General features: G+C 39.3%; 1 protein-coding gene, 1 long non-coding RNA gene and 1 other non-coding gene across 9 annotated transcripts; all 3 read right to left on the bottom strand.

Annotated features, from left to right (window-relative positions):
* Positions 1-22,166: 22,166 nt before the first annotated feature.
* LOC120108445 (uncharacterized) lies at positions 22,167-24,735 on the bottom strand. 4 transcript variants are annotated; one of them, XR_016395717.1, is made up of 4 exons: positions 24,274-24,732; positions 23,347-23,841; positions 22,711-22,742; positions 22,167-22,584 (listed from the first exon to the last, which is right to left on the bottom strand). It is a non-coding gene; the product is annotated as an uncharacterized LOC120108445 (long non-coding RNA). The 4 variants fall into 4 exon arrangements; XR_016395718.1 differs by having other exon boundaries at positions 22,167-22,589; XR_016395720.1 differs by lacking the exon at positions 22,711-22,742 and having other exon boundaries at positions 22,167-22,589; positions 24,274-24,735.
* A 4,136-nt stretch (positions 24,736-28,871) lies between these two features.
* Positions 28,872-34,227, bottom strand: LOC103697310 (protein indeterminate-domain 5, chloroplastic-like). Of its 4 annotated transcripts, none has more exons than XM_017840638.5 (5): positions 33,989-34,227; positions 33,802-33,877; positions 33,354-33,615; positions 32,083-32,479; positions 28,872-30,459 (listed from the first exon to the last, which is right to left on the bottom strand). In XM_017840638.5, the coding sequence occupies exons 3-5, from the start codon at positions 33,514-33,516 to the stop codon at positions 29,319-29,321; spliced, it is 1,701 nt and encodes a 566-aa protein (XP_017696127.1). In that variant the 5' UTR covers positions 33,517-33,615; positions 33,802-33,877; positions 33,989-34,227; the 3' UTR covers positions 28,872-29,318. The 4 variants fall into 4 exon arrangements, with proteins under 4 accessions (XP_017696127.1, XP_026656993.1, XP_017696128.1 ...); XM_026801192.4 differs by having other exon boundaries at positions 33,354-33,597; positions 33,989-34,188; XM_017840639.5 differs by having other exon boundaries at positions 33,802-33,902; positions 33,989-34,188.
* A 15,223-nt stretch (positions 34,228-49,450) lies between these two features.
* LOC120108555 (small nucleolar RNA R71) lies at positions 49,451-49,556 on the bottom strand. The gene has a single exon (XR_005509850.3). It is a non-coding gene; the product is annotated as a small nucleolar RNA R71 (small nucleolar RNA).
* Positions 49,557-72,089: the final 22,533 nt, after the last annotated feature.

Consider the following 72,089-nt stretch of genomic DNA (forward strand, 5'->3'; position numbering starts at 1 on the left):
CACTAAATTTTTAGTGACAGCGGCGATTCCCGTCACTAAACTCCGTAACAGAACCGCCGTCACTAAGCCGTTACAAATCCAAATATTAAAAATTTAAAAAAATATGTATTTCCCATCACTAACCAATCACTAAGGTAGTGACGAGGTAACTTGGTCACTGATTTTGTCACAGAATTCGGTCACAAATTTAGTCACTGATCTGTCACAACCTTCAGTGACAAATTTAGTCGTCACAAACATGATCACAACTTTTGTTACTAAATTTGTCATTAATCCCGTCACTGACCTAGTGACAAGGTTACCATCACCAATTTGTCAACTCACTGAGCAAAATCAATTTTTAGTAACCAAAATCTTGTCACTAAGTTTCTGGCTGCTCGTCACAATACTTGATAAACAATTCAGTAACCAAATTTGGTCACTGATTACATTCCAATAACCGGTTACATTTGGTACATTGATTGGCTCATAATAATAATAATAATAATATCATTAATAGCAAAGGCATTCAACATTACGCAAAAGTCATTTAACATGTCATTCAAAATAGGCATCAACATGTTCTAAATCCATCAAAATCAAAATCAAAAGTATATCATAGAGATCAACAGAGATTTCATTCCTCCTAGAAATACAAAGACCTATCATCTAAGATAAAAGCAATCATAATGAAGCATAATCAGCAGAACTAGAATCACAATCAACATCAATGCTGGCAACTTGGCTCCTCGAAATCCTGCTTCTTACCTTCCAATTAGTTCTCTCCACTAGTTTCAATACAAATTTCTCGCCCTTCATGCAGATGGGACAAGATGATTCAAACTTCAGTCGCATGCGTCATAATTTCCAAACAGTTTGCATGGAAGACATGCCCACAGACCAGAATAGCCACTACAAATATCTCTTTGTTCAGAACCAGTTTCTGGCTACTCCACAAAGATCTATCATTCAATACCTTTGAGCATACTCTGCATATTTGTGAATCAGAATAAAGGGACGTTGATGATGTTAGGGTTTTCCAGTGCCCTAGGGCGCAGCGGAAGATACGGGATTATAAAATTTTCTTATAAAACCCATTATATGAAACCCTAATAAGCCAAGATCGCCTTAATAGTATAACCAAATAATGTAGAAAATATAATCTTGGTATAGAAGAATACCTATCACGCTATATCCAATATATCTGAAGATGTCCTAAGGTGCCCAAATGTTCACCCTCCGATGTTGATCCACACAGGAATGGGTTCAAGACTCTAGCTCCACCAAAACTTGATTCTAATTGTTCAATCCTTCCAAAGGATTTAATTGGCTGATTTTCCTTCACTTCTTCCTTTCTACCTCTAAAACATTCACTAGCCTTTTTGTCCTAAAGAAGACCCTCTTGTCTTGGGTTAGGACAAAAGAGAGAGGCTTGTAAGAAAGAAGGGATAAGGGAGAGAGAAGGAGAGGCTTTTTTTTGGATGATCTTTAGAACCCCAAGGCACCTCCTTATTTATAAGAGATGGAGGGATGCATCATAAAGGGATGCATCCCATCCACACACCTCATCATGATGAGGCATGTGCCAAGAGATGCATCCCATCATGATGGGGTGCTAAGGAGAAGGGTGTATCAACTTCTTTCTCACATCTTCCTCTTAAATCATGATGATCCAAGGGCCCAAATGCAGTGAACCAAAGCCAATGGTCCAGATCTAGGTGCCATCTAATGGTCCAGATCAAGACATCATCATCCAAGGTGCCATCCAATGGTCCAGAAGTAAGATGCCATCACCGATGGTCCAGATTCAGGCGCTGAGCAACGGTCCAGATCTTTCATCCAGAGAGTCATCCAGTGGTCCAGATTCAGGCGCTGAGCAACGGTCCAGATCTTTCATCCAGAGAGCCATCCAGTGGTCCAGATTCAGGCGCTGAGCAACGGTCCAGATCTTTCATCCAGAGAGCCATCCAGTGGTCCAGATTCAGGCGCTAACCAGTGGACCAGATCCTTCATCCAGAAAGCCATCCAATGGTCCAGATGAAGGCGCCAACCAGTGGACCAGATCCTTCATCCAGGAAGCGATCCAATGGTCCAGAAGTGAAGGCCCTATCAAACCCAATCCAATTGGGTTTAACCAACTTAAAGAAAACATTAAACCTAATCAAATCAGGTCTAATTAAAGCCAAATGGGTTTCAACTCTTGGCTAACCCATATTAGGTCATGATCTAATCATATTAGATCAACCAAATCTAAGAATCATATTCGAATTTAATTTGAATCAGGAGCTAGGGTTTGCAACACGTGCTAGCATGTTCATCTTGCAAACATGATCTAATCCAATTAGACCCTTGATCAATTTCCTTGTGTGTGACCCATTGGGTTCCTTATCTTAGCCAGCAGTAGGTGCAGGTGCAAGTTGACCTAACCTGATTAGAATACCTCTAATCCAATTTAGGTTCAATTTAGTGCTAAACCTGACTTAGCAATCAGAACCATTCTGATGCTTTGATCTAATCAAACTCTTTGATCCGATCAACCCACAAGACATGATTGACGTCTAGCAACGTATCATGTCTACCCGGAAGATGAGGAATGTATTGGACAAATCCAAACATACCCTTCAGTGGCAAGTTACCGTGCAATTCAATCTCTCAGTCATACTACATCCTGAATAAGTGCATGAGTATGGATCAATATCAAACTCAATCACTTATTCATGTCTCTCTCAATCTTTTATATGATAATTCAAACAATGAAACATTAGAAACTCTTTCTAATATTCATTTTGCTTTGATCAAAGGCTTCTTGAATCATCATAAGATTAGAGTAAGTAGGATGTTACCTTCTCTTACTAGAAGTGACTGATTCCTTGTTGACCTACTCACAACCTTCGTACAAAATCTACCATATCCAGAATACCCCGTACACAACGCAATGTCGTGAATGAGGGTAAACCAAAACATAGCTTCAAGTGCACAAGGTACCATGGTGATCTCAGGTCTAAGGATCACTTGCACAACTCCCACTATGAGAACCATCTTTTGATAATTAAGTAAGAATCCATAAGATGTTCTCATGGCTGGTCATTTCAGTAAACTCATTCCTCTAATGAGCACCCACATCTTTGTATTAGTGTCTCACACAAGTGATTGTGAGATCAATCACCCTCTATATTGAGCATACATAAGATGTGCCAGTCTTTCCGGTAATATTGATCCCCGACTCAATATACCAATTTGACTGGGAATATTCTAAATTAGGATTTTAGGATTTTAGGTCTCACTGGTATGATCTCATCATAACCCTAAAACCAATGTCCTAATTTATGGGGTTCATCATCCAATAATAAAATAGATAAGCAGCAAATGATGAAACACAATGCCTTTATTGATATATATCGAGTGTCAAAGTACATGATTTGGAGGATTACAAAGAGAAACCCATCAAATGATTGGCTTATAGGGCATCTACTCTTTCAATCTCCCACTTGCACTAAAGCCAATCGCCCTTATATTTTAACCCCATACAATCGAGGTGACGATTGAATTGCTGCTGTGGTAGAGCTTTAGTAAATGGGTCTGCTATATTGTTCTTTGTGTCTACTCGTTCAATCTTGATGTCTTGTCTTTCGATTATCTTTCGAACAAGATGAAAGCGTCTCAAAATGTGCTTGGATCTATGATGAGACCTTGGTTCCTTAGCCTGTGCAACAGCTCCAGTGTTATCGCAATAAACTGGGACTGGTCCGGCAATCTCAGGAACTACACCCAGCTCTGTGATGAACTTCTTCATCCAGACTGCTTCCTTAGCAGCTTTACTAACAGCTATGTATTCTGCCTCAGTAGTTGCGTCAGCTACAGTTTGCTGTTTGGAACTTTTCCAACTCACAGCTCCACCATTCAAAGTGAAGATATATCCAGAGATTGACTTGCTATCATCTGGATCAGATTGAAAGCTAGAATCTGAATAGCCTTCTAGTTTCAATTCTGATCCTCCATAAATCAGAAAAACATCTCTAGTCCTTCTCAAGTATTTGAGAATGCTTTTCACAATTTTCCAATGATTCTCCCCGGGATCTGCCTGAAATCTACTTACCATACCTAAGGCATAAGCTACATCAGGCCTGGTACATAACATAGCATACATGATCGACCCTACTGCTGAAGCATAGGGAATAGAACTCATTCTATTCCTCTCTTCAGATGTCTTAGGAGACATCTTCCTAGAGAGTTGTATGCCATGTCCTATGGGTAAGAAACCTTTCTTACTTCCATCCATGCTGAACCTCTTCAGCACATTATCTATGTACCTAGACTGGGACAAACCTAGCATCCTTTTAGATCTATCTCTATAGATCCTTATACCAAGTATATAGGATGCTTCACCCAAGTCTTTCATGGAAAATTTCTTTGATAGCCAAGTCTTGACCGATTGCATCATTGGAACATCATTTCCAATGACCAATATATCGTCCACATATAATATCAAGAAGACAATAGCACTCCCACTAGTCTTCTTGTACACACAAGGTTCATCTATATTTTTAATGAAGCCAAACTCTTTGACTATCATGTCAAAATGGATGTTCCAACTTCTAGATGCCTGCTTTAATCCATAAATGGATTTCTTAAGCCTACATACTTGATTTGCTCTCCCTCTTGAGACAAATCCCTCTGGCTGTGTCATATAGACCTCTTCCTCAAGGTGACCATTAAGAAAGGCGGTTTTGACATCCATCTGCCAAATCTCATAATCATAGTATGCAGCTATAGCAAGCATAATCCGAATAGATTTGAGCATAGCTACTGGCGAAAAAGTTTCATCATAATCAATGCCTTGTTTTTGCCTGAAACCTTTTGCCACTAGCCTGGCCTTGTAGGTTTCTACTTGGCCATCAGCTCCTATCTTCTTCTTGTATACCCATTTGCACCCTATTGGAATCACTCCCTCAGGTGCATCAACCAAAGTCCACACTTGGTTTGTATACATAGAATCTATCTCGGATTTCATGGCGTCCAACCATTTGTCAGAGTCCCTACTCTTGACAGCTTCCGAATAGGTCAGAGGGTCATCGTTATCAACGATGTGGGCTTCATCATTCTCAATAATAAATCCATACCTCTCAGGTGCATTTTGCACTCTTTCTGACCTTCGAAAAGGAGTAGTGTGTAGTGGCTGTACCTCTTCCATGGGTACATCTGGTTGAGGATTATTATGTGTCTCACCTTGTAGGTCTTGAACTTCATCAAGTTCAATTCTTCTATCCTTGCCCTTTTCTAAGAAAAACTCTTTTTCCAAGAAAGTGGCATGCCTAGCAACAAATACCTTTTGTTCGGTAGGATCATAGAAGATATATCCTAAACTGTCTTTAGGATAACCTACAAATGTACACTTGTTCGATCTAGCACTTAGCTTATGTCCAAAATTTCTTTTGACATAAGCATGACAACCCCATATCTTAAGATACTTAAGATTAGGTTTCTTTCCTTTCCATATCTCATATGGAGTGCTAGATACAGACTTAGATGGTACTCTATTTAATACTAATGCAACAGTTTCTAGGGCATGTCCCCAGAAGGAAATTGGAAGATTTGTGAAGCACAACATGGACCGTACCATATCTAATAAGGTACGATTTCTTCTTTCAGCTACACCATTTAATTGTGGCGTATATGGAGTGTTGCCCAAGGTGACAATCCAAGAGGGGGGGTGAATTGGGTTTTTCTAAATTTTAGTGCTTTTAAAAACTTTCGTAATTAAGTGCGGTGAATGCTTTCATAAATTACTTGAATGAATTAAACTAGAGTAAAGATGAAAGATAATGCAAGAATAAGCATAAGAACAAGCACAACACAAACACAGCGATATATAGTGGTTCGGTGCACCCCAAGGCACCTACGTCCACTCCCCAAGCGTTCTCTTGGGAATTTTACTATAACCCCTCGGATTACAGTAGGATTGTTTTCCGGGCTTACAATCCAAAACCTTTACAATTTGGTTTTCCGGGATCACCAAGAACCTATGTTGGTTTTACGGGCTCACCAACAAACCTTCACAATTGGTTTTACGGGCTTACCAAGAACCTATGTTGGTTTTACGGGGTTTCCAACAACCTACGTTGGTTTTACGGGCTTACCAACAACCTACGTTGGTTTTACGGGGTTACCAACAACCTACGTTGGTTTTACGGGCTTACCAACAACCTACGTTGGTTTTACGGGCTTACCAACAACCTACAATGTTGGTTTTACGGGCTTACCAACAAACCTTACAACAAGTAGTTTGACAAACAAAAAGAAAGATTCAAACTCCTAAATGAGCATATAAAATAATATAAACTATAAAGAAGAGTTAGAAAATATTTATCGCTTTGAAGTGGCTTCTCTCTTCTTTGTCAAGGATGCTTCACTTCTTCAAGGGAGGATGGAGCTCTTGATGCCTCTTTGAAACTGCTCAACCCCTTTCTTTTGATTCTTGAATGAAGCACTTGGATGAGGCTTGCCTTGCTAGGGTTCTCTCTTGAATGCACTTGATGTATTTTCCCCCAAGGCTTACTTCTTCTGATGAATACTCCCTCTTAAATACTTCTCCAACCTCCAAATAGTCCTTTCTGACCGTTGGATTGAAGAAACTAGCCGTTTATAGCCGTTGGGAGTCCAAAAAGCATTTCTGCACAACTAGCCGTTATGTTCAGCCCGTGTTTGGGTCGGCTCAACCTGTCCTTGGGTCGACCCAACTTTGCCTTGGGTCGACTCAACCTTTCCTTGGGTCGACCCTCTCAGAAAACACAGAAACTTGAAATTCAGCCTTCCTTTCCTTGGGTCGACCCAACCTTTCTTTGGGTCGACTCAACCTTGGGTCAGCTCAAACTTTTCTTGGGTCGACTCAACCTTGGGTCAGCTCAAACTTTTCTTGGGTCGACCCAACTTTCAGAAAATTCAGAATCTTGAATTTCAGCCTTTCTTCACTTGGGTCGACTCAACCTTTCTTTGGGTCGACTCAAGGTTTACTTGGGTCGACTCAACTTCTTCTTGGGTCGACCCTCTCAGTAAATCCAGAGAACCATTTTTCTGTCTTGTTTTGGGGTTCTTCATGTTTGGGTCGACTCATGCTTTTCTTGGGTCGACCCAACTCACTGTTCATCTGTGCCAATTTTGCAGAAGTGTGCCAAATGACTTCTTGATGTGCCGGGGTCGACCCAATCAACCTTTGGGTCGACTCAATCCACACTTTGCTGCATTCTCAAGGTTAGATTCATTCAAATGAACAAAGACATGTCTCTATATCAATTCATACAAATATACTGAGAGTAATGAACTTATAAATGAAGTATCAATTTAACTTATAGCATACTCTAGATAATTGCTTGTTAATCATCAAAATAACACTATCATCCTCATGGAGATGTCCATTCAGAGAGTATACCCTTTAATTTAAGATAGTCTAAAAATTCACTAGAAAGGTATTCTCCTCCTCGATCAGATCGAAGGATTTTAATGCACTTTCCAGTTTGTTTTTCGACCATACTTTGATACTCTTTAAATTTATCAAAGGCTTCGGATTTATGTTTCATTAGATACACAAAACCGAACCTTGATAAGTCATCAGTAAATGTGATGAAGTAAGAGTATCCATCTCTAGCTTGAGTTGACATAGGACCGCACACATCAGTGTGTACGAGTTCTAACAACTCACTTGCCCTTTCTCCATGTCCCGAGAATGGAGACTTGGTCATTTTACCCATAAGACAAGATTTACAAGTTCCTAATGATTCAAAATCATAAGGGTCAAAGAATTTATCTTTATACAACTTATGTAACCTTGTCTCACTAATATGACCTAATCGGTAATGCCAGAGGAGGGTATTATTAATATTTTCTCTTTTTCTTTTATTATCTTTGCCAATATGAAACATAACATTATTAAGACATAATACTAAAAGACCATTTTCCATAGTGCCATGACAATAATACTCATTAGATAAAGAAATAGAGCAACCATTGCTCTTTCCATTTATTTCGAATCCTTTCTTAAGCAACAAAGGAATTGAAATTACATTTCTAATAATTTTTGGCATAAAATAACAGTCTTCTAGCTTCAAGAACTTTTCGGAGGGTAGCTCCAGTATGTAGGTGCCAACAGCTTCAGCCTGGATGGATTCTCCTCCAGCGCCATATAGCTCGAAGTCACCTTTCTTCAGTCTTCTAATTTTCTGCAGTCCATGCAAAGATTTGCATATGTGAGAACCACAACCGGTATCAATTTGACTCTTTGAATTGCTCCCCCTTTCATTTATAATTCATTAGCAATGAAACTTCAAAAATTTGAGATAAACTATGAGTTTTAGGCTATGTATCGGGGTGCGAGAGGTGCGTGCCAAATTCTGAATTTTTATGTGCCAAATTCTGAATTGTGATAGAAATTTTTGATTTGATGATTTTCATTGTTGTAAATTGCTCCCCCTTAGATGTATAAGCTTTCTTATATGGTTTTCAATTTGTTTTATAAGTTATTTCTCTTCCTTTCTTTACTTCTCCTCTTATTACTCTATCTTTACTTCTCCCCCTATTACTCTTTCTTTACTTCTCCCCTTATTTCTCTTTCTTTACTTCTCCTTTCTTTACTTTTCCTCTAATTATTCTTTCTTTACTTCTCCCCTTTTTGTTACTTTATTTACTCTAATTTATTTACTCTAAAGATATCTTTACTTCTCCCCTAATACTCTTTCCTTACTTCTCCCCCTTTTTGTTATCATCAAAAAGATACATGGAAAAAGATGCAATAAATAACAAACTTCAAACTTCATTGATCAAAATAGGAACATTTTAGTACATTCATGCCAAAAACAAAAACACAATGTTCCTTAATCAAAGTTTAAGATACATGATCGCTTGGCTGCGGCTCTCTTGGGTCCCATTTCTCCAAGATCTTGAAGTAATCTACTGTTTGGAGATGATTGGAGAAGATTTGAGAGTGGGGAATAGGATTTTCGGAAGAGGACAAAGGGTAAACAGTGCCCTAGATAGCTCACGGGTCCCCCTTTTAACAGTGGGATCCCGACGTTGGGTCGACTCAAGAAACTTCTTGGGTCGACTCAACGTTGGGTCGACCCTATTCTGGGTTGGGTTGACCCAAGTGCAGAATTTTTCTTTTCTCTTCCTTTTTGTTTCTAAAAATTTTCCTTGCTTCCAATCCTTATAAATTCTTTCTGGAACAATGATACATGAGTAAGGAATCTATAGATAACAAGTTTGACTCATGTTTCATGGATTTTTAGAAATTGGAGGAATGTATCATGAAACTACTTGCTCCCTTTTATATTTCTTCAATAAAAAGGATCACATATACCTAATTCTCTCCTTAGCGTGGAGAATCTATCTTCACTCAAGGGTTTTATAAATATGTCGGCTAATTGTTTTTCAGTGCATATATGTTCAATACATATGTTTCTATTTTGCACATGATTCCTAATAAAATGATATCTTATTTCTATGTGTTTGGCTTTAGAAATGAGACATTTAAGATATGAGCCAAAAGAGATCTCTAACTGTAGATTCCAAAGATATTTTTCAAATCAAGTGTAGATGGAATCTTTTTCAAGTTATTTCAAGAAGTTTCAAGAATAATATTCAAAGAAAGGCACGGATGAAAATCCAACTTTTTTTTAATATATTAAGTATATAGCAAAATGAGAGCAATCAAATTAATTTTCAGAGTATAGTATAAGAGCAGATAAAGATCAAAACTTATATGCTCGAAAAATATAAAATTATGTTGAATCGTTAATTCTTAATGACTTCAAGGTTCTTTCATGATATAAAAGTATTGGGGCATAGATACCAAAACATGAATTTATGCAGTGTAGGATACATAAAATTCAGGGCTTTGAATGTTCTTTTAAAGCTCTCTTAAAGACTTTCTTTTACTTCTTTAAAGATCATAGCATCAAAATCAATTAAAATGGATTGGCTCAGGATTGAAACACTAAAGTGCAAGCCAATAAGAGATCATTAGTGGATTCCAAAGTAAATTTTCAATGCTAAGACAACTGAAATCCTTTTCACTTAGTTTTCAAAACAAGTGGTTTACAAATTAAGTACAGATAAAAATCCAACTTTCAAAAGATATTCAATGAAGCACAAAGTTTAATACCACTTTACATTTAGTATTCTTTCTCTTATCTTTAGTTGTGAATTTACATGATTAAGTTCTATATGATCTCTCCCTCTGAAATTTTCTTTCTCCCTCTTAATTAATTAATCCATAAAATTCAAGGTATGCATCAAATTAAAGTAACTTTAGGATAAGATACTGAATATCTAAAGCTCCCCCTTAAAAGATACATTCTTCTTTAATTATTCTTATCTTTTGTTGAATTTCAGATTTTAATGATAAACGTGAATAAAACTGAAACTTTATGATATCAAGAATGTAGAGTGATCTAGAATTATTCAAAATTTATAGCAATCACTCTTTTTAATCTTTTAAGAACAAGTTATGCTTCCTCTTAATCTTTGAGAAAATGTACTGAAATATTAATCAGAAAATGATTCATTTGAAGCTCAAATTCTTTCAAAAGTATTTACATTTTCTTTCTTTTAAGAATCATTTGAGTGAGCTGAAATATTTCTAGACTTAAGATCATTCACTCTTTTCTTAAAAATAGTTTTTTTTTTTTGATGGAAGCATTTAATTATGCAGGAGTGTATATTCAAAGTATTAATTTCTTAGTCATAGTTTTTCAGCAATGAATATATGAAGCACAATAAATCTTTTCAATATTAAAATAAAATCATATATTAAAAATATTTGTTTGCAATCAAGATCATTGAAAGACACATCATTCAGACCAATATTGGTACACTTTGAAGATAAGAAATGATATGTTTCAGATGCGTATCGGGGCAAGCAATCAAGGCATCAGAATTATTCTATTTTTCTTAAGCTGTAGTTTTATCTAGAAATTCATATTGAGTTTAAGCTTTTATACAAAATCAGATTCTGAATTTCATAAAGATTCTCAAGGAGGCTTTCAAAGTTGTAATTTGAGATATGTATCTTCACATTGTAGCTCATCTTAAATCATTAAGATTGAAAACACATATTTCAAAAACATTAGAGCACATCCAGAATCTTTGTAATTCATATTGAATTTTGGTACAAATTGGAGGACATTATGTACTAATGTTAGGCAAGTTGAAAGATAAATTATAATCAATTCATTCTGCCTAATTTGCAAATTCAGATTATCCTTTTCTTCTTCTTTTTATAAATATATTCAACTTTCAGATTTCAAAGGTGATCATGAACGACAAATCTAAAATTTCTTTCAAAAATATTTTTAGAAAAATTCTTTATGTAATTTTTCAAACATTCAAGCATTGGAACCGATTTAATAAGAAATTTTATTTTTGATCAAGAGAGTACAAGAGAAATCCAACATATCATTGATGAGTATAGAATACAAGTAAAACAATTTTCATTAGGCTTTGAGGCACAAGTTATTTCGAAGTCAAAGGTGAAGCAAAAACTTGTATACAAAGTTAAAGCCTATTCCAAATTATGAGTGTTATAAAGAAAAATAAATTTGCTATTGGTAGAAACATGTTTCAATCAAATTATTCAAGCATGAAGCATTTCAAACTGAATATTGAAAATATATAATTCAAAGTATGCAAAACATAACAAGCATGTCATGGATCAAAATTAATTCTTTTCAAATAAAAATTTTTTTTTATTTAAATACAATTTAGCACTGATTTTATCCTTAAGGTGTGTTTTCAAGTGATTGAAACTTCATTTGATTTTTCACAACCTTCTTATATATTTTCATTTACTTATCATTCATTCCCCAAATTTTTAATTTCTTTCTTTAACCATTCAATGAACATTTTGATTATCTTCATTTATTTTTCGGTTTTACTTTTCTATGCTCTATATTCTATTTGCTCCCTATCCGGTGGAGTTGGAAGGGGCACGAGGTACTACCACTAGCCTCCCTCTTGTGCCGTCCCTAATATGCCCTACACCGAATAGTTGGGTCAAATAGTGCCGGGTACTACCACTAGCCTCCCCATTGGCACCATCCCTATAATGAGCAATGTAGAAATGTTAAACTGTTCTCTTTAGCAACAAGATATTCACTCCAAACTCTCCCTAGTTAAATATAATTAATTACGGATTTTATCCCTTCCAAAAGAATGTTCACACAAGTCTCACAAATATGCTGAATATATTATGCTTGCGCTGCTTTTACTTAAGATTGGAGTATTTACTTAGCTTTTACTTCTTCTGAGCAATGTTCATTTTCTTTTTCTTTATCTCTCTCTCTTTTTGTTATTTTCAAGTAGTTACATGAAAGAGCAGAATAAAGAATTAATCTAATATGCTGCATATAATATATATCATGCAAACAGCATTTTCATTATGCCCAATGATTCATAGCTTATCACAAGTTATTTTGAATTAGAAACTTGAGGCATAAACTTGTGTATTTTATGGTTATGCATTATACAGGCAAAAGTGAACTTCAATTTAATCATACCATGAAACAATTATCATTAGCATGAGAATGAAGCATGATATCAAGAAGATTAGCAATTAAATGTTTAATCATGCTACCATATAATTTTAGACTATTAATTTTGCTCAACTAACTCACAAGAGAAGGGTTTAGATTACCAATGCATTTAGCATTCTTCAAGCCAAATACCTTTTAGATTCTTTACACCCTTGGCTGAAGAAAATCTCCTTTTTTTTTTGTTTGCAAGGGAATGTTTATTGTATCTTTCATCGAGGTGTCCTTCAAGTTGAAATTTCTTGCTCATAAATCCTGTATCATTAATGAAATCTTTTTCTTTCTTGAAGGAAAGTCATTAGTTTCTTCAAGATACAAAACATTCATACAATATATTTCTTAGCTAGATGACTCAACATAAGATATGACAATAATTGAATATTAAGTCACTTTACTCAAGAGATTGTCTAAATATAAGCAAGCACAAGTCACTTGAACTAAAGAGATAACTTCATTAAGTAAAATGGTTCAAGGACAAGCATGTGAGGCAATAGAAGGATTCATCAAGGTCAAAAAAAAAATTTTATTTTCAGAATTAATTTAGCTTAGATTCTATTTGCTTAAGATAATTATCAATAAGATATACAAGTTGAGTTTTAATCAAATTATCTTAAACAGTTGTTTCTATCAAAAATTTTGATTATGATTTAGTTTTCAACACTAATAATCATGTTTCAGGGAGTTGAGCAATCTTCTTTTAGAGCAATTAGGATTTTATTTTGACTTATGAGTGATAGTTTAAAAGAATTAATATTCATGCTTTAAAAGATTTTTATGATCAAGTTAAGCATGACATGTTACAATTAATCAGTAGAATTTGAGATAATTTTAGAGAAAGATATTAATCATGGATACAAAGATTATGCTCAATGAAGTTTTAACATGAAGGCATGAAATCAGCATCTATCATTTATACTAGAGAGAAAATTTAGATTTTGAAAACTTGAAGGAGAAAGTTATACATATTCATTCATTGTTTTCTTATCATCATGCAAGCACTAGAAAATTTCATGCTAAGATCGTGTAGATAAGATTTGTCATACATACAAGGCATTTAATAAATATTCAATAGCCTAACTGAATTTATAAAGTTAAGCATATCAAGACATAAAATGACAATTTAAATTACATTCACAAATGATGAAATAAAATTTATTTATAAGTCACGTGCCATGGCACCCAATTAAGAGTTTCACATGAGTTTCAAGGGCTGCTTTGACACATTTGCAAGATAATCTCAGTTTTTCATTTTAGGTACCCAAGCTTGCTTGGGTCTTTGGGAGTTAGTGCATATGGTTCCTTTTGGAATCCAAATCTGTTTAATTGTAATAATTTTATCATTTGATTTGCTTGTATTAGAACCATAGGTAAAGTTTTTATGCCCAATCTTTTTATGTTTGAAATAAGTTATCTTATTTGATGGTTTGCTTGGCGAATTGATAACCTTTTTCTTTAGGGGTTTATTATTGAGCAAAGAAATCCAACCAAGTCTTGATTTATCAAAAACAGCATGTTGGCTTTCAAACATCGTTTTTAATCTTTCTAAACTTACAGTGAATTTGTTAATAAAAGATTTCAATTGGTTAACTTCTTCACTTAAGTTTTGATTTTCTTTAATTAAATTCTGATTTTTCTGAATCAATTCTTCCGAATTTAATCTTAAGCGTTCATTCTCAGAGTTTAATTTGTCTCTCATTTTAGCGGAAGAATTTCTTTCTTCTGACATTTCCAGATTTATCTTTTTAAGATTTTTATTTTTCGTAGCTAATTTTCTACATTCACCATACAAATCATGAAAAGCATTTAATAGTTCATCATAAGAGAATTCTTCCTGAAATTCATTAGGTGTGAAATCAGATTCAGATTTTACCTTATCTTCTTGTGCCATAAAGCATAAGTTAGTTACCTCTTGTAGTTCTTTGGAGCTAGTATCATTATTGTTGCTCCTCACTTTCATTTTCTTGCTTGACTCTTCCTTGGTCAAGGCTTTCTTGCTTTTTATCTCTTTCTTCCTTTCTTCTTGCTTCCTCTTCTTCTTTGTCTTTAGGAAGCTTTTGAATTTTTCGGTGTTTGGGTATGGATCCTTGTTTTCATCACCGAATTCTTCATTTGTTGTTCTTTCTTCCGGATTGGGAGATTCAACATCGTTTTCTGCAGGCTCACTGTTAGTATGTAATTGAAGCACATGTGAGCTAATCTGAATATTGTCATAGATATTTTCTAAAGTATCCCAGATTTCCTTAGCAGATAAGCATGCAGAGATTTTATTAAATTCAGTTTCATGGATAGCACAATATAGTATGTTCATAGCATTAGCATTCAATTGTGCTAAGTCTTTTTCATTAATAGTGTGAGAGAGTGAGTGAGGGCCTCTAGTAATGATGTACCATAATTCATAGTTTGAAGCTTGAATGAATATCCTCATTCTAGCTTTCCAATAAGTGTAGTTTGTGCCATTAAATAGAGGTGGTCTATCAATTAATTGTCCCTCTCGTATAGAACATCCCACTTGGGTTGTCATGATCTTTAACTCTTGATTGTGAGATCAATGGGTACTATTAGAGCACCTTGCTCTGATACCACTTGTTGCCCAAGGTGACAATCCAAGAGGGGGGGTGAATTGGGTTTTTCTAAATTTTAGTGCTTTTAAAAACTTTCGTAATTAAGTGCGGTGAATGCTTTCATAAATTACTTGAATGAATTAAACTAGAGTAAAGATGAAAGATAATGCAAGAATAAGCATAAGAACAAGCACAACACAAACACAGCGATATATAGTGGTTCGGTGCACCCCAAGGCACCTACGTCCACTCCCCAAGCGTCCCCTTGGGAATTTTACTATAACCCCTCGGATTACAGTAGGATTGTTTTCCGGGCTCACAATCCAAAACCTTTACAATTTGGTTTTCCGGGATCACCAAGAACCTATGTTGGTTTTACGGGCTCACCAACAAACCTTCACAATTGGTTTTACGGGCTTACCAAGAACCTATGTTGGTTTTACGGGGTTTCCAACAACCTACGTTGGTTTTACGGGCTTACCAACAACCTACGTTGGTTTTACGGGGTTACCAACAACCTACGTTGGTTTTACGGGCTTACCAACAACCTACGTTGGTTTTACGGGTTTACCAACAACCTACAATGTTGGTTTTACGGGCTTACCAACAAACCTTACAACAAGTAGTTTGACAAACAAAAAGAAAGATTCAAACTCCTAAATGAGCATATAAAACAATATAAACTATAAAGAAGAGTTAGAAAATATTTATCGCTTTGAAGTGGCTTCTCTCTTCTTTGTCAAGGATGCTTCACTTCTTCAAGGGAGGATGGAGCTCTTGATGCCTCTTTGAAACTGCTCAACCCCTTTCTTTTGATTCTTGAATGAAGCACTTGGATGAGGCTTGCCTTGCTAGGGTTCTCTCTTGAATGCACTTGATGTATTTTCCCCCAAGGCTTACTTCTTCTGATGAATACTCCCTCTTAAATACTTCTCCAACCTCCAAATAGTCCTTTCTGACCGTTGGATTGAAGAAACTAGCCGTTTATAGCCGTTGGGAGTCCAAAAAGCATTTCTGCACAACTAGCCGTTATGTTCAGCCCGTGTTTGGGTCGGCTCAACCTGTCCTTGGGTCGACCCAACTTTGCCTTGGGTCGACTCAACCTTTCCTTGGGTCGACCCTCTCAGAAAACACAGAAACTTGAAATTCAGCCTTCCTTTCCTTGGGTCGACCCAACCTTTCTTTGGGTCGACTCAACCTTGGGTCAGCTCAAACTTTTCTTGGGTCGACTCAACCTTGGGTCAGCTCAAACTTTTCTTGGGTCGACCCAACTTTCAGAAAATTCAGAATCTTGAATTTCAGCCTTTCTTCACTTGGGTCGACTCAACCTTTCTTTGGGTCGACTCAAGGTTTACTTGGGTCGACTCAACTTCTTCTTGGGTCGACCCTCTCAGTAAATCCAGAGAACCATTTTTCTGTCTTGTTTTGGGGTTCTTCATGTTTGGGTCGACTCATGCTTTTCTTGGGTCGACCCAACTCACTGTTCATCTGTGCCAATTTTGCAGAAGTGTGCCAAATGACTTCTTGATGTGCCGGGGTCGACCCAATCAACCTTTGGGTCGACTCAATCCACACTTTGCTGCATTCTCAAGGTTAGATTCATTCAAATGAACAAAGACATGTCTCTATATCAATTCATACAAATATACTGAGAGTAATGAACTTATAAATGAAGTATCAATTTAACTTATAGCATACTCTAGATAATTGCTTGTTAATCATCAAAATAACACTATCATCCTCATGGAGATGTCCATTCAGAGAGTATACCCTTTAATTTAAGATAGTCTAAAAATTCACTAGAAAGGTATTCTCCTCCTCGATCAGATCGAAGGATTTTAATGCACTTTCCAGTTTGTTTTTCGACCATACTTTGATACTCTTTAAATTTATCAAAGGCTTCGGATTTATGTTTCATTAGATACACAAAACCGAACCTTGATAAGTCATCAGTAAATGTGATGAAGTAAGAGTATCCATCTCTAGCTTGAGTTGACATAGGACCGCACACATCAGTGTGTACGAGTTCTAACAACTCACTTGCCCTTTCTCCATGTCCCGAGAATGGAGACTTGGTCATTTTACCCATAAGACAAGATTTACAAGTTCCTAATGATTCAAAATCATAAGGGTCAAAGAATTTATCTTTATACAACTTATGTAACCTTGTCTCACTAATATGACCTAATCGGTAATGCCAGAGGAGGGTATTATTAATATTTTCTCTTTTTCTTTTATTATCTTTGCCAATATGAAACATAACATTATTAAGACATAATACTAAAAGACCATTTTCCATAGTGCCATGACAATAATACTCATTAGATAAAGAAATAGAGCAACCATTGCTCTTTCCATTTATTTCGAATCCTTTCTTAAGCAACAAAGGAATTGAAATTACATTTCTAATAATTTTTGGCATAAAATAACAGTCTTCTAGCTTCAAGAACTTTCCGGAGGGTAGCTCCAGTATGTAGGTGCCAACAGCTTCAGCCTGGATGGATTCTCCTCCAGCGCCATATAGCTCGAAGTCACCTTTCTTCAGTCTTCTAATTTTCTGCAGTCCATGCAAAGATTTGCATATGTGAGAACCACAACCGGTATCCAATACCCATGAATTAGAATCAGAAGAACTTAATGTCATATTGGCATGTAATAAAAACATACCTTTTGATGCAACACTTGCATCAGGCTTCACACTTGCAAGAAAGCTCTTGCAGTTTCTTTTCCAATGCCCCGTCTTGCCATAGTGGAAACAGGTACCGGGTCCAGAGATTTTCTTTCCCTTCTTCTTTTTGATGCGACTCTTAGGATTTAGTTTTTTCTTTGAACCCTTGTTGCCCGACTTCTTCTTTGAGCTCTCACCAACAAGAAGGATCGGACCCTTGTCCTTCTTGATGTGAGACTCTGCTGTTTTCAGCATATTTAGAAGCTCGGACAGGGAGGAATTCAGTTTGTTCATGTGATAATTCACGACAAACTGCGAGAATGAGTCGGGTAGTGATTGCAGGATCAAATCCTGACTGAGCTCACTGTCCATAGCAAAGCCAAGTTGACTTAATCGAGTGATCAAGTCTATAACCTTTAAACAGTGGTCTTGCACAGACGATCTCTCGATCATTCTAGCACGGAACAACTGCTTAGATATCTCATATCGAGCAGTTCTGCTCTGCTCACCATATAACTCCTTTAAGTTAAGGAGTATGGAGTGAGTATCCATGCTATCATGCTGCCTCTGCAATTCATTATTCATAGAAGCAAGCATGATACATTTGACAGTCAAACTGTCATTTTTCCATATACGATATGTGGCCAATTCCTCCTCAGTTGCATTTTCCCCTGCTGACCCTAGGTCAGGGGTTTCAAGAATGTAGGAAAGTTTTTCTTGTGTGAGAACAATCTTTAAATTTCTCAACCAATCCACATAGTTGGGACCAGTCAATTTGTTTGTATCTAAGATACCTCTAAGTGAGAGTGAAGATGCCATTTTTGCAGAATTAATCTATAATTACAAAGAACACTAATATAAGCAGACCAATCATGATGATATGTATTCAATCAGACAAGGACTTTTATCTAATTGTTACTCCCACTATTTTTGTCGAATATCATAACCCTCAAGTATGATGAACGAGAAAATACTAATTTTCTTAGTGGGGTTGAGATCCAAATTCCTTATAAAAGACCTTGTGGGAATCACAACAAGCCCTTATAAGTTCAAAGGTAGGAAACTCTTTCCAATTGCATCCCATGCAATTTCCAACTTTATTCTGTCCTCTAGCACACATATAGTCTTGTAGGAATCACAACAAACTATTGTGTCTAGTTAAGTCAAACCCTTCATTTTTATGCAGTCATATTTGAATAATGCTGCCCTTGTGGGAATCACAACAAGGCAACATATTAAAATATGCCATATGCATCATATGCACCAAGATATTACAATATCAATCCCTAATACTAGCCTTGTGGGAATCACAACAAGCTAGCATAGATATTGACATAATAATATCTAAGCATGAAGGAAGGACCTTTATAGTGTTATATCAGCAATTAGCTTTTCCAAGGAGGTCAATCAAATAGTTGGCCAAGTAAGCAGATGGGAGGCTCTCCTTACTTAGTAAGGTCCTAATTAAATAACCACCTGTAGCCTCTTTCCTAGACACTAACTTAGTCAATTGATTCAGAATGGCTCAGCTTAAAGCAATTAACACTACGACTTAATTATGAATTTAGTGAGGACTTTCAAATAGTAGTATCTTACTAACATTAAGCTCAACCATAAAGGACAATCAAATAATTGGCCAGAAAAGCAGGTGGGAGGCACCCCTCACTCAGAGAGTGAGGTCCTAATTAAGTAACCACCTGTGGCTTCCTTCCTAGACACCAACTGAGTCGATTGTTCCAGAATGGGTCAGCCCAAAGTTTTCATACTACTATATTGGTCTCATTGCACATTCTATAATTTAGCACTAGCAATTATACTATGCTACAACATGAATATAACACTATCTCATGGCATAAACTAATCATGCGTACAAACAACCTAACTATCTCATAGCATCAAGATAATAGCATGTATTATCATTTGGTTAAACAGATTAAGGGTGGCTCTGATACCACTGTTAGGGTTTCCCAGTGCCCCAGGGCGCAGCGGAAGATACGGGATTATAAAATTTTCTTATAAAACCCATTATATGAAACCCTAATAAGCCAAGATCGCCTTAATAGTATAACCAAATAATGTAGAAAATATAATCTTGGTATATAAGAATACCTATCACGCTATATCCAATATATCTGAAGATGTCCTAAGGTGCCCAAATGTTCACCCTCCGATGTTGATCCACACAGGAATGGGTTCAAGACTCTAGCTCCACCAAAACTTGATTCTAATTGTTCAATCCTTCCAAAGGATTTAATTGGCTGATTTTCCTTCACTTCTTCCTTTCTACCTCTAAAACATTCACTAGCCTTTTTGTCCTAAAGAAGACCCTCTTGTCTTGGGTTAGGACAAAAGAGAGAGGCTTGTAAGAAAGAAGGGATAAGGGAGAGAGAAGGAGAGGCTTTTTTTTGGATGATCTTTAGAACCCCAAGGCACCTCCTTATTTATAAGAGATGGAGGGATGCATCATAAAGGGATGCACCCCATCCACACACCTCATCATGATGAGGCATGTGCCAAGAGAGGCATCCCATCATGATGGGGTGCTAAGGAGAAGGGTGTATCAACTTCTTTCTCACATCTCCCTCTTAAATCATGATGATCCAAGGGCCCAAATGCAGTGAACCAAAGCCAATGGTCCAGATCTAGGTGCCATCTAATGGTCCAGATCAAGACATCATCATCCAGGGTGCCATCCAATGGTCCAGAAGTAAGATGCCATCACCGATGGTCCAGATTCAGGCGCTGAGCAACGGTCCAGATCTTTCATCCAGAGAGCCATCCAGTGGTCCAGATTCAGGCGCTGAGCAACGGTCCAGATCTTTCATCCAGAGAGCCATCCAGTGGTCCAGATTCAGGCGCTGAGCAACGGTCCAGATCTTTCATCCAGAGAGCCATCCAGTGGTCCAGATTTAGGCGCTAACCAGTGGACCAGATCCTTCATCCAGAAAGCCATCCAATAGTCCAGATGAAGGCGCCAACTAGTGGACCAGATCCTTCATCCAGGAAGCGATCGAATGGTCCAGAAGTGAAGGCCCTATCAAACCCAATCCAATTGGGTTTAACCAACTTAAAGAAAACATTAAACCTAATCAAATCAGGTCTAATTAAAGCCAAATGGGTTTCAACTCTTGGCTAACCCATATTAGGTCATGATCTAATCATATTAGATCAACCAAATCTAAGAATCATATTCGAATTTAATTTGAATCAGGAGCTAGGGTTTGCAACACGTGCTAGCATGTTCATCTTGCAAACATGATCTAATCCAATTAGACCCTTGATCAATTCCCTTGTGTGTGACCCATTGGGTTCCTTATCTTAGCCATCAGTAGGTGCAGGTGCAAGTTGACCTAACCTGATTAGAATACCTCTAATCCAATTTAGGTTCAATTTAGTGCTAAACCTGACTTAGCAATCAGAACCTTTCTGATGCTTTGATCTAATTAAACTCTTTGATCCGATCAACCCACAAGACATGATTGACGTCTAGCAACGTATCATGTCTACCCGGAAGATGAGGAATGTATTGGACAAATCCAAACATACCCTTCAGTGGCAAGTTACCGTGCAATTCAATCTCTCAGTCATACTACATCCTGAATAAGTGCATGAGTATGAATCAATATCAAACTCAATCACTTATTCATGTCTCTCTCAATCTTTTATATGATAATTCAAACAATGAAACATTAGAAACTCTTTTTAATATTCATTTTGCTTTGATCAAAGGCTTCTTGAATCATCATAAGATTAGAGTAAGTAGGATGTTACCTTCTCTTACTAGAAGTGACTGATTCCTTGTTGACCTACTCACAACCTTCGTACAAAATCCACCATATCCAGAATACCCCGTACACAACGCAATGTCGTGAATGAGGGTAAACCAAAACATAGCTTCAAGTGCACAAGGTACCATGGTGATCTCAGGTCTAAGGATCACTTGCACAACTCCCACTATGAGAACCATCTTTTGATAATTAAGTAAGAATCCATAAGATGTTCTCATGGCTGGTCATTTCAGTGAACTCATTCCTCTAATGAGCACCCACATCTTTATATTAGTGTCTCACACAAGTGATTGTGAGATCAATCACCCTCTACATTGAGCATACATAAGATGTGCTAGTCTTTCCGGTAATATTGATCCCCGACTCAATATACCAATTTGACTGGGAATATTCTAAATTAGGATTTTAGGATTTTAGGTCTCACTGGTATGATCTCATCATAACCCTAAAACCAATGTCCTAATTTATGGGGTTCATCATCCAATAATAAAATAGATAAGCAGCAAATGATGAAACACAATGCCTTTATTGATATATATCGAGTGTCAAAGTACATGATTTGGAGGATTACAAAGAGAAACCCATCAAATGATTGGCTTATAGGGCATCTACTCTTTCAGATGAAAGCAGAGTGCTTGAATTTGCAAGTTTGTTGGTGCAGTAACTTGAGTGTCCGCTTCCAAATGACCATGTCTCTCCTTGGGAAGAGGACATCAATTCAGAGATATCAACTGAAGGCCAAACATCAAAAGACCCAACCTGGGAATCTGGGATCCATCATTGGATAAGTCAGTGCCTGGAAGAACAAAAGACTACCTTCCTTCAAGAGAGCTGTCCTCATTTAAAGATTTGACAGGTGGAACTCTGTTATCAGAGAGTAGTCTTGATATCATACTTGATGTTTGGCTTGTCTTCAAAGATGATGGGCCTGCTTTAGAAGCCGATGTAGATGGAGAAATTGATGGCTCAATACATGTTGCAATTACTTGTGATCTACTGGAGTCTCTTTCCTATGCTAGGTTAAAAGAATGTAATGTTAAAATCAAAGCAAACTTAATTGAGCATCAATCATGGAAATTAACAGCAAAGAATGAATAGGAATATCTAATAAATGTCTCCATTTTATTCCAGCTCACATTGAAGGGTAAATTTCTTCTGATGGATCCATCTGTTACAAGAATAAGAATATTAGATGAGGAATTATGCAAAGAATGCATGAAAAATTATACCCTCTATGCAGCATTGATTGCATTAACATGAAACATTTATCCACTAAAATTGCAGCAGAAACTTTATTATTCTACAGAAACAAGTTAAGAAGAGTATTAAACATGATTAGTTATCCAGTTATACTTTTCAAAATTTCCTAGGTACGATAGATTATGATAGTATTTACCATATAAAGAGGATCATGTCATAGTTTGACGAGCCTGAAGAACTGACTGGAAATAATTTGACATTTATAAGTGGAACTCGTGCAGTCTCTTTCTAGACATGAGCTGTATGGATTAGAAGAAATCCATACTATATGCCACAGCTTGCGTCAGTGAAAATCACTTCTAAGTTCTGGAATCTACTGATTTGTAAATTCTTTCATGAGTTAAAGGTAAGGGCCGCTCTGCTATTTTGTTAAATTGGAGTAAAAATTTTATATATAACAGCATTTCTTCATATTGTAAAACATTATGTAACTATTAGAAAATTCTGTAGATAAAAGCTTCTTAGCACAAGAATGTTTTCCCTAAATATAGAACACAATCCAAATATTTTACCTTCAGCAGCCACTTTGGAGCTACAACCAATGCTCAATTAATCAGGAGACTTCAGTTGTCTGAGTGCCTGAGAAGCTGCTACCGATGTCTTCCCAGCTAGAAGACCTTCATGATCTGTTTCTATGCGATGCTTAAATTCTGAGTCCATATTCCCACTGTTGTGATGACAAAACTCAGAATGGTTGTCGAAAACATCCATTGTATGAGTTCGGTTGCCACGTAGAAAGCTCCATCTAGAGGAGCATCCAGCATTCTTATGAGCAGAATGACTGCCGCTCATCTTGTAATAGGAAAACAAAGGTTTCTTCCTTGGAGCAGCCACACAACAGATGGCCCCCATAATCTTGATGTTCAAACTAGAAACCACAAAAAGAACGACTAGAACCCTCCAGAGTGAAAGGAACCTCAAATAATTTCAAGTAATCCTGATATTTAGAGCCAACATTATTGGCACTAGTTCTTGGAGAAGAAACTACATTAAATCTCCAGCTGTTCCTGTATGCATTAGATGGAAATCAGTCAATCATAACAACATGAAGGTCAATACATGGAGCTAGAATTCCAAAAGTTATATTCATGCAGACTCAAATAATAAACAATCATAGAGTGGTACCACAGGTAGAGAAGCGCAGAAATTCACTCAATTAAACGACAAATGAAAGAAAACAAAAAGGACCAATTCATCTAAAGAAACTTGATCAGAAAGATCATCTTAACACAGCCTACATATGTAGAAACAGAATCTCTGTCCAAAATAACCAAAATCGTATATGCCTCCACAATGTAAAAAGAGGTTGTGAAAGAAATTCTCATCAAACTCCTAGAAGAACATCAGTACCAGGAAAAAAAAGAACTTCAAGAAGAACATGGAAAATTCTAGTCTAGTTTACTATTTTATTATTTGTGCCATAACAGACCATCTCATACCTTTAACAAATTTGGTGAGCTATTGATTCTGGACCAGCGTGCCACAAAAGAAGGCAATCGCCAAATTTCACGTATAGTATCAAAAGAATGAACAGAATAAGAACTGGCACAAAATATTACATCAAAATATCAAAAGAGATTTTAAGTAGAAAGGGAATCTAGATATTAAAATGGCACAAAATATTACAATTACATCAAATGAGAACTGCTATAGCAAAATCCAGACAGCGCAAGCAATTGGTAGAGCCAGCAATCATTAATCAATGTTTTTTTTCTTTTTTTCTGATGATAGCCAGCAATCAAAGTCGATAAGAGAATAATGCAAAATATTAAAAGGACATTTATTTATGTTATAAAAAATATAACAATATTTTCAGAACAAGATCAACTCTTTTTGCTGATCGTTTCCTTCTATCTGAAAATTGAAGTTTCTTGAATGAATTTCGATAGAAGATATATAGATAGAAAGCTTCGAAAAAGACTAACCACGAAGAGCATTTAGAGAAGAGAAGCAATAGAATCGATCCAAGCCCAACACCATGGTGCCTCAGAATCCAATCCATCGCCACAACCTTAACCTCCGGGCTCTTATAAAGGAGTTTCATCAGCCGGTGTGGAACCGGAAGGACGCCCACGAGAATGTCGCGATGGCTCCCAGCGAGAGAGCGAGAAGGTTGGAAGGTAGAGCGGTGCGTGGACGGTCTTCCGGTTACGGATTTGTTGGATTTGGGTTAGGGAGGAGGAGGAGGGGTTAGGGATCCCCGGGGGGGGGGGGCAGCCGCAGTGGTTAGGGATGGGGGGTGGGGGGCCGACTGCAGGGTTTAGGGTTTAGGGGGGGAGAGGAGGGTTATTTGGGCAAGGGAGGGTGATTTGGGCGGGGGGCTGACACTTAGTTTCATTTTAGGTTTCCCTCTTTTTACTTTTTTTTAAATTATAATTACTCAAAAATAATATTTTTAATATTTTTGGAATTACAAATGAAATTTGGTGACGGAAATTTCTGTCAATAATCTGTTACTGCCAAAAATAATCTTTTAAAAATTTATAAACACTTAGGTTACGATTTTTGTGACGGCTGAATTTGTCACTGTCTCATTGCAATTTTGGTTATCAGTTTTGTGACAGATATTCCGTCACTACGGTGGTCACTAAGTTTTAGCGCCCACGCTATCCGCGTATTTTGTGACCGGTCTGTCAATAATCTGTCACTAAGTTCACACCATGGTGACCAAATTTCTATCTGTCACTAATCCGTCACAAATAGTGACTGATAACGGGCCGTCACTAGTTTTCCGTCACTATACGCTTGTTTTCTGGTAGTGATATAAGAATCATGTTGCGAAGTTACAACCTCGTTCATCAACAATGCGTCGCTTTATAAGTCGGCCATCACCAAGCATGTCTCTCACCTGGTAGTCTTAAATATAAAATATTAGAAGAAAAATCTTTGAAAATGATGACACCAAAAAGATCAACCGCCAAAGAATATTTATAAGTAACAAAAAAGATGACAAAAGCATGTAAGTTACACATGCAGATACCTAAATGGAAAAGATTGCATATACCGCGCAACAGTCTCTGAGATTCAGCATGAATTTGCTCCAGATTAGCCCTCCTCTCCTGTGGAACAAAATGGAAAAGTAGGTCAACAACAAATAAAACCCAGAAATTTTTACTACTGAAATAAAAAATACATATATCAAAAACATCACCACCTTCTCAAGTTTTCTCTTCTCTCGAATGGGTTCTTCTGGTCTCCCTTCCTGGCCAGCCAACTCACCAGACTTCTTCTTCTTCTTCTTCTTCTTTTTCTTCTTCTCCGTGATATCTTCTTCCCCTTCCAAATTCAGCCGCTTCTTTGCCAATCTCTCCTTCCTCAGATCATCCATTATTCCCCCCATTCCAATTTTTCAAAAAATTAGGGTTACAGAGTCCCTGACTAGGCAAGGAGCCCTTCGCCCTTGCCTAGTCAGGGAGGGGTTGGGGAAAAAACTCACCTGCAATAAAATGCTGGAGAGGAAGAAGGAGTGGAGCTTGCCGTCGGATGCGCTCGGCGCCGGAGAGCACAAGGATCGGCCGCTCGTCGTCAGAGAGGAGGGAGGAGGAGAAGACCTTGCCGTCGGACGTCGCTCGGCGCCGGAGAGGACAAGGGTGGGCAATTCGTCGCCGGAGAGGAGGAAGGAAGAGAGGAGCTAGGGCTTGAGATTGGGATGTAGAATGAGGAGGGGAATGGCCCGCTTGTTTTTTGTTGTGAATTTGAGTTCTGACAATGCGTATACACGTCGTCTTAGGCCACAATCTACCACGACGCTAATTAGCGTCGTCTATGGCCAACACTTTTAGAAAACGTCGGTATATGTTGGGGTTGGACCGAAAATCGCCGACGCTTATAAAAAACGTCGGCAAAAAAGGATCGGTAAAACTCCATTTTCTTATAGTACCATTAGCATGGAATTGTACATGGTAACTGAAAAAGTAAATGCATCAAACCGACTAGATGCTCCTAGTGGCATGATAAAACAAATATTTAGCCCTCAATGGCTCCATGCTTGTGACTTGTGGGTTCATGTGTCGGGAATGTTGCATGTGACATATTTGTTTCGTCAAAAAATCCTCATTATTTCGTCCACTTAGAATAACGTCTATGAGAGCATATCTTGATAATCGCCTCCGTGAAATCTCACAACGTATCGGCCAAAGCCATTGAGACAAAGCTAAAGACAAAAGCCATGGGTTATTTTATATTTGTAAGCATAACATAGTCTTAATAATTTTAGCTGGGGATCTACTTTTAAAAGTAAAACTTGATTACAATTAGCTATGACGAGCATTAGTTTATAATGGTTGTGCTAATCCTGCAAAATTAGTCTGAGAGATACCGTTGGGATGGTTGTATCGATTCAATGAGCATAAGATCCCAAGTTTGAATAGAATGTCTGCGTCCTTTCTTTAATAATAATAGCAGTGCACATTAAAGAAAAACTATGATTCGAAAATCTGTCCAAACAAAAGTCTCGTGTTTATTGCAAATTTTGCCTATATGTGGAGTCATGTCTATTCTTAGAATTATAACAACAATAGATTGAGCTCCATGAATTATGAATTATTTGAATATTGACATCTCAACGTCCACACCCAGTCCCCTAGTTGATCCTGTTTATAAGACACTTCGAGGAAATGATGCATGAAGGTGGTGCACAAGATAGGAATGCAGTATGCCCACCTTAATTTTGTTACCGGAGAAGAAAGATCTACTACACCATATGCAGTACTTTGAATCACGGGTGCATGTGAAAATGCTAAATTTCATTGACATTAATTGGGAAAATATAAGAAGAAAAGTAATACATGGCTCTCATCTGAACGACTACATGCACAGGTACTAGAAAGAGCACACAAAAATGTGAATTATTATTTACTTGAAATTTATACCATCCGCTGCTCTTCACGTGAACCAACAGACTCACATGTCCTTCAAGGTCTTGCGAATTTTATTTCCAGTGCTAGACTAGATAATGCAATTATTAAAGAAAATATAAAGAAAAATGTGCGTCAGAGAGAGAGAGAGAGAGAGAGAGAGATTCATCTATGGAGCAATGATTGAGACTTGTGAGGCGGGAGGAGAGGGGCATGAGAAAAGGATGGAAGTAAGATGACAAAAACATAAGGGATAATTATAGAAAAAGAGACGACCATAGATCCGTGATACCCCTAGACGGCAAAATTAAATGCCATTCAACTTTGTAACAACTACCAGAGAAACATTACCCAGTGAGTGACATCGCAAACATCATACAAGGAGAAATTTGGAAGCAAACAAGAAGGACATGCTAAAGACTTGGGAAAACTGGCATTCGCTGGGGAGAGGGGCTAGCGCAGTTTAGGGAGGTAATGGTAAGATAGGATAAAAGAAGAAGAAAAGAGAGAGCGAGAGAAGAAAGACAATGGAAGGTGCTTGGCTGGTGGGGTTGGTATGGTCATTGGGGTCAAAGTGTTAGAATTGGCTAGAGGGAGGAAATATCAACCTATTACAGTCCATGGGGGTGGAAATTTTGAGTAGTGTAGATTAAGTAGTAGGACTTGAGAAGTGGTAGGCTTTGGTACGTCAACTCCAAAGTTGAAATTTAAGAGCCTCTCTAGCGTACAATAGAATTTAAGACTTGAAATTTAACATTCCTCACGTTGAAAGAAAGAGCATCCATAGGCCCTTCTCTCTCCAACTCTCTCGAGTGTACGCAGTTCATGCACACATGCAAGCTACTTTTCAACCACGCGCCCGCCCCGCCCCCCCCCCCCCCCCCCCCCCCCCCCCCCCCTCCCTCTATATATCATGTAAGACAGGGGCGTGCGTGGGTGTGTGTGTGTGTGTGTGTGTGTGTGAGAGAGAGAGAGAGAGAGAGAGGGAGAGGGATAGTAATACATGCCAATGGATACGTAGTGAAAGAGTAACTGGACGCAATTATGAGAGTTAACCAAAATGTCATGAGAGAGAGAGAGAGATAATAATACATGCCAATAGATACATGGTGAAAGAGTAAGTGGACGCAATTATGAGATAGCCAACCCAAATGTATTGCATGAGTGGACCGAGACGGGTGTAGAAGCATGCACAAAGTGGTGGTATATTACATAAGAACTAGACATGTTAATTGCATCATGCACCTTTCTTAACAAAGATAACCTGAAAGACAAGAAAAAAGGAATCATGAAAAGGAAACAAAAGAAAATGCATTCAGTTTATCTGTATCTATGAGAGGGATATGATGCTAGAAAGCAAAAGAAACGAGAGATGGAACCCTCTAACCAACATTCAAGTATCTATATCCTACTAACTAAACAGTAACAACAACAACTGCAACAGATTCCCCAACCATTTCGCCAGGTTGAGCTACGTATATCTTCAAGGCCTTTGGTCTCCCTATTCTTCTCTTGGTTCTTTCTTATTTCTTTCTTCTCTACCATTGCAGGCTTCCACTGGCGAAGGGTCGGCTAGAGGATGCAGACTTCATTTGGGAATCCAGGGAGCTCATGTCTGGGCCATGATGCTATTCTCCCTGGGAAACCCCACCGCCCATGCTCCTCACCATATCACCAACCCCGAGGAAGTCTCTAGTCAGCTGATCGGAACCTCTAACGCTTCCAGCTGAAAGATTGTGATGAAACTTGGCTTCGTCCACGTTACACAAGCCTGAATTGAACCCACCAAATCCCCCAGATTCTTGTCCTTGCTGACCAGTTGTGCAACTCCCACCAAATGCTGCGATCCCATCGGAGCCACCAATAAGACCAGCTTTCCCATTTGCAAGCGAATGCATTAGGTCATGGAGACGGGTTTCATTCTCCATTTGATATCTCAAGCCATCTCCACCACCACTGCTGCCGCCACTAAAGCTAGCCTGGAAATTAGTTCTCTTTGCACCGGAAGATGAAGAGCTATTGAAGCATTGAAGCAAGGAGGACCCACCACTTGTTGTTGAACCCATTTGAGCAGCCTTCTGAAGCAAAGCGGTCGCAGACATCTGAGGATAGGAGGATTCATTTTGCATTGAGGTGCTAAAGATAGAAGATATGCTGGCACCCATGTGATTACTCATATTTCCTGAGATAAGGGTGGTGCCATTTCCATTTCTCAGTTGATCAGAAATCAGTAAGTGGTTGTTTTGGTTGCTAGCATTGTTGCTGGTGTTGATGCTACTTGTACAGCTACTGTTGGAGAAGAAGCTGAGGTTGAAGAGGTTGGCTGTGGCAGCAGCGGCAGAAGAGGAAGAGGCGATAGTGCTGCTTTGGAGATCAGGGAGTTGCATTAGCCCACGGAAGGTCTTGTTTTGGGGATAGGAATGGTGGGACTGTGTTTCTTCATTGAATTCGTGGTTCGAGCAATCACCAAGGAAGAAGGCAGAAGAGGGAGGAGGCTGAGGTGGATGGAAGGGGGAAAGGTTTGGAAATGAGATGAGGTGATCGAAATGGGATCCACTGGCGCTGCTTCCACCGAGCTGAGGGATGTTGGAGGATGGCTGACTTTGGTCTTGTAGTGAAGTAATTTGAGAATTTACTTGAGATAGGCCTAAAGCCATGCTACTATTCCCATAAAAGTGGCTTCCGATAGCGCTCAGTCCAGTTGGAAGCCTCGTACCCTCTTGTGCTAGGGCATCGCAGAAGGCTCTGTGAGTGATGAAGCTATCGCGCCTGCATGAAGTAGAAAAAAAATGTATGTGCTCAATTAGTTTTTCATTGCATAGAAGTACACCAGTGATTACAATAATTCATTAAATTTTGATGACTAACCTTGCAGGCAAGTTAGGCCTAACAAGTTTACTTGGCTTAAGTTTACAACTTAGCTAGTCAAGTACATGGACAAGTATCTCAAAGAACTTGCTTGTCATTTAGAATAATTCTAGTTAAGAAGTGAAGTACAGTTCCCATACTTACATGCACCCCATTTAGAGGCACTCAGAGGAGGTCAGAGAGAGGAATTAATATCCAGATACTCAGAAGTACTTTCATCATTACTCATGCCAACTAAATTAGTAGAAAAAATCCAAGGGCAGACATTTCACCATCCACCTGAAGGCTCGAAGTACCCGCTTTTTTTTCCATTAGTTGAATGTCAAGCGAGTCCAGTTCCCCAAGATACAATACTGCATCAAGAGGGGGGAGAGAAGAAATTTCCCCAAGAGGCTGAAAAAGGTCAGTCCCGTCAAGGAAAAGCCCATTCCAAGAAGCACTCTTAAGGCCAAGTACGTACCTAGCTGTCGTCCTTCTGTTCCCATTGGTCATCTGCAGTTCAGGGGTTCCGATCTGTTCTTTACTGTTGGGGATTAATTACAGGATGTTCGTAAAATGTATGGGTGGTCTGTAATTTGTCATAACGGTGGTCTGGTTCTCTCTTTTGCATTTGCCCAGCATTGTACAAAAAAAAGAAAAATAAAAAGGTCACACCCTTCAATGAATGCAAGCATGCCATTTTTGCGAGCAACATGAAGCTCAATTATCAATAACACCCGCTTCTATTTCCCTCCATGTCATTAAATTCCAAATCGTACGAAGCCTCCATGCTTCCGAATGAAAGAATTTTGCCAAAACGGTGAGAGCCGCTCCCTTTTAAGTATCATTATATGCCCGGCACCTCTCTTAGCCTCACATTCTGATCACAGCGAGTAGAACAACGAACATTGAACCCCACCCTACCCCCTCCCCGCGGCAAATATGCAAGTGAGAGAGAGAGAGGGGGGGGGGGGGGGGGGGCGCGCTCTTCCCAAGTTCCAATCCTAACGTTTTCGTGAGAAGATGCACCTGCTAAGGCCAAGGGCCTTCCCACATCCAGCCCACAAGGGAACAAATCTTTTAAGCTGCTTACATGGCAGCACGTGAACAGGAGAGAGAAGAAGCGCAGAAAAAGGCGTTGGTTTCGAGGAGAAAGACGAGAGCCTTTTTTATTTTTATTTTTTCGGTGATAAGACGAGAGCCTTTTCCAGTTGATGCCCTATGAGCTTGGTTAGGCAATTCACGTGGGTGCAGTACCTTACTGCCATGTAAACCCAACTCCGCCACCCCTCTCTCTCTCTCTCTCTCTCCACACCGGGGAATTACAACTCTAACCCTACCCCTTAAAAAATAACCATAATAATAACAAACGAAGAAAGGAAAACTGGAAAATAAAACCCTAATCATCATCTGGAGCTAGCTGACTGGAATGGATATAATTTAGAGGAATCTATGATGATATGTTAGAATGATGGATAAATGGAATGACGGATTATGCATGGTATCAAGAATTAACGAATGGATAGATGAACGGGAGTGCAGTACCTGGAGAAGAGGGTGCCGCAATCGCAACGGTACTCGCGGGTGCCGCATGTCTTGGAGTGTGCCTTCCAGTCGGACTGCACGGCGTAGCGCTTTGAACACTTCTCACACTTCCATTTCTTCTCGCCATGCTTGCGGAAGAAATGCTTCTTGACGCCGGTGAGGTCGCCAAGGGCGCGGGACGGGTCATGGTGCACGCACGTCGGCTCGGGGCACACGTAGACCCGGCGTCGCACCTCCTTGGTGCTCCTCTGCCGCAGCTTCCATGGCAGGTTGTGGCCGCGGCGGTGCAGCTGCAGATTCTGCTCCCGCTGGAACCCCTTGTTGCACACCTCGCAGATGAACCGGTTTGTCGTCATCAGTGTCTTGGGCGATAAAGCTATCACTTCCGCATCTGGATCTGCTCAAAAAATGTTCTTCATGAGTATTTTGAGATAATTGATTGATTAATTTATCCTACTATAATTTTGTATTGTTAGTTGAAATAGCGATATGCAATATATTGGTTGGTTATTAATTTTGTATTAGTTTAGTGAGTGGAAACTAGTAAAGGCCAAGATTGTTGAAAAAATTGTAAAATTCTAACATAGTTTGTCCTTGAATTGAGAACCGTAAGTAATTAAAATGATTCGTGAAAGATTGATGAAAGTAGGAAGCAAACAGTTAATTTTGAATTTAGAAGATCTAAGGGACACGAAATCTGAATAAATTCTTTTGTTTTCTTGGATTAGTGAACACAAGAAAGGACTTGAAATGATTAAGTGGGAGATAGATTGTGGAATGATGGCAAAGAAGGGCATGGAGAAGAAATAAACATATGACATGAACTTTTGAGAACTTCCATTTCATTTAGTTGAGAAATATATTGAAGAATGGTGAAGAAATTGGAAGAGAGAAGAAGAAATCATTTTCATGTAGTCCTCAAAAATAGTATCAAGAAAAAAAAAGTAGTCAAAATTTTCAAGACATTAATTGCCGAATATGCAACACGGGAAACAGAAAACTCATTTCATCTGACCTTGAAATAGCTCGATTCACTAACCTAATGAATTAGTATTTCTGAAGATTATATAAACAAGAATTAAAAAGCATAGGAAAAGGTCAAGTTCAGGAAAGAAAGCCTAGTAACGAATCCGATCAAAGTTGGGTTTATTTTTCCAGATTAGGGTTCTAAGAATCAAGAGATAAATTGAAAGAGGTAAAGGCCTTAGACATGCAACTGAAGAGTATGTGGGATTCATCATGCGTCTGTGTGTGGGTGTGCAGATACTTGCATGGATTTCCAGGGACGTTTCTCTTCTTCTTCACTGGGGCTGTGGTTTGCGAAGCTGCTGTCGAAGAGGTGGGTATCGAGGCCATTTGCTGTTGCTTCATCTGGTTGTGGAGCTCTTCTTCTCTGATTTCAAAGAAGGGTGCCGTCGACGAAGCTGAAGCCATCTCCTATCTCAGAGCCAAAATTAACAGCACTTCTCTTTTCTCGAGATGATTCTCTTCCTCCCGTTTCTTCTTCCTGACCTCCTGCTTTTTTTTTAATTTCTGATAAGATAACTGACTAGTCAATATCAAACCATGATAAAATTCCGACTACCCAACATAGCAACCATGAGCTCCCCATCTTTTGTTTCCTCTATCTATGTATCTGTCTATCCACACTTTCCCCTTTTCTAAATCTAAAAGACAAGAAAAGAAACAAAGAAAGGGAAGAAAGGCAGAAGACCCTACATGGGTATTGATCTGAGACACCCCCTGGACGACCCTTCCGAAAGCCTCCAAACTCTGACCCTCCAGCGGGCTCTTCCTAGATTAACAAAAAACAAAGAGATCTGGAAATCCAAACAAACAGTTGCACTCTAAACTAGCAAAAAGAGAGAACAAAACGATATAAGGGGGAGTAAGAAAAAAAACAAACCAATTCAAAGATCTCTTCCTGATCTTCCTCCTCTATCTTCTACTGCTCTCGTTTCTTGTCAATAAGAATTGAAGCAGTGGAGGTGTAGGGTGGACGCTAGTGCTTGTTTTATGCCTTTCATTTCCTTGTCATACTTTTCTACTTTCACACAGTTGCAGTCCCTAATTATTTTCGACCTTTTCCTCACCCTTTTGCTCCACAAATAAAAATACCTCCATAATATGTAATAAATGGGGGGTGGGGAGCAGAGAGAGAGAGAGTTGTTCTGTTGATGGCGGTCTTGCGCAGGCAAAGCGTGTCGTTATGCGGCTAAGGATGGGGTCCACCGACCTGTGGGCCTTACCCTCCTCAGTCACCCCTGGCGGCATCGTGAAGAAGAGAGAATTTTAGGCACACGAATTACAGTGACATATAAAATAGATAGGTTGGGCTTTGTTGTCCAGCTCATTTGCTAACTATAACAGTTTCTGAGTGCAGTGAGATTAATTAGTAGAAGGAGAAGCCATTACTACCTTTTCTGTCATACAAATTAATAGTTTGTTTGTTTTCTCCTTCCTCCCAACTGGTACTTCCTTTTTCCTCCCTTAAATTTCTGTTTTCTTTAATAATTACTTTTGTATTTTTGCTGGTAGCAAACCGCAGGGCAAATAACAATGCAGACTGTGATGTTCATTGCACACAATGTTTGGATAATCTTCTGCCCATACGAAGCATTCACCTAAAATTACTAATTTACCGCTCAAGAATTGAATGGTTTTGTTCTAAACTGTGTTGTTATTCCTTTCCATTTATGCAACATAAGATTACATATGAAGTTAATACTAATCTAATCATGGTGCTGTGACTACACTTTAAAGCTACAAACTCAGTATTAGTAACCGGACGGTGCGCCTTTTAATGGAGTGTTGACATCTGGTAATGAAGCTGTGCAATGAATTGCAACACAATACATGATTAATTCTAAATTTTTGATGTAAATGGTTAATTGTATGCAAATAAAGGGATAAGTTTCTCAATGAATCATGACTTAAAATATCTAGGTGCTTATATATGTTTGCTTGGAGAAATTTCTGTACCTTGTGCATTACATGACCATGCATCAAACAAATAAAACTATGGAATTTTAGTCTACAGTAACTAAATTAAAGATATTACAATATAGACGTTAATTCTATCGCTATAGACTATTTTTGATATTTTTAAATATTTTAAATAAAAATATTTTCAAAATACATTTTTATTTTCTTTAGAAATAAAGAGGATTGAATTTTTTATAAAAATAATTAATTATTAAAATAAAAATATCCAAGTATATTTAAAATAAGTAAATTAATATTTTGAAAAAAAATAAATAAGTATAATAAACCATAACTTCATACCAGAAGCTAATATTATTATGGTGTATGTATATATCCTAATTCCATCTAGACCCTATCAGATACGGAAATGAATTCGGCACGATAGTATTTGACTCATTTTTAGCATTAATTTATAAAAACTATTTGATTACAGAAGATGCAACATTAATTTATTAAAGAAATATTTGATTTTGATTGCATCGATAGTGATGGTTGTAACTGCTATAACAAGTTATATCGATGGTTATAAACCATTGCTATAGGATGCCTTAAGACCATTACAATAGAATCATATATACCAATGGTCATCAAAATCATGATAATAGCTTTTAGCGGTGCTACCTGCTGCAGCAGTTTACCAATGATTTTACCAATAGTTTTCTATAATTTTTGCTATGGTTTTTACCACTACTATAAACATCCTTTGTTGTGGTACAATAACTATACAAGAATTCAAGCATTTATTGCTGAACTTTTAGGGATGAATCATAATATTATAATTAATGAATTGACCTAAATCGATTTTGGGGCAAAAATTATTTTTCCACTTTAAAAAACTCTATTTATTGATGACTTTGTCACAATTTTCTGATTCATCATTACAAGTATACACCTTTCATAATAAGCTTATAGAGTGATCATTAAAAATCTCTAGTTTTAATGACGATATGTTATTTTGTAACAAGTTTGACGCTAAACTTGATGGTTGTCAACTCACTAATGATGAATTTATGATTTATCACTAAAGCTAATGTCTTTGGTGATGATATTTGAAAATGGTCAGTGTGGGTATGTACATTTAAATGACGTGCTGATAGAGTGGTTATTAAAGTGTATTTCTTTAGTGATGATAAAGTATGTTGTCATAATTTTTGAGACCAAAATAAATGTTGGTCAATGCATTGATGACAATTTTATGATTCAACACTAAATCATATTTATTTAGTGACAATATTATAAAATAGTCACTATAGTATATACCATTAATAACAAACTTATAGAGTGGTCATTAGAAGTCTATATATATATATTGATAATAAATTATGTTGCCATTAAAATTTTATAAATTAATGATGAAATTAAGATATCATCAGTAAAAGTGTCAAACTATAATAATAGTTTAGCAACGCATGTGTTAATCACTAAAATAAAGTATCGATCCTGATGTTCTGTAATCACTAAAATCAAGTATAGATCCTAATTTTATGTTAGTGTGTTGTTAAAACCAAACTAATCATCATGAGAATTGAAGTAGAGACACAGCATATATATAACTACGAATGTAAAATTTTAAGTTTCATTTTCTTTCATTGATCATCATAAATTGAGATACATAGGCTTGTCTATAAAATTGATGACTATAAAATGACTCAGATCGGAAGGAGATGCAGTGGGCTCTGATACCAATTGATGCAGATAGGGAGCGGATTGCTATAATTTTTTTTTCTTGATGATAGGCGAGGGCTAAACTTCTCTTTGATGTCTTTTTCTTCCTCTTTTCTTTCCTCTGCTAATGGCAATGGACGCTAAGACTTCATGTGGATGGAAGAAAGGAAGATGAAACCTCAGCAAACACTTCTGCAAACTCGCTGTAGGCTATCAGCAGGCTTGGGGTTGACTCAAGGTAAAGAGGGGTCGACTCGAGATGGGCTGGAGTCGACTCGAGATGGATTGAGGTCGACCATCTCAGAGAATCCAGAGAGCAATTTCATCTGTTTTCCAGTTGGGGTTGACTCGAGTTTTCTTGGGGTCAACTCGAGCAAGTTGGGGTTGACTCGAGCAAGTTGGGGTCGACTCACTGGGTGTATCAGGGAACGAGCTCTCTGTTGTACCAGACGGATCGACCTGAGAGGCTCTGGAGGTCGACTTGGATCGACTTTGGAGTCAACTCGATGAAGTTGGAGTCGACTCGAGACGACGTGAAGTCGACTCGTGGTCGGAAGGAGTCGACTCTTTCAGAAAATCTTGAACTTCACGGATGGGCTGATCTTGTGGAACTTGATCCGGACGTGAATTCTTAGGGAAAAGTAATGGGATTTGGATTATGGGAGATGTGGGAGAAAGGCTAGATGATGATGGAATGATTTTAGGAGATTTAAACAAAGAAAAAACTTGATTCAAAGAAATATAAGGAAGAGATGGTGTATGGCTGAGTTATTTGGATTTTGGGAAAAACTAAAATCTATAAATTATATAGATGAGTTAGATGAATGGAATAGAATCTGATATTGAAGAAGACTACAGAAAATAAGAAATTAAAGTAGAAAATAAAAAGGATAACTATTGGACCAATGGAAGAGTCTCACCTCCAAAAGATCCAATCTTTAGAGAGGAAGGAGTCTCACCTTCTCTCCAATCTTACTTGGAATCTCACCAAGCATGTAGAGGAATCTCTCCTCACGAAAGAACATTGGAATACCCAGAGATTTCTCACCAATTTCGTCATCTAAAACTCTCTCTCTCAATTTTATTCTTCATACCTTCTTTTATATAGAAAAGAAGGTTGGAAAAGATAAAGACTACAACCAGACTTTACTTGGACTCAAAACCAAATAAGGACACTTTTTAAAATTCAAATCAAATGATAAACTTCCTAAACAACTTGTCAACTAAAGGTTCGAAAAGTGTCACCCCTTGATTGTGCGTGGGTTGGAGTTTAAATGGATAATCTTCAGCCGCATACAATTCCTACTTTGACTCAAACTCCTGCTCGAGTACCAGCATCAGCATGAAGTTCGGAAGACTTCTCAAAATTCATCCAATCTCCAAATTTTATGTTCTTATAGTCATTGAAAGCTATGGATGTTTACTTTCCAACAAAATTTGAATCAACTTAATCGGACTTCTGTAACTTCCAAAATCTGCAAAATACTATATGGTGTTTTATCTATTACGAACTTCAACTAGGTCTGAAATCTGAATTCCTTCCACATGTGAGAGATCTTCATGGTTGAACTTCTCCACGTGATGAGTGATGATCTTCACGGCATTAGGAATCCTTCTTAATGGCACTCAATTACAAAGACTCAATCTTAAACACACGGACTTAATCTTCTCACTTAAAAACTCAATTTCACTCATACGACTAAACTAAATTCTCCACACATGACCCAATATGACTTGACTCAATCCTTGCATAACATGGATTATTTTGATACCACTGTTAGAAGTATGCCCTAGAAGCCAATTTGGCTGACGCATTATTTTATTCGGAGACATAAATTTATACTTGACCTAATAATAAATTTATTAGGATGGGCATTCTTTTCATTCATGTTCTTACGTGTCCATGAATCGTCCAAGGAATTAATAAGATGATGACACGTATTCTCAAGAGTTGAGAATTTGAGGCATGTGTCATTGGTGATTAATTTCTGAATTGCTCCTGATCGATGGATCCATCACGAGGGACGGTGATCGATCCGCTGAGATTAGTGCACAGATCACTTAGTCAGATGGATGAGTCTTGAGTCCACAGTGTGGGGACACTAGAGTGATTGTGCAAGTGCTTGTTAGAGAACAAGGGTACTGAGCATGACCAAAGCAAGTAGTCACTTGGATGTCTATCCACTCGTCAGTGGCTTACTTAATGCTACAGTTGTATGATTGGTCCTTTGACCTGCGATGCCTCGGCTATTCATAATGAGGTTGCTGTAGTTTGACGAGCACATAAACATGGGCCCTATCCATTTGGATCCTTATGGTGCAGATTGACTGCAGTAGGTTCATTGTAGGAGTAGGGGTGCATCTACATGGAATCTATCGACCTTGATAGATTAGGAGAGATCCTATGTGATTTATGAGACTGGGTTCTTAAATCCTTGGCCAAGGTAGTTTTTGGAAAAAAGAGTTTTTCAATCTCGAACTGGAGTCGAATAAATTTTACATATGACATATGATGGGGTTTGACGAGTTATCCATGATCTCCATCCTGTCGGGATCCACGATAGAGGGACTGTATCATACGCTAACTGCACCTAGAGGTTCATCTATTCCATTCTGCTGGATTGCCACTACATGCTGCTAGGTGTCATTGGTGGATTGTGAGACTCAGAGACATTCACTTGATGATCAGTGAACCCGAATGAGAAGAGTTGGAATTGTTCCAATCCATTGAAAAGTGTTCCAATCCATTGAAATATGTTGTGATAGAGATCACAAATATCTGACTACCAGACAGAATAGAATCTATGGAGTCACACACAATAGAGGATCTGATCAATCTAATGGTTGGCTTGTGATTTGGAATCACAATAGTTTGTAATTATCAATTTGATTGATAATTGGTTTAACCCACTAAGAGTTAGTGAGTTGAAGAAGAAATTAATTGCAATTAATTGCAATTTGATTGAATCAATTGGACTTAATTAATTGGACTCGATCTTATTTGATAAGGTTCAAGAGTCCTACTTGAAATAGAACTTCTAGAGTTCTAATTAGATTAGGACTTCAAATTATTATAGTCCTACTTGGAGTAGGATTCTTAAAAGTCCTAAGTGGATTAGGACTAAAATTATATGAGTCCTAATTGGATTAGGATTTTTAGAGTCCTAATTAATTTAGGTCCAATAGATAAAGATGACTCCTAATTAGATTAGGATTCATGTGAATCAAATAGGGAGACTAATTGGGTCCTACTTAGATTAGGATTCAATGAACCAAAAGCCATCTAAATCCTAATTTGATTAGGATTAGAAGGGAGGGGGTTCCTTGGATGCTCCCGGGATCCGCGTCCCGGATGGACGGGATGCGCATCCCGGATGGCCGAGACTCGCGTCCCGGGTGTCCGAGACGCGAGACCCGGTTGGGCGTAGCTCCTCCTAGTTTTAGGAAGAGCCATGCTTAGGGCAAGGCTATAAAAGGGGGGGCAGCCCTATAGTTGGACTATGGGTTCTTTTCTTGATGCTTGGCGTCCGCCTTCCCTCTCCTCTTCTTCTTCCATCCGCAAGGCACAAAGAGGGGCAGCAAGCATGGCTTCTTCTTCCTCCTCTTGGTTAGCTACATGGAAGAAAATAAAGAGAGGAAGGTGTTCCTCTCTTACCTCCTTCATCCATGGTAAAGAAAAGAAAAGAAAGCGTTTCTTCCTTCTCCTTCTTTTTCCTCTTGGAAGCAATCAAGAGTTGATTGCTTAGAGGAGTTCCAACCATCAAAAGGGATCTCTGCAAGGGAGCTAGCACCCTGGTGAGATCGTAACCTCGATCAATCCAGATCTTCATGTGGATACCCGTAGGGGCTGTACACTTGTGCGACTTCAAGCGAACCTGATTTCCACGATCATCAAATAGCGGTGAAGATCTACTCGCTCAAAGGTAAAGATTTGATCTTTATAATTTTTAATAGTAGATCTGAAAATTAATCAAGTAATTAATTTTAATCCTTTCCTTCAGATTTCATGATCTTCTGAGTTAGAAAACTCCGAATTTTTTTGAAATCTACATTCCTCGGAACGTTCATGAGATGAACGACCCCGCGTGCGTCTTTCCGCTGCGATCGTCGCAACGCGTGCATAGAAAACCCGACAACCACTTGGCATTCAATTACAAACATAAATCAGCAAATTGCAAATCCAAAATAAAAGGACTCAATGTGACCAAAATAAAATAGACTCAATCCATTAAATGCTAGAAATTATGAACCCAATGTGTTTTCAGGCATTCCCAAGTAAGAATCCAAACTCGACGTGCATCCATTATGATTTGGGCTCGTGCTCTTGCATCAATTCCCCCCTGCTGAGAAAGAACTCGACTCCGTCGAGTTGGAGCTGAGTTGAACTGAGGATGATAGTGTTATTTCGATGATTGACACAACCATTGAGGAAATATCAAATTAGAAATACAATTTAATGTGATACATCACTAATGAATACGACACCTACGATACATTTAGAGAATGAGATCAAGATGTCTTCCAATGATTAATAACGAGATAAAATTTATAATAGAAAAGGGATAGAGAATTCTTAATTCTAATTCAGCAAGGTTTCAAGTGAAATATACTCTTAAAGAAAAAACAATGATTTTCATTGTTAAGATTATGTAGCACTACCATGGTATACACTCAAATTGTTTGAAATATATTTCATTGATTATATGGATTAGTCTAACCTTAAGATGCAGCAAAGTGGGGAATGAGTCGACCCCAACATAAGTCGAGTCGACCCTGTCACATCATGGAACCATCTGGCACACCCTTGCAAAAATGGTACTGATGAACAGTAAGTGGAGTCGACCCCATGTATGCTTGAGTCGACCCTAGGAGTGGAGCCGACCCCAAAGAACCTTGAGTCGACCCCAGCCTCAAGCCTCAAGAAAATAACTCTCTGGAATTTACTGAGAGGGCCGACCCCAGCTGGAGCCGACCCCAGAAATACTTGAGTCGACCCTAATGGAGCCGACCCCAACTGAATATGAGCCGACCTCAAGGATATATGCTCAAAAACCATGTCTCTGGAATCCCTGAGAGGGTCGACCCCAATAGAACTTGAGTCGACCCTACTGTAGATTGAGTCAACCCCAAGAAAGGTTGAGTCGACCCCAGTGAAAGCAGCTGAATGTGTAAGTTTCTGTGGTTCCTGAGAAGGCCGACCCCACTATAGTAGGGGTCGACCCCAGTGAAGGTTGGGTCGACCCCAAAGGATGTTGAGTTGACCCCAAGTCCAATAAACAGTAAGTTGAGTCGACCTCAGTAAAATTTGGGTCGACCCCAGCACGGGCAAGGGCATAACGGCTAGTTCTGCAGAAGTACTTTTTGACCTTCCAACAGCTAGTAACGGCTAGTTTTTCAAATCTAACCAATGGAGAGTGAGCAATAGATGAGGGAAAGTATTTAAAGTGATACTATTCATCAGAGGAAGCATCCTTTTGCAAAAAGATTAAAGCTCATTCAAGAAAGAAAAAACCCTAGCATTCTTCATTCAAGTGCTTCATTCAAAGAGCCAAAAGGAAGTGGTTGAGCAGATTCTGAGAGACATTAAGAGCTCCACCGAATCTTGAAGAGTGAAGCAATCTTGACAAAGAAAAGAAAAGTCTTATCAAAACGATAACTATATTCTAAACTCTTCTTTGTAGCTCATAATTGTTATATTTGCTCATCTAGGAGTTTCAACTTTCTTCTTCTTAATCACTTTGTAAGGTTTGTTGGTGAGCCCGTAAAACCAACGGTGTAGGTTTGTTGGTGAACCCGTAAAACCAACGATAAAGGTTTGTTGGTGAGCCCGTAAAACCAACATAGGTTTTTGGTGATCCCGGAAAACCAAAGTGTAAAGATTTTTGGATTGTGAGCCCGGAAAACAATCCAACTGTAATCCGTGGGATTATAGTGAATTTCCAAGGAGATGCTTGGGGAGTGGACGTAGATGCTTAGGAGAGCACCGAACCACTATACTTCTTATGTGTTTGCCTTGTGTATCTTTCTATTTTCACTACACGTACTTAATTAGTATTAACTAAGCGATTCAATCTTCTAACAATTTAATTGGGGAACCAAAAAATTTAGAAAAACCAATTCACCCCCCCCCCTCTTGGCTTGTCACTTTGGGCAACAAATGGTATCAGAGCAAGGTGCTCTCATAGTATTTGTTGATCTTACGATCAAAAGTCAAAGATCATGACAACTCAAGTAGGATGTTCTATGAGCGAGGGACAATTCACAAATATACCACCCTTGTTTAATGGCACTAATTACACTTATTGAAAATCTAGGATGAGGATATTCATTCAAGCACTAGACTATGACTTGTGAAATATCATAACTAGAGACCCACACACATCCACAATTAGTATAGAGGGCACAATCATTCCTAAACCTGAAATGGATTGGAATGAGAGTGATAGAAGACTAGCACAATTAAATGCTAAAGCAATTAATGTGCTTTACTGCTCACTAGATATAAGTGAATTTAATAGAATATCCACATGCATCTTCACGAAAAAAATTTGGGATAGACTAGAGGTCACACATGAAGAAACTAATCAAGTTAAAGAGTCAAAAATAAATATGCTGGTACATAAGTATGAATTGTTTAAAATAGAGTCCACAGAGTTCATAACTGAAATGTTCACTAGATTCATGAAAATCATAAATGGACTAAAGAGTTTAGATAAGTCTTATACCAACTCTGAACTAGTGCAAAAAATCCTCAGGTCTCTACCAAGAGTATGAGAGGCCAAAGTAATTGCAATTCAAGAAGCAAAGGACCTCAATACACTACAATTGGAAGAACTTCTAGGATCACTCATGATCCATGAGTTGATCATGAAGCAAAATTTAGAAGATGAGGTCAAGAAAAGGAAGACTATTGTCTTGAAGTCTACAACTCCAAAACAGAAAATTAAATCAGAAGAATCTGATGATTAGGAGGAATATGATGAAGAAGGAATGGCTATGCTCGCAAGAAAATTCAGAAAATTTATGAGAGAAAAGAAGAAATTTTATAAAAGGAAGCCCTTCCTCAAAGGTAGCTCGAGCAAGAAAAAGAAAAAGAACAAAGAAAAAGAAAGGAAAACGCCAATTTGCTATGAGTGTAACAAGCCCGGGCATTTCAAGATAGATTGTCCGGAATTGAAATGGATGGCAAGAAAGCTTAAAAAGAGGAATCTCATGGCTGATTGGAGTGAAAGTGAGGAGTCAAGTTCGGAAGAGAAAGATCAACAAGAAATGGCCCAAATCTGCTATATGGCCAATGATGATGAGATAGATTCTGAACTTGAATGTGATTTTACAGTAGAAGAGCTACATGATGCATTTTTAGAACTCATGGAAGAACACAAGAAGCTAATCAATAAGAATAAAGTTTTAAAAGATGAAAATCAATCTCTTATCAAAGAAAAGCTAAAACTATCTAATGACTATGAAACATTAAGTGGGAGGTTCACTAATGAAACCAAAAGTCTAGTTGCTGAAAATGTCAAACTAAAAGAAGATGCAGAAAAATACAAATTCTTAGTGGACAAGTTTACACTTAGTTCAACTAAATTAAATATGATTCTTGATAGTCAAAAAGCTGTATATGATAAAGCTGGTTTGGGATATAAAACAAATAGAAAGCAAAAATACTTAAAGAACATATTTGTAAAAGCCAAAACTGAAAATATAACCTGTCATTGCTGCAATAAAGTAGGACACAAAGCATATGAATGCAATTTTAGAAAGCCTAGCTATAACAAATTGAGTGATAAGAGTAAGCTAAAGTCCAAAAGAAACATCAAGTACTAACCTTAAAGGACCCAACATGGTTTGGGTACCTAAAGCACATTCTTGACTTTGATTGCAAGAGTGTCTTACAGCTAATAAGAGGGATAAATGATGGTATCTAGATAGCGGCTGTTCAAGACACATGACAGGTGATATAGAACAATTTGTCACCTTAGAATCTAAGGAGGGTGGAGTGATAACCTATGGAGACAATTGAAAAGGACTTATCATTGGAAAGGGTAAAATCTATATTACTCCATCCACATTTATAAAAAATATTTTATTAGTTAATAGTCTGAAACATAACTTGCTTAGCATAAGTCAATTTTGTGATAAAGGTCTTAAAGTCACATTTGAAGCCTCAGTATGCATAATTACAAATCCTAAAGATAATAGCATTGTACTTATGGGATTAGGCATGGAAATATTAATATGGTAGATTTTCATGATTTTTGTACTCTCATTTTTTTATTTTCTCACTAAATTGCCAGAGACTAGCAATAAGCTGGTTGGGGTGTGTGATGAGAGTACAAAAGTGCAATCATCATACCATCTTAATTAGTATTATAGCTAATCATTAATAATAAAATTAACTAATTAATGTTGTATTTGTGCTTCAGTGCAAGTAATCCAAGAAACCAATTAACATTGGGTTTGAGCCAAATGCCCGGCAGCCCGAGCTCAAGTCAAGCCAGCATCTTCACGTGATGGAGATCAGCCCCACGATGCAACCAAATCTCTTCCGTCATCAACGATCTTCAGCCTTCAATCCCAACGTGCTCTCAGAATTTTCCAGCGTCCGAGCCGCATCAAAATTCTAACTTCCTTCCCCATCGAGTGAGCCCAAGCATTCAAGTCCAGCCGGTCCATGCGATCACAGGAGACCCCAGTCCATTCCAAGCTTGACGCGATGAAGCCATCCACAGCGCATCCAGCTTCCATGCCATCAACGCGATCTATGCAGCGTCCCAGATTTCCTTCGATCCCAGGCACCCGTTCGAATGCAGCCCAGCACTCCATCCACCCGTGAAGCATCCCCAGCCTCCCGCGCCCGATTGCAGCACCCTCTCCCATGATCCAAGCCTTCCACAGCCGCTCGTCCCAGCTCCTCAACCGTGCACCCATTCCGGATTCCCAGGATCAGCCAGTCTCGCCTCCCATCTCCACGCTCCCATCGTTCCATGATCCAAAGAAGGAAACCCATGATCAGCCATCCGTATTCATCTTCCGACCCAGCATCCGTTTCTTCTCCCAGCTTCTTCCATCCCGTGATGCACTCCCGCCTCTCAACCGTGTGATAAGTGCTTAATAATCTATAATTTAGTTATCTTTCCATAGCACTTATCAATGTTCTTAAACTGATAAATACGTATTTTATCATGAAATTGAATGATCATTGAAATAAATTTAAAATATGGTAAAAAGTAAATAGTTCTTTTCTTAAATCAAACTTTGAACTTGTCTCTCTCTTGTTTGCAATCTTTCATGAAAATTACAGGAAAACATATAAGGAAGAGATTGTGTTAACCCGATTTGGTAAACTGATAGAGTTGTAATCAAGCTAAGGTTATAATTAAATGGATTTTGGTCCTAATTAGATTGAAAGCTATAATTAATTATTTTTGTATGAGGAAAATGTTTGATTAATTTTATTAAGTCACGGTCATGTTTTTAGTTTTGTCGAGTCCGGTCTGAAGTAGTTTAGTAAGAATTGAATTTAAATAACATTGGGCTCGAGACCAAGTTCAAGCAAATTAAAGATCATAACCTACCTCAAATCCAAAGCCAATTCCCAAACCAATCATATCCCTTTCCCGCGACCACTATCCAAGCAATCCAACGGTTCAGAAACTCCCGTCTCCGCATCACGTTTCCAAACTAAGCAAAATAGAGGAGATCCTTGTTTTAAATTCATATATGCCCATTTTCACGTCAAAATAAAGCAAGAAAAATAATTTTTCCCAAAAATTACTGGAATCACTTTTCAGGTGAATAGTATTCCGAGGTAACACTGCTCATATGAACAGTTTTCCGTGAAAAACATTGTTCATATGAACAGTGTTACAAAAAAAAAAAAAAATATATATATATAATATATAAGCCACTGTTTATCTTCTTCCTCCCTCCTTGCATCAGGGCCGTCCACCTTCCTCCCGTCGATCCCGCGTCGTGCCCACCGCGTTCATGCCATCTCCTCTTCCGGATTTCCAGCTCCTCCGCCATCAACCACGTGTGGCATCTCCTCTTCCGGATTTCCAGCTCCACGCCGTGACCGGCGCCTTCGCACGGCTGCCATTCCGAGCGTCCGAGACAAGCTCCGCATGCTCCCAGCGTATCACGCCATGGATCCGGCCACCTCCTTCTTCCGCTCCTCCCAGCATCGCGTCCCAGCCGCTCTTGGAGTCAGCCATCCTTCCGCATCAGGTGTCCGGCGATCCCGCATCCATTCCTTCCACGGTCCAAAGAAAGAAGTCGTCCGGAGTGATCCTCCCAGCCATCCCGCAACCAAATCTCCTCCATGATCAACGCTTCCAGCATCCCATGAGATCAGGCATGAGCCCAAGCATCTAGCCATCCCTCTCTTCCGGATTTGAGCCATCCATTCGCGATCTGTCCTCCGCTTCTTCTTCCGCGATGCATCCGGAGCCAGCCATCACGTTGATCCCGCGGCTCCTCCCATCGAGTATCCCGGATTTGCATCCCCACCGGCACGCTCCCAAGGGATCCATCATCGGGTGAGAGGGTCTATATAAAGAAGCCATCGGCAGGAAGGGAGAGAGGGGGCTGGGTTGTGAAAGAAACAGGGGAACCCCTGTTTCGGTGAAGAGAAGAAGAGAGGTTCGGTTGGGAGAAAAAGAAAAGAAAAGAAAAGAGGGGGGAAAGAGAATAGTTTGTGATATTTTTGGAAGAATGGGAGGTGAAGGCTTTCATTTGAAGATGGAAGGACATCCGGCCACCATGCACGGCTGAACACCTAGTCTAGGGCTGGATGAAGCCCTAGCAATGTATCAGGGCATTGTAGTTCTTACTCTTTTAATTTTTTGGAGCTTGTTTAAATTCTTATTATCAATGAAAAATCCTTTTACGATGTTTAAACTTTGAGCATGCTATTTATTATTCATGTCTGCTAAAGTAGTCTAAGATGATCCATGCCTAGGAAGATGAGGTGTGCTGCACTCTAGGTTAGCATAATTAGGTAGACACTTTTTGCTATGCCTGAGATGGATCTTTCTAAAACTCTTTATGCTTTTATTTCAAAAAGGCTTGTAGCCAAATTGCATGCCTCTCCAAAAGACAAAAATTAAGAACACAGTCCCTGATGCAATGCTATGTGGTGGATTCCAAACCCTAGATCTATCTACTCTGATAAATTTCAATTCGCACTCATAGTTTAATTTAGTTAAATTGAGTTAGCAAATCCTTCTTCTTTATTTTTTTTTTTAAAAAAAAACTTATTCTTCAATCCCTGTGGACCGACACCCGTAATCACTATCCTACAGAATACGTGCTATTGCGTGGTTTATTTTTGAAATTGAAATAACCGATCAATTTTTGGCGCTGTTGCCGGGGATTGCTAGCATAGTTATTTTTTCTATCATTAAAAAAAAATAATTAAAAAAAACTTTCAAAAAAATATATATAAATAAAAAATTATTTTCTATTATTGTTACTTTTCTTATCTCTTTTCTCTTCTACTATTTTTTTTTAAATTTTTTTTTGATCTTATTTGATCAGGAATCGAAGAAAAAATTTGGGATGATCAAAAAGAGAACTGCTGGAAAAGGAATGCTGTAGAGGTTTGCCCAAAAAAAAAAAATAAATTGCTGGAAAAATTTTCTTTGGTAACCTCTAAATCTTTCTTATTTAAATTAATTATTAGCTTAAAATTTTGTGGTGATTGTTTGATTTTAATTTCAGCAAAAGTGTGAATGCATGCTTGATACACATACACAAATTAATCCGCACATAGTAAGGGCAATCATCCCAATGAGATAAGAGCCGGATTTCATCACCGGATTCTTGCCCAATTTAGGTGAACTCAATCTCACATAGTGTCACTTTAATTAAAATCAATTAGACGTTGGCTCCTAGGGACATTCGAGCTCAATAGGACAAAGATCACCGAAAGTTGCACCAATTTTGCTCTGTGGCTTAGTTGATGTCTAGGCAAGCTTTGTCCCTATAAGGGAGACATTTCATCTGTTCGAGGCAAGTGGGTTTTAAGTGGGACCTTTGCGAACGCATCGTGACCCCTCCACTTACCTGGGAGCTTACCTGGTCAACTCGGTTCATTAGACCGGATTGGAGGCTTAAGTGCCCTCTTCAAACTTGTTAGGAGCTGTCTAGTGATTTTAGGACAAATACAATGATTGATGTGTTCATCTTTTATTGCATGCTTGACTGATCAAGTACTAGTGTATGCAAGGGAGTCGTTCTAGAGTACGTGACCTATTACCTTTTGACCCTGAAATAGAACGGACCCTTAGAAATATTCGAGCTAAGATCAGAACAATAGAATCATCCCCACCTCCTGAGATGGCTGAAGAACAACCCAAACTCCTGAGGGAGTACTTTACTCCCACCATTTACACTTCCCCATCTTGCATTCGATTACCTGAAGTAGCAGCGGTACAATATGAAATAAAGTCTAGTGTGATCCAAATGCTCCCATCTTTTTATGGGCTCACCAACGAAGACCCATATAAACACTTAGATGAATTTCTTGAGATTTGCACCACTATCAAAATTCAGAACTTCACTGATGATGCTTTGAAACTTAGATTATTTTCCTTCTCCCTTAAAGATAGAGGCAAACAATGGCTGAATTCTTTAGAAGCTAACTCGATTCGTTCTTGGGATCAAATGCAACAAGAATTTCTTAAAAAATACTTTCCTATAGGAAGAACGAACCAGTTTAGACGTGCCATTACAAGCTTCTCCCAAACCGAGGGAGAAGAATTTCATGAAACTTGGGAGAGATTTCGGGACCTAGTCCGTAAATGCCCTCATCATCAAATACCTAAGTGGCAGCTAGTGCAATGTTTTTATGACGGTTTGACTGAACGAAACCGTCAGATGATCGATGCTGCATGCGGGGGGACTTTCATGCTTCGAAATGAGCATGAAGCATGGCAACTATTTAAAAATCTTAATGAAAACTCCCTCCACCATGCTTCATGTTCTCGTCAAGCACCTCCGAATTTTCAAAGAAAAGGGGCCATTTGTGAAATAAGTCGTTCTATGGACCTGTCTAGCAAGGTAGATGCATTGTCCCATAAGATTGACCAACTAATGATAGGAGGACATGTCGTTAGCTCTTCCCAAGCATAAGTATGTGCTATCTGTTCTAGCCCATCGCATCCTATTCATGAGTGCCCCTCAGCACCCCAATTCCCCGAACTCGCGCAAGAACACATCAATGCTGCTCAAACACAACCCAGACCGGGTAATGATCTATTTTCCAATACATATAATCCGGGATGGCGGAATCATCCAAATTTTTGTTGGAGGCAGCAAGCTTCGAATACTACCCAACCCTACTCCCAAAATTTTCAAAACCCTCAGAATTTTCATCTCTACCGTCCCTCAAATCAATTTCAACACCCTCCTCCTCCAACCCAAAGAAATACAGCCTTTGAGGAGAAGGTGTTGACTGCCCTTCAAGGTTTGGAGGCAAACACACAACTATTGCACTCTCACACGCAATCAATTGCTAAGCTAGAATCCCAAATGGGTCAACTAGCCAATGCATTAAATAAGCGAGAGGAAGGTAAGCTTCCAAGTCAACCAATGAGTAATCCTAGGGGACAATACGTGGCTCAAGAAACTCGACTAAAACATGAGCAAGCCAATGCTTTGACTACCCTAAGGAGTGGACGTATAATAGATAATAAGGTTGGGGAGGGTAACAATAAGGAAGGTGAAGAAGAGGAGAGGAATGTATCACATGAAAACCCAAAACCTTCTTCAGCTAGTCCACCATCTGCCACAACCCACATTCCAAAGGCTCCATTCCCTGAAGCACTTAATGCACCCTCTCCCTTTGGCAAGAAGGAAACTTCATTAGAAGAGATGATGGAGGTCTTCAAACAAGTTAAAATCAACCTCCCACTCCTTGATGCCATCAAACAAGTTCCCTCCTATGCCAAATTTCTCAAAGACCTTTGCACCCAAAAGCGGAAATCTAGAACACATGTGCCTAAAAAGGTCCTCCTAACTGAGCAGGTAAGTTCCATTCTCCAACACAACACCCCTCCAAAGTTCAAAGATCCTGGTGCTCCCATTATTTCCTGTGTCATAGGAAATAACTCCATCGACCGAGCACTCTTAGATCTAGGGGCAAGTGTGAATCTTCTACCCTATTCAGTCTATGAAAAATTTGGGTTGGGTGAATTGAAACCTACCTCGGTATCTTTACAATTGGCTGATCGATCGGTGAAGATGCCAAGGGGGATGATTGAAGATGTTCTTGTCAAGGTAGACAAATTCTATTTTCCAGTAGATTTTATCGTCCTTGACATGGAACATGTGCCCAACCTTAAAAAACAAATCCCTGTGATTCTTGGTCGTCCCTTTTTAGCTACAGCCAATGCATGTATCAACTGTAGAACTGGGGCAATGGATATATCATTTGGAAACATGAAAATTAAGTTGAATGTGTTTCATGCTGCTGACCAACATGTGAGGGAAGACGAGTGTTGCCTAATTGATGAAATGGATGATCTTGTAGAGAATGCCCTTCCCTATATCTTAGCAAATGACCCCTTAGAGGCATGTTTGGCCCATTTTGACATTGACAACTTTGATATAGACAAGGCCGTAGAAGAAGTTAACATCTTACTCGACAATCAATCTCCTATGAGTTCACTTCCTTAGAAGATCCGACCTGAACCCCTTTCCCCCATTGCTAGCACACCACTTTGTCCTTCCATTGATTCTCCACCTAAACTTGAGTTAAAGCCACTTCCGACAACTCTTAAGTATGCCTTTCTAGGACCAGAAGATACCCTCCCTGTAATCATCGCGGCTGTGGAGTGATTGATTATAACCCTATTTGATTTTGATGAGCTCAAAGCATTTGAGTATATCTTTTGTTTACTAATGAATTCAATCAAGTGTTTCAGTGAAAATCTTGTCTAAGTGTTTCTAGATTTGGTTCAAGATATTTTGGATAAGTTAAGAAGTCAGTTTGAACCAAAGTCTGAGACTCGAGTCGACTCCGGAATATTACGAGTCGACTCCAAGCATATCAGAAGCACTGGCACGGGCTCGAGTCGACTCCGGAATATTACAAGTCGACTCCGACTGAGAACAGATAGATGAACAGAAAGACACAATTTATAACCTGTCAGCGAGTCGACTCCTGAAGTGCGCGAGTCGACTCCAATGCTTACCGAGTCGACTCCGGAGTAGTTTGAGTCGACTCCAGGGAGTTACAGACAAAAAGTCAGAGAGCAAGTTTCGACCCTGAGAGCCGAGTCGACTCCTGAGGAACGCGAGTCGACTCCGATGGTTGGCAGGTCGACTCCAAAGAAAGCGAGAGTCGACTCTCAGTTGTATTCAAGGCAAAAGTCAGAGAGCAGTTTTCGGACACTGAGATCCGAGTCGACTCCCGCAATGCGCGAGTCGACTCCGAGACAACGCGACCCCAAAAAGACAGTAGACCAAATTGTTGTCTCTGAGAGCCGAGTCGACTCCAAGACAGCTCGAGTCGACTCCAAGGCAGCGCTACACCAAAAAGGCAGAAGACTGAGTTTCGGAAACTGAGAGCCGAGTCGACTCCGGAACAGTTCGAGTCGACTCCAAGACTGGACGAGCCAAAAGACAGAAGATAGGGAGTTCGGGCTCTGAGCGTCGAGTCGACTCCCAGGACTGTCGAGTCGACTCGAGTGGGCCAAGTTGAAAAATAGCTCCATGAATTCCATAGGATGAGCCGACTCCAAGAATGCCAAGTCAGCTCCAGTTTTTGGCGAGTCGACTCCGGGTTAAGTTGAGTCGACTCCCAGTCGAGGAGGTCACTTTAATTCAAATTCGGAACAGTTGCCGAGCTGACTCCAGAAAAGCATGAGTCGACTCCTGTTACAGCCGAGTCGACTCCAGATCGCGCGAGTCGACTCCGGCCCCAACGGACACATTGTCAGGATGTGCAGAGTGTGCAGAACGGGCAGAAAAATGTGTCTAACGGCTAGTTTCCATAGGGATGGCTTAAATAGCCACAGAGGACTGTAGCAAGGCAGAGAGGTACCATCCACTCAAAGAAATCAAGCATCCTTTCTCTGCAAACTGATTTCAACGGAAAAGAAGGAAGAGGGCCATTAACTCCATTCAACCGACTCTTTCCAGCATTAAAAGAAGTCTCCTCCTGCCTTCAAGTCTTCCAGATTTTCAAGAGGAGACCCAAAGTTCAAGAAGCCCTTCTCTTCTCCAACTCAAACGTGTTTGAGGGCTCTTAACTTTACTCTTATTAATATCGCTGTATATCTGCTTTTTAGAAGCTCTGTTTTTTTCTATTTGTCTTTGTTCTTTCCATCTTGTCCTTACTTGATTCAATCAGGAGATTGAATCAAGGGTATATAGGTTTGTTGGTGAGCCTAGGTTGAAACCAATGGTGTAAGGGTTCGATTGTGATCCCGGAAGAACAATCGGGGTGGTTCTAGTCGGTGAGCCTGGGAAAATCGATCGAGTTCGTTGTGACCTCGTAAAACAATAAGTTTGGTTGTGAGCTTGGAAAACAACCGGCTGTAATCCGAGGGGTTATAGTGAATTTCCAAGTGAGACTTGGGGAGTGGACGTAGGAGCAAGGGTTAGCTCCGAACCACTATAAAAATATTGTGTTTGTGATTGCTTGTGTCTCTCTCTCTTACTCTCATTTCACTCACAGCACATAGCAACTAATTAATCATCTTGCAACAGTATTAATTAGTCATCCACAAACATTTTAATTGCAAAATTATTTTAAAACCCAATTCACCCCCCCCCCTCTTGGGTTGTCTATCTGGGCAACAAGTGGTATCAGAGCCTAAACTCTTCTACTCTAAGAGTAAAAGATCAAAATGACAACCCCATTTGGATCTTCCCACATTGAGGGTCAGTCCACCCAAAGACCCCCATTCTTTAATGGATCCGACTACTCATATTGGAAGGCTAGGATGAGAATATTTATCCAAGCCCAAGACTATGAGATGTGGACCATTATATTAAATGGACCATACATCCCGTCCATCTATGTAGAGGGTGTCACTGTACCCAAACTTGAAAAGGATTGGGATGACCATGACATGAGAAAGGCACAACTCAATGCCAAAGCAATGAATGTGCTTTACTGTGCATTAGATAGGAATGAATTCAATAGGGTCTCTACTTGCAATTCTGCAAAAGAGATTTGGGAGAGACTCGAAGTGACCCATGAGGGCACGAATCAAGTCAAAGAATCCAAAATAAATATATTGGTTCATAAGTATGAACTATTTAAGATGGATTCTAATGAAACAATCACTTGCATGTTCACTAGATTTACTGACATTGTCAATGGCCTAAAAAGCCTTGGCAAAAACTATACTAACAGTGATCTTGTCAGGAAGATTCTTCGCTGTCTACCAAGGTCATGGAAAGCCAAAGTGACGGCAATCCAAGAAGCCAAGGACTTGAACAAGCTACCACTTGAGGAGCTTCTTGGATCCCTAATGACGCACGAGCTAACAATGAAGCAACACAGCGAAGAAGAGTCCTCCCATAAGAAAAAGGTAATAGCTCTCAAATCTACATCATCTAACAAAGACTTGTCTTGCAGTAGCAGCAGTGAAGAAGAAGATCATGAGGGAGATGATGATGAGGCTCTTCTCGTGCGTAAGTTCAGAAGATTCATCAACCGGAAGAAATCCTCACATCAAAGGAGAGGCCCCTCAAATTCCTATCACAAGGATAAAGGTAAGGAAAGAAAAAATGAGGGGATCGGTTGTTATGAGTGCAAGAAGCCGGGGCACATCAGAGCTGAGTGTCCCTTGCTGAAAAAGGGGAGCAAGTACAAGAAGAAGAAAGTCCTCGTCTCTACCCTATCGGACTCCGACACCTCATCATCATCATCGGATGAAGAACAAGAAGAAAAGGCAAACTGTGTTTTATGGCCAACGACAATGAGGAGTGTCTTGCAGCCAAAGTCGACAAAAATTGTTGGTACTTGGACAGTGGCTGCTCAAGACACATGACGGGTGACAAGGATCAATTCTTCACCCTTGAAGCTAAGAAGGGAGGTGCTGTGACTTTTGGAGACAATAACCAAGGTCACATCATTGGTATAGGTAAAGTACAAATTATCCCTTCAACTTTTATTGATAATGTTCGATATGTTGATGGTCTTAAGCATAATCTACTAAGCATTAGTCAATTGTGTGATAGAGGTTATGATGTTATGTTTAAACCATCACTATGCATCATAACAAATCCAAATGACAATAGTTTAGTTTTTAAAGGAATAAGACGTGGAAATGTGTATGTTGTAGACCTTGAGGATCTTGCCAAACATAACCCATGTTTAGTTGTTAATGAAACAAAGGAAAATGATGCTAGTTGGTTATGGCACCGTAAGTTAGGTCATGCAAGCATGGACACCATATCAAAACTAGTTAAAAGAGATTCGGTGATAGGTTTGCCAAAACTAAAGTTTGAAAAGAATAAAATATGTGAAGCATGTCAATTTGGCAAACAATCAAGGAACTCCTTTAAATCTATAAATTGTGTCTCTACCTCTAGACCTCTAGAACTACTACACATGGACCTATTCGGACCAACTAGAACCACAAGTCTAGGTGGAAATAAATATGGTCTAGTTATCGTAGATGATTATTCTAGATACACTTGGGTCATGTTCTTAGGTCATAAGGATCAAGCATTTTCAATTTTCAAGAAATTTCATAAAGAAGTAACAAATGCTAGAGACACTTCAGTCATAGCTATTAGAAGTGACCATGGAACCGAATTTGAAAATCATTTATTTGATGAGTTTTGTAGTAAAAAGGGGATAACTCATAATTTTTCTGCACCTAGGACACCACAACAAAATGTAGTTGTGGAAAGAAAAAATAGAACTCTAGAGGAAATGGCTAGAACCATGTTATCTGAAAGTAATCTCCCTAAGTACTTTTGGGGAGAAGCCATAAATACCTCATGTCATATATTAAATAGAGTTTTATTAAGACCCATTATAAAGAAAACACCTTATGAACTTTGGAAAAACAGAAAACCAAAAGTGAACTATTTTCATATCTTTGGATGTAGGTGTTTTGTTCATAATAATGGAAAAGATAATCTAGAAAAATTTGACTCTAAATCGGATGAGGGTATATTCTTGGGGTACTCTACAACTAGTAAAGCCTATAGAGTCTTTAATAAAAGAACCCTAGTTATAGAAGAATCCATACATGTCGTTTTTGATGATTCTAGTGATATCTCTTCTAGTAAGAGAGTTAATCTTGATGATGATGCTGAAATTCTTGAAGAAAAGATAGAAGAGATGACATTACAAGATGATAATCAAAAATTAATTGGAAATGCATCATCAAGCCAAGAGGCTATTATGGATCATGGGCTAACTAAGGCTTGGAGGTTTGCTCACGGGCATCCTAAGGAATTAATTCTAGATGATCCATCTCAACCTGTTAGGACTAGAGCATCTCTTAGGAACTTAAACAATCATCTAGCTTTCGTTTCACATTTTGAGCCCAAACACATAGAAGAAGCTGAAAAAGATGTAAATTGGATAAATGCAATGCAAGAAGAATTAAACCAATTTACTAGAAACAAGGTATGGAATCTAGTTGAAAGACCTCCTGAATATTCAATCATAGGTACCAAATGGATATATAAAAACAAACTTGATGAAAATGGAATTGTAATAAGGAATAAGGCTAGACTAGTAGCAAATGGGTATAATCAAGAAGAAGGTATAGATTTTGATGAAACCTTTGCTCCTGTAGCTAGACTCGAGGCAATTAGATTATTATTAGCATTTGCATGTTCTAAGGATTTCAAGTTATTTCAAATGGATGTAAAAAGTGCATTTCTAAATGGGTATATTAATGAGGAGGTGTATGTAGAACAACCTCCTGGGTTTGAGAATCATCAATACCCTAATCACGTGTATAAACTTAACAAAGCACTTTATGGTTTGAAACAAGCACCTAGAGCATGGTATGAGAGGCTTAGCAAATTTCTATTAGAACATGAGTTTTCTAGGGAAAATGTAGATGCAACATTGTTTCTAAAGAAGAAAAACAAAGATATGTTGTTAGTGCAGATTTATGTTGATGATATTATTTTCGGTGCTACTAACAATCGCCTCTGCGGAGAATTTGCTGACTTGATGCAGAGTGAATTTGAGATGAGCATGATGGGAGAGCTGAACTATTTCCTCGGACTTCAAATCAAACAATCTGAAGAAGGCATCTTCATCAATCAAGCCAAATACATCAAGGAGATGCTTAAGAAGTTTGATATGGAGGGAAACAAGTCAATCAGCACCCCCATGAGCTCATCATGCAAATTAGACCAAGATGAATCAGGTAAATTTGTAGATCAGAAGTTATATAGAGGTATGATAGGATCTTTATTGTATCTTACTGCAAGTAGACCTGATATCATGTTTAGTGTTTGCATGTGTGCTAGATATCAGTCTAATCCTAAGGAATCTCATCTAATTGCAGTCAAGAAAATCTTTAAATACCTAATAGGAACAAAGAATATAGGGTTATGGTATTCTAAAGAATCTAGCCTGAACTTAATAGGATACACAGATTCAGACTTTGCTGGATGTAAACTTGATAGAAAAAGCACCAGCGGGTCATGTCAATTTCTAGGAGAAAACTTAATCTCATGGTTTAGCAAGAAACAAAATTCGGTTGCATTATCTACTGCTGAAGCTGAATATGTTGCAGCCGGGAGTTGTTGTGCTCAAATCATGTGGATCAAACAACAATTGGAAGATTACGGCATTAAACAGGATAAAATTCCCATTAATTGTGATAATACAAGTGCCATTAATCTAACTAAAAATCCAATTCAGCATTCAAGAACTAAACATATTGAGATAAGACATCACTTCATAAGAGATCATGTAATGAATGGTGATGTGACACTTCAATTTGTTTGCACTGATGATCAATTAGCTGATATCTTCACAAAACCCTTGAGTGAAGAGAGATTTAGTGTACTTAGAAGAGGATTAGGAGTGATTGATCCATCCTAGTGATATTCTCTTCTAGTTCATTGATTTTGATGATTAGATTGTGGTTAATATAGAGTTTCTTTTCAATGATCATCAAATCAGACCATAACTTAGTGATTTTTCCTCATTCGGCACGAACATAGCATGATTTTTAGGTGCGTGCCAGAGTTCGAGACGACTCGAGTAAGTTTCAGAGTCGGCTCGTAAGGGGGAGTCGACTCGCATATTTACGGGAGTCGACTCGAGATCGATGGCAGCAGAGGGGGAGTCGACTCGCATACAGTCGGAAGTCGACTCGAGGTCAATAGGCGCATAAGGAGAGTCGACTCGCGCATATTTTGGAGTCGACTCGAGGTCGAGTCGACTCAAGACTTACAGGAGTCGACTCGCAGTCGGGATCCGACTTTTTTAACCCTAATTCAAGCGTTTACTCAACACTTCTATTCACCGCCGCCACTATTCACAAACCCTAGAGTCGTCTCCTACGTCGTCTCCGGCCGCCCTTAGGGTTTTTTTTTCCCGTCGACCTTCCTCCATCCATTAGCGTTTTACCCCATTTTAGGTCGACCATGCCTCGTAAAGTCGTTGTCCCAAGCCGGAAGAGACCCCAACCCGCGACCGGTGCCGAGAGACGTTCCAAGGCTCGGAACGATCCCGTGAGGCCACAACCTTCGGTTCGTTCCCCGCCGAGGGAGGTTCCCTCGAGGCCGTGCGCCGGGAAGGCGGTCTCCACCGGGAGATACGTCGATTTTGACTATCTCTCCCGGGAGGGCTTTACCATAGGAGAGAGATTGCGGGCCCAGGGTTTAGAGTATTTTTGTTCCTTAGATCTCCCCACATACCCTGGCCTAGTTAGAGAGTTTTATGGTACTGTCCATAGGGGCAATGGGGGAATAGAGGGAAGTGTAGCCGGTGTCCCATTGTTTATTTCCGAGGATTTCATAGCCCAAATCCTCCACCTTCCACAAGTAGGGGTAGCTCCCACACACCCTGAGGATAGGACTGAGGCCCTTACGGCCATTCTAGGATATCCACCCCAGTCCCCCTTAGATGAGGTGTCCGCTAGCTCACTTTCTGTTGAGATGCGGCTCCTCCTTAGCATCATCTCTAGGACCCTCTTTCCGAAGACTGGCCGCTTCGATTTTGTTTCTGAGAGGGACCTAGCCCTTATGTTCTACATCCTCCAGGACACCCCAATCAACTTTCCGAAACTCATTTATAGATATCTATGTGAGCCACTAGATAGACCTAGGCTCACCCTCCCCTATGGCATGCTATACACACTTATCTTTAGGGAGAACGAGATTCCTATTCCTGAGGGGGAACCCTCTCGCGCATTGCGATGGACAGATCGCATGCGTCTGGGAACCCTACACAGGATGGGGTTTCGTAAGGTAGAGGAAACCTGGGTTAGAAAATCATCTACCTCCACACATACTTCCAGACACTCCCCCAGTCCTGACCCTGATTCTGACTTCCCTACCTTTCCCTCCACCTCAGCTCCCACCACTTCAGCCGGACCCTCCTCCTCAGCTCCACCTACTCAGCCCATGGAGGTTCGCATTTCTCCTGAGCAGCTCCGAGAGTTGCGGCAGGAGATAGTGAGGGATCTTCGGGACGACCTGCTGAGGGAGCTCAGAGGTCCAGCGACTGCTCCCTCCCCTGCACCCTCTTCTGCATTGGTTCCTTCCCTGTCAGCCGTGACCGAGATGACGGCCCATGTGCGGGAAGAAATCTACAATGTCAGGAGCCTGATACAAGCCCAGTTCTCTAGCATGAGCGATGTCACGAGCACCACTCGAAAGATGCGCGATGACATCCGACATGACATGGGCACCACTACTCAGGGGGCCGAGCGCTTGGCGAATGTGCTCATCGCCAAGCTGGACACACTTCAGCAGACTGTGACCGAGCTCGACACGACACACAGCAGGGCCACCTCGGCCATTATCAGACAGTTAGAGCACGTCACCAATGCGGTCACCCTACTCGCGGAACGAATGCCCCGGGGAGCCGCATCCTCCTCGAGGAAGCCTTAGCTTTTTTTTTGTATTTTGACTTGTATTTACAGCTTTACTTATTGTATTCACAACTACATATACATCAATACAATGAGTAGACAATTTTCTTCAATATTGTGCACATTTAATCTCTACTTGCTTGTGTGTTCTGCTTACCTCCTTTTTGATACGATGACAAAAAGGGGAAGAAATATTTAATAGATATGTAAAAGGAATCAAAACAAAGTTGAATGCATATGTTGAGGGGAAGAATCTGAATTTTTTAAGAAAGCCAAATCATTATATCTATATAAGCCAAACAATTGAGTGCATGACATGAAGGCTTATATAATTTCAAATGAAAGGGGGAGCTTTAACTCCAAAATTTATTGTTTCACACCTTTCAAGTTTGGATAAATTAAAAAACCAGACACTTGAATTCATTTATAGATTTCATTTCCTTGTTTATTGAGCAATTTACTTTACATATACTCAATGTTTTGTCATCATCAAAAGGGAGAGATTGTGGAGTGATTGATTATAACCCTATTTGATTTTGATGAGCTCAAAGCATTTGAGTATATCTTTTGTTTACTAATGAATTCAATCAAGTGTTTCAGTGAAAATCTTGTCTAAGTGTTTCTAGATTTGGTTCAAGATATTTTGAATAAGTTAAGAAGTCAGTTTGAACCAAAGTCTGAGACTCGAGTCGACTCCGAAATATTACGAGCCGACTCCAAGTGTATCAGAAGCACTGGCACGGGCTCGAGTCGACTTCGGAACTTTACGAGTCGACTCCGACTGAGAACAGACAGATGAACAGAAAGACACAATTTATAACCTGTCAGCGAGTCGACTCCTGAAGTGCACGAGTCGACTCCAATGCTTACCGAGTCGACTCCGGAGTAGTTTGAGTCGACTCCAGGGAGTTACAGACAAAAAGTCAGAGAGCAAGTTTCGACCCTGAGAGCCGAGTCGACTCCTGAGGAACGCGATTCGACTCCGATGGTTGGCAGGTCGACTCCAAAGAAAGCGAGAGTCGACTCTCAGTTGTATTCAAGGCAAAAGTCAGAGAGCAGTTTTCGGACACTGAGATCCGAGTCGACTCCCGCAATGCGCGAGTCGACTCCGAGACAACGCGACCCTAAAAAGACAGTAGACCAAATTGTTGTCTCTGAGAGCCGAGTCGACTCCAAGACAGCTCGAGTCGACTCCAAGGCAGCGCTACACCAAAAAGGCAGAAGACTGAGTTTCGGAAACTGAGAGCCGAGTCGACTCCGGAACAGTTCGAGTCGACTCCAAGACTGGACGAGCCAAAAGACAGAAGATAGAGAGTTCGGGCTCTGAGCGCCGAGTCGACTTCCAGGACTGTCGAGTCGACTCGAGTGGGCCAAGTTGAAAAATAGCTCCATGAATTCCATGGGATGAGCCGACTCCAAGAATGCCAAGTCAGCTCCAGTTTTTGGCGAGTCGACTCCGGGTTAAGTTGAGTCGACTCCCAGTCGAGGAGGTCACTTTAATTCAAATTCGGAACAGTTGCCGAGCCGACTCCAAAAAAGAATGAGTCAACTCCTGTTACAGCCGAGTCGACTCCAGATCGCGCGAGTCGACTCCGGCCCCAACGGACACATTGTCAGGATGTGCAGAGTGTGCAGAACGGGCAGAAAAATGTGTCTAACGGCTAGTTTTCATGGGGGATGGCTTAAATAGCCACAGAGGACTGTAGCAAGGCGGAGAGGAACCATTCCACTCAAAGAAATCAAGCATCCTTTCTCTGCAAACTGATTTCAACGGAAAAGAAGGAAGAGGGCCATTAACTCCATTCAACCGACTCTTCCCAGCATTAAAAGAAGTCTCCTCCTGCCTTCAAGTCTTCCAGATTTTCAAGAGGAGACCCAAAGTTCAAGAAGCCCTTTTCTTCTCCAACTCAAACGTGTTTGAGGGCTCTTAACTTTACTCTTATTAATATCGCTGTATATCTGCTTTTTAGAAGCTCTGTTTTTTCTATTTGTCTTTGTTCTTTCCATCTTGTCCTTACTTGATTCAATCAGGGGATTGAATCAAGGGTATATAGGTTTGTTGGTGAGCCTAGGTTGAAACCAACGGTGTAAGGGTTCGATTGTGATCCTGGAAAAATAATCGGGGTGGTTCTAGTCGATGAGCCTGGAAAAACCGACCGAGTTCGTTGTGACCTCGTAAAACAACAAGTTTGGTTGTGAGCTTGGAAAACAACCGGCTGTAATCCGAGGGGTTATAGTGAATTTCCAAGTGAGACTTGGGGAGTGGACGTAGGAGCAAGGGTTAGCTCCGAACCACTATAAAAACATTGTGTTTGTGATTGCTTGTGTCTCTCTCTCTTACTCTCATTTCACTCACAGCACATAGCAACTAATTAATCATCTTGCAACAGTATTAATTAGTCATCCACAAACGTTTTAATTGCAAAATTATTTTAAAACCCAATTCACCCCCCCCCCCCTCTTGGGTTGTCTATCTGGGCAACAGCGGCCAACTTATCTACTGAACAGGAGGATAAACTTTTAAGGGTGCTAGAAGAGAATAAACATGCCATAGGATGGTCTGTAGTCGATTTGAAAGGGGTTGACCCCTCTGTTTGTATGCATCGAATTCATCTCGAAGATGATGCAAAGCCCACCCGAGAAATGTAAAGAAGACTCAATCCTAACATGAAGGATGTAGTCAAGAAAGAAGTGGTGAAGTTATTAGATGCCGGAATCATTTATCCAATTTCTGATAGTAAGTGGGTGAGTCCGACATAAGTGGTACCCAAGAAATCAGGTATCACTATGGTTGAAAATACGGAAGGAGAATTGATACAAACATGCACAACCATGGGTTGGCGCGTGTGTATTGACCACAGAAAACTTAATTCGATGACTAGGAAAGACCATTTCCCTCTACCTTTCATAGATCAAATTTTGGAACGGTTGGCTGGTCAAGGTTTCTACTGCTTCTTAGATGGTTATTCTGGATATAATCAAGTACCTGTTTACCCGGACGATCAAGAGAAAACCACTTTTACTTGCCCATTTGGGACATTTGCATATAGGAGGATGCCTTTTGGACTATGCAATGCACCCACAACTTTTCAACGATGCATGATGGCCATTTTTTCAGATATGGTGGAAAACTTTCTAGAAGTGTTCATTGATGATTTCTCAGTTTTTGGCCTATCTTTTGACGATTGTCTGGATAATTTGACCTTAGTGTTGAAAAGATGTAAGGAGACCAACCTAGTATTAAGTTGGGAAAAGAGCCATTTCATGGTTCAAGAAGGCATAGTTTTAGGACACGTCGTGTCCAAGTGGGGCATTGAAGTAGATAAAGCCAAAGTCGATCTTATTTCCAATCTCCCCCCACCCAAAACTGTGAAACAAATCCGATCATTCCTTGGCCATGTTGGTTTCTACCGTCGCTTCATTCAGGATTTCAGTAAGATTTCCAAACCCTTGTGCAATCTTCTGGCCAAGGACACTCCCTTTGTCTTTGATAAAGCATGCGAGGAGGCATTTGAAAATCTTCGCTCGAAATTGACCACTACACCTATCATACGGCCCCCTAATTGGACCCTTCCATTTGAATTAATGTGTGACGCATCCGACTATGCAATTGGGGCAGTTTTAGGGCAACGACTAGATAAAGTACCTCATGTCATCTACTACGCTAGTAAAGCACTCTCAGATGCACAATTGAACTACACCACCACTGAGAAAGAGTTACTAGCTGTAGTATTTGCGCTAGACAAGTTTCGATCTTACCTATTAGGATCCAAGGTTACCGTATTCACTGATCATGCTGCCCTTCGACACCTTCTTGCAAAGAAGGACACCAAACCCCGTCTGATTCGATGGATCCTTTTACTATAAGAATTTGACCTAGAAATTCGTGACAAGAAAGGAACTGCAAATGTCGTAGCAGACTACTTATCTAGGATTCTTCTTGAGCCCTCTAAGAATACCTCACCCTTACATGATGCTTTCCCAGATGAATAATTATTTGGGGTACAAGGAATGAAAACGCCATGGTTTGCAAACATAGTAAATTACCTTGCCATAGGACGAATTCCTGATGATTGGTCAACTCAAGACAAGAACCGATTCTTTTTACAAGTAAAGTTCTATTATTGGGATGATCCCGATCTATTCAAGTATTGTCCCGATCAAGTAATCCGTCGATGTGTCCCCGAATGCGAATTTCAAAGTATTCTTTCATTCTGCCATTCACAAGCTTGTGGGGGACATTTTGGGGGTAGAAAAACTGCAGCAAAAGTTTTACAGAGTGGATTTTATTGGCCCACTCTTTTCAAAGATGCCCATAACTTTTGCCAAACTTGTGAACGGTGCCAACGGATGGGTACCATCTCCCGTAGAGATATGATGCCTCTCAATCCTATTTTAATTGTAGAAATATTTGATGTCTGGGGTATTGACTTTATGGGCCCTTTCCCACCATCCTTTGGTTTCGAATATATTCTTGTAGGGGTTGATTATGTTTCAAAATGGGTAGAAACTGTCGCCACTAAAACTAATGACCATAAGGTTGTGATTAAATTTTTACATGAAAACATCTTTTGTCGTTTTGGCACACCCCGAGCCATCATCAGTGATGGGGGATCTCATTTTTGCAACCGGTCTTTCGAGGCTTTGGCTCGCAAATATAACATCACCCACAAAGTTGCTACCCCATATCATCCCCAAACGAGTGGACAAGTCGAGGTGTCCAATAGGGAGTTAAAACACATCTTAGAAAAAACGGTACGTCCCGATAGGAAAGATTGGTCTCAAAGGATAAATGATGCACTCTGGGCCTATCGTACTGCCTACAAAACTCCTATTGGCATGTCTTCCTACCGATTAGTTTTTGGAAAAGCTTGTCACTTACCGGTAGAACTTGAACATAGAGCTTTCTGGGCTATCAAAAAGTTTAACTTAGATATGGCAGTAGCTGGTCCTCACCGAAAACTCCAACTAAGTGAACTTGAAGAATTGCGCAATGAGGCTTATAAAAATGCTAAAATTTATAAAGCAAGGACTAAGGCTTTTTATGATAAAAATATTAACCATAAGTCCTTCGAACCTGGTCAAAAGGTTTGGCTATTCAATTCAAAGTTGCGACTCTTTCCGGGTAAACTTCGCTCTAGGTGGGATGGACCATTCGTAGTGAAAAAGGTTTTTTCTTATGGTGCAGTAGAGATCCAACACCTCAATGGTGGACATATTTTAAAAGTCAATGGTCAAAGGTTAAAACTTTATGTGGACTGTGTTACTGATGGGCAATTGATCGAATCCCTTAATTTGACGAATCCTGTTTATCAAAATAATTAAGGATGCACTGTGTCTGGCTGAAGACAATAAACTTAGCGTTTGTTGGGAGGCAACCCAACTCTCTTAGAATTTTTTTTTAACATTGAGGACAATGTTAGGTTTAGGTTTGGGGGTATTCATCTTGATTTTCATTCTTGATTTTCATTCAAAAAAAAAAATTGTTCATAAAATAATAATAATAATAAAATTTTAAATAAAAAAAAAGTTTTTGTTTTTAAAAAACCTAATTTCTATACATGAATGCGAGAATGATAAATACACAAGGTATATAAAATCTAAAAAGCCCAATGACTAGTCGGAAGTAATATAAATTTAAGTTCTTTATATTAAGCCTCTCTTAGGGAGTTGTAAGCTAATTAATACTTTGGAATTTCACTACACACTGGCCGACCCTTCTAAGGTCTAAGCTCGACATTATGTTGATAGTATAGTAGCAATCTTGGACCCTGATGAATCATATTTATCGTATCCAAAAAAAAAAAGAAAAAAAAATTATCAATAAAAATGGATTTAGTCAGGAACATCGAAAAAGGCTACCTATTGTCAAAGGTCAAATGGGCTTGTGATGAGGACTTCGAGCATAAGTCCGTAGGGGAGTCTTGATGCCCGACACCTTATGCCAACTGGTGTGAGAGTTGTCGACTGATTGCTCATTACACGGAGAAATCACCACAAGAGTAAAAGTGCATAATTTATATATCTTTAAAAAAAAAAACTTTGTATTGACCTTGTAAAAAACAATAGTGTGAAAGCCGTCGTTGTAGAAATTCGAGTAAACTGGAATATTACAGATAAAGCCCGTGAGGTACTAAAGTAAACATCCACAACTCTCGAAATTCTACAGATAAGATGATTTTGAATCAGTGAGTAGGTCCTTTCGACCAATCCTTGGAAACTACTAGTATTAGCAATATTTTGGAGATCCGAACCCTTAGCTTGTGTACGGTCCAGATTTCACTAAGCACTCCAGTATAAATAAGTCTTACAACTCCCTAACGGAAACTTAATGACCTCAACTTGAATTGCATTTTGACCTAGGATTTGGGCTGACTTAGTAAATAAAACCGTGTGTGTTTTGAAATTCTTATCATTTATGTATCTTAAATTAGATTTTAATTTCCTTACTAGTATGCATTTGGAATTTGATTTTCACTTCATAGATCAATTGATTTATCAAAAAAAAAGAAAAGAAATTAATAATAACAATAATAATAAATGATTTATTGAAGTTTGTGGGTATCTTCCCTGAAAACCCTCACGAGACTACAACTCGTCCACTAGGGTAACCTAGGGATTTAAAGCCTTGTTACATATAGTAAATGTAACCGCGATGCCTGCGAAAGTGAGTTAAAATTTTTCTTTTCTAGTTTTATTTTGCTCGAGGACTAGCAAAACATAGGTTTGGGGGTGTGATAAGTGCTTAATAATCTATAATTTAGTTATCTTTCTATAGCACTTATCAATGTTCTTAAACTGATAAATACGTATTTTACCATGAAATTGAATGATCATTGAAATAAATTTAAAATATGGTAAAAAGTAAATAGTTCTTTTCTTAAATCAAACTCTGAACTTGTCTCTCTCTTGTTTGCAATCTTTCATGAAAATTACAGGAGAACATATAAGAAAGAGATTGTGTTAACCCGGTTTGGTAAACTAATAGAGTTGTAATCAAGCTAAGGTTATAATTAAATGGGTTTTGGTCCTAATTAGATTGAAAGCTATAATTAATTATTTTTGTATGAGGAAAATGTTTGATTAATTTTATTAAGTCACGGTCATGTTTTTAGTTTTGTCGAGTCCGATCTGAAGCAGTTTAGCAAGAATTGAATTTAAATAACATTGGGCTTGAGACCAAGTTCAAGCAAATTAAAGATCATAACCTACCTCAAATCCAAAGCCAATTCCCAAACCAATCCTATTCCTTTCCCGCGACCACTATCCAAGCAATCCAATGGTTCAGAAACTCCCGTCTCCGCATCACGTTTCCAAACTAAGCAAAATAGAGGAGATCCTTGTTTTAAATTCATATATGCCCATTTTCACGTCAAAATAAAGAAAGAAAAATAATTTTTTCCAAAAATTACTGGAATCACTATTCAGGTGAACAGTATTCCAAGGTAACACTGCTCATATGAACAGTGTTCCGTGAAAAACACTGTTCATATGAACAGTGTTACAAAAAAAAATATATATATATAATATATAAGCCACTATTTATCTTCTTCCTCCCTCCTTGCATCAGGGCCGTCCACCTTCCTCCCGTCGATCCCGCGTCGTGCCCACCGTGTTTATGCCATCTCCTCTTCCGGATTCCCAGCTCCTCCGCCATCAACCACGTGCGGCATCTCCTCTTCCGGATTTCCAGCTCCACGCCGTGACCAGCGCCTTCGCACGGCTGCCATTCCGGGCGTCCGAGACAAGCTCCGCATGCTCCCAGCGTATCACGCCATGGATCCGGCCACCTCCTTCTTCCGCTCCTCCGAGCATCGCGTCCCAGCCGCTCTCGGAGTCAGCCATCCTTCCGCATCAGGCGTCCGGCGATCCCGCATCCATTCCTTCCACGGTCCAAAGAAAGAAGTCGTCCGGAGCGATCCTCCCAGCCATCCCGCAACCAAATCTCCTCCATGATCAACGCTTCCAGCATCCCATGAGATCAGGCATGAGCCCAAGCATCTAGCCGTCCCCCTCTTCTGGATTTGAGCCATCCATCTGCGATCTGTCCTCTGCTTCTTCTCCGCGATGCATCCGGAGCCAGCCATCACGTTGATCCCGCGGCTCCTCCCATCGAGTATCCCGGATTTGCATCCCCACCGGCACGCTCCCAAGGGATCCATCATCGGGTGAGAGGGTCTATATGAAGAAGCCATCGGCAGGAAGGGAGAGAGGGGGCTGGGTTGTGAAAGAAACAGGGGAACCCCTGTTTCGGTGAAGAGAAGAAGAGAGGTTCGGTTGGGAGAAAAAGAAAAGAAAAGAAAAGAGGGGGGAAAGAGAATAGTTTGTGATATTTTTGGAAAATGGGAGGTGAAGGCTTTCATTTGAAGATGGAAGGACATCCGGCCACCATGCGCGGCTGAACACCTAGTCTAGGGCTGGATGAAGCCCTAGCAATGTATCAGGGCATTGTAGTTCTTACTCTTTTAATTTTTTGGAGCTTGTTTAAATTCTTATTATTAATGAAAAATCCTTTTTATGATGTTTAAACTTTGAGCATGCTATTTATTATTCATGTCTGCTAAAGTAGTCTAAGATGATCCATGCCTAGGAAGATGAGGTGTGCTGCACTCTAGGTTAGCATAATTAGGTAGACACTTTTTGCTATGCCTGAGATGGATCTTCCTAATACTCTTTATGCTTTTATTTCAAAAAGGCTTGTAGCCAAATTGCATGCCTCTCCAAAAGACAAAAATTAAGAACACAGTCCTTGATGCAATGCTATGTAGTGGATTCCAAACCCTAGATCTATCTACTCTAATAAATTTCAATTCGCACTTATAGTTTAATTTAGTTAAATCGAGTTAGCAAATCCTTCTTCTTTATTTATTTATTTTTTTTAAAAAAGAAAAATAACTTATTCTTCAATCCCTGTGGACCGACACCCGTAATCACTATCCTACAGGATACGTGCTATTGCGTGGTTTATTTTTGAAATTGAAATAACCGATCACCGTGGTCCAAAGAAGGAGTTCCGAGTCAGCACCCAGCATCCCACGGCGTCCTCTCGTCGATCCCGCGTTCTTCACGCGGTGAACGTCCTAGCGCCCGGATCCAAGCCGTGAACGCCTCCTCCCAGCCAAGAGCCCATCTGCCCTCTTCCTCCTCCGCGATTCCTCCCATGATTCAGCCGTTTCCATCCGTGACGCACCAGATCCCGCGCTCGTTTCTCCTCCTCTCCATGTTCTGGCGATCTATAAGAAGGGGAGAACGAGAGGGGAGCAGGGGGGCGGGCTGGGTGTTCAGACAAAAAACAAGGGAGGCCCTGTTTTCCGAGAAGAAGGAAGAAAAAAATAAAAATGTTATTTTAATTTTTCTTTTGTTTAGGTGTTCAACCAAGTTACTTGTTCCTTATTTTTTTTATTTTTTTTTTCTTTCTTACTCTTGTAAGCACTTGTCCTTTTATGCAATCCATAAATTTATTTTATGTAATCCATATTCTAGTCTGTAATTTTCCTAGCACTGTTTTCATCCAATTTATACTAAAGCTTTAATTCTATTATTTTTAATTTCTGTATTTTTAAGTTCCGTTCTTCAACTTCTGTAATTTTTTTTTATGCAATGCAATTAAATCTTCCTTCATGCAATTTGTGTTCGCTTCAATCTTCTTGTTTTCATCCATTTTAATTTATGCTAAAACTCTTCTTTGATTAATTAAATAAATGCTTTTCGAATCTGAGTACCTTTCTTTTAGTTAGTTTCAATTAGAAAATCATATCAACATCTCCGACATAATGTTTTTCTTTTGTTATTCAAAAATCACTTTTGAATCCGAATGAACATTTTTATTTTTAAGCAACTCCAATCGCCTCTGAGGATGATAGTGTTATTTTGATGATTAACACAACCATTGAGGAAATATCTAATTAAATACTACAAGTTAACATGATACATCATTACTGAGTTCGTCACTCTCGGTAAATTAGAAGAATGAGATCAAGATGTCTTTCAATGATTAACAATGAGATAAAATTTGTGATAGAAAAGGGATAGTGAATTCTAAATTCTAATTCAGCAAAGTTTCAAGTGAAACGTACTCTTAAGGGCACAATAGTAATTTTATTGTTAAGAATATGTAGCACTACTATGGCATACATTCAAAATTGCTTGAAGTATATTTCATTGATTATATGGATGGATTTAACCTTAAGATGCAGCAAAGTGTGGAATGAGTCGACCCCAAGAAAGGTGGAGTCGACCCTGACACATCATGGAACCATTAGGCACACCTCTGCAAAAATGGCACGGATGAACAGTAGTGGAGTCGACCCCAAGTATGCTTGAGTCGACCCCATCTTCAAGCCTCAAGAAAACAAGTCTCTGAAATTTACTGAGAGGGCCGACCCCAACTTTCCTTGAGCCGACCCCAGGTGGAGCCGACCTCAGGAATGCTTGAGTCGACCCCAAGGCTATGTCGTTCAAAACTATCTCTGAAATTCCTGAGAGGGTCGACCCCAATGAAACTTGAGTCGACCCCACTGTAGCTTGAGTCGACCCTAAAAAGAGTTGAGCCGACCCTAGTGAAAAACAGCTGAAATACAAGGTTCTGTAATCCCTGAGAGGGTCGACCCCACTGTAGCAGGAGTCGACCCCAATGAAAGTTGGGTCGACCCCACTGGAAGTTGAATCGACCCCAAGTCTGATGAACAGTGGTTTGAGTCGACCTCAGAAAAGTTTGGGTCGACCCTAGCACGGGCAGAAGCATAACGGCTAGTTCTGCGAAGTACTTTTTGACCTTCCAAAAGCAAGTAACGGCTAGTTTTTGAAATCTAACCAATGGGAGGTATTTTATGGATTAGGAAAACTATTTAAAGTGACACTATTCACCAGAGAAGACATCCTTTTGCAAAATATCAAAGCTTACACAAAAAAGATAAAAGCGCTAATCTTCTTCATGTAAGTGCTTCATTCAAAGTGCCAAAAGGAAGTGATTGAGCAGATTCTAAGAAACATTAAGAGCTCCATCAATTCTTGAAGAGTGAAGCAATCTTGACAAAGAAGAGAGAAGTCTCATTAAAGCGATAACTATATTCTAAACTCTTCTTTGTAGCTCATAGTTGTTATATTTGCGCATCTAGGAGTTTCATCTTTCTTCTTGTTCTTAATCATCTTGTAAAGGTTTGTTGGTGAGCCCGTAAAACCAACGGTGTAGGTTTGTTGGTGAACCCGTAAAACCAACTGTCAAGGTTTGTTGGTGAGCCCGTAAAACCAACATAGGTTTTTGGTGATCCCGAAAAACCAAAGTGTAAAGATTTTTGGATTGTGAGCCCGAAAAATAATCCAACTGTAATCCGCGGGATTATAGTGAATTCCCAAGGGGTCGCTTGGGGAGTGGACGTAGGTGCTTAGGAGAGCACCGAACTACTATACTTCTTGTATGTTTGCATTGTGTATTGTTTTAATCTCACTCACTCATCAATTGACTCAATTAAAGTAGTAAAAATTTAGAGAAACCAATTCACCCCCCCTCTTGGCTTATCACCTTGGGCAACAAGTGGTATCAGAGCAAGGTGATCTCATAGTATTTGCTGATCTCACAATTAAGAGACAAAGATCATGACAACCCAAGTAGGATGTTCTATTAGTGAGGGGCAATCCATAAATAGACCTCCTCTGTTTAATGGCACTAACTATACATACTGGAAAGCTAGGATGAGGATATTCATTTAAGCTCTAGACTATGATTTGTGGAATATCATAATTAGAGGACCACACACACCCACAATTAGTATAGAGGGCACAATCATTCCCAAACCATAAATGGATTGGAATGAGAGTGATAGAAGACTAGCACAACTAAATGCTAAAGCAATTAATGTACTTTACTGTTCACTAGATGTAAGTAAATTCAATAGAATATCTACTTGCATCTCCGCGAAAGAAATTTGGGATAAACTAGAGGTCACACATGAAGGAACTAATCAAGTCAAGGAGTCAAAAATAAATATATTAGTACATAAGTATGACTTATTTAAAATGGAATCTATTGAGTCCATAACTGAATTGTTTACTCGATTCACGGACATCATAAATAGGCTAAAGAGCTTAGAAAAGTCTTATACTAACTCTGAACTAGTGCGAAAAATTCTCAGGTCTCTACCAAGAGTTTGGGAGGCCAAGGTAACTGTAATTCAAGAAGCAAAGGACCTCAATACACTGCAATTGGAAGAACTTTTAGGATCACTCATGACCCATGAGTTGACCATGAGGCAAAATTCGGAAGATGAGGTCAAGAAAAGAAAGACCATTGCCCTGAAGTCTACCACTCCAAAA

This window comes from Phoenix dactylifera, chromosome 6 (genome assembly GCF_051530095.1).
Source record: "Phoenix dactylifera cultivar Ajwa chromosome 6, Ajwa_hap1_PhDact_Kaust_v1.1, whole genome shotgun sequence".
In the NCBI taxonomy this organism is placed as follows: Eukaryota; Viridiplantae; Streptophyta; class Magnoliopsida; order Arecales; family Arecaceae; genus Phoenix; species Phoenix dactylifera.

What these genes read in the sequence shown, in the direction of transcription:
- LOC103697310 (XM_017840638.5), bottom strand. Translation starts at nt 33,516, where the DNA reads ATGGCTTCAGCTTCGTCGACGGCACCCTTCTTTGAAATCAGAGAAGAA. An exon ending in AAACGTCCCTGGAAATCCAT is followed by an intron (nt 32,480 to 33,353) that starts GCAAGTATCTGC and finishes TTTTTTGAGCAG; the next exon opens with ATCCAGATGCGGAAGTGATA. An exon ending in TGCGGCACCCTCTTCTCCAG is followed by an intron (nt 30,460 to 32,082) that starts GTACTGCACTCC and finishes TACTTCATGCAG; the next exon opens with GCGCGATAGCTTCATCACTC.